At 40.3% G+C, this 72,089-nt stretch overlaps 1 protein-coding gene and 1 pseudogene across 3 annotated transcripts; one reads left to right on the forward strand and one right to left on the reverse strand.

Annotated features, from left to right (window-relative positions):
- Positions 1 to 3,482: 3,482 nt before the first annotated feature.
- On the reverse strand, positions 3,483 to 28,693 carry TM4SF18 (transmembrane 4 L six family member 18). 2 transcript variants are annotated; one of them, XM_082729397.1, is made up of 6 exons: positions 28,456 to 28,693; positions 28,169 to 28,362; positions 25,264 to 25,353; positions 16,025 to 16,167; positions 6,586 to 6,766; positions 3,483 to 5,811 (listed from the first exon to the last, which is right to left on the reverse strand). In XM_082729397.1, the coding sequence occupies exons 2-6, from the start codon at positions 28,343 to 28,345 to the stop codon at positions 5,797 to 5,799; spliced, it is 606 nt and encodes a 201-aa protein (XP_082585523.1). In that variant the 5' UTR covers positions 28,346 to 28,362; positions 28,456 to 28,693; the 3' UTR covers positions 3,483 to 5,796. The 2 variants fall into 2 exon arrangements, with proteins under 2 accessions (XP_082585523.1, XP_082585524.1); XM_082729398.1 differs by lacking the exon at positions 25,264 to 25,353 and having other exon boundaries at positions 28,456 to 28,677.
- Positions 28,694 to 39,323: 10,630 nt separating this feature from the next.
- On the forward strand, positions 39,324 to 40,775 carry LOC309840100 (histone-binding protein RBBP4 pseudogene; annotated as a pseudogene). The gene has a single exon. The product of its transcript is annotated as a histone-binding protein RBBP4 pseudogene (transcript).
- The last annotated feature ends 31,314 nt before the right edge of the window (positions 40,776 to 72,089 follow it).

Here is a 72,089-nt window from a genome sequence, read left to right on the forward strand (position 1 = left end):
CCCCTGGACCTAACACCCCCTGCTCCGGATCTTCCCTGGGCTTCAGGTAAACATTCGAAATGGAGTGGGCCCAGGTGGAACATAAATCAGTATTTGAACTAAGTTAAGTTTGTTGGGTTAATTAGGATAAACATGTCTTTTGAGTTAACAGTAGAAATGTGAAACTTCAGAGTTTTTTCTTAAAGTCAAATAAGCTCGTGTTATTTGTTAAAATCTTTGTTAAAATCTGTTGGGTTAAAATCTGTTAGCAAAGAGATGACTAAACTGATGGTTAATTGTCTGTCTCAAAGTTTTAATGGGTAATTGTTAAAGTAGCTTTCAAAGTCTTTTCTAACCTGAAACTTTAAACCAAATGGGATAAAATGCTAGAGCATTGGTCGGTTGCTGGAACTAGGTTTGTGCTTTTGAAATCTGTTGGTAAACATCTTTTGTGCTTAACTGAATTCTGTTTAACAGCCCCAGGGCCACTGTCTGAGCTAGACCCATTCGTAAAGAATGGAAGGGGAGACTGACCACCTCCCATTAGCCAGGGATACCCAAAGGGGAGGGTGTCCAAACCATTTGAATCTGAAGAGTGCCTGACTGTGTGAATGTGTCTGTATGGCTCCACCACTTTGGCTACGGAGTCTGAGTGGGTTGCACCCTGAGTCTCGTGGGGCATCACTAGATCCAATAGCAGCTGGGTTTCCCCCTTGCCTCCACATAATTGCTGCCATAGCCCTCTTGGTCAAGGATGCAAGTAAATTGACTCTGGGTAAAATCTCATCTTGACCACCACCCATACTCTCGAGCGCCTTCTCTGGGCTCCACCAGACCGGTGGATAACAAATGCCTGAGTGACAGGATATCAGGCCCTCCTCCTCAGTGAACCAAAAGTGACATTCCAGCCTCAGGTGGTGCTAAATCCAGCCACATTGCTGCCAGAGGAACTGGCCAAGCACCCACGCAACTGCAGGAAGGTCCTAACCCAGTCACAGGAATAAGGCCGGATCTCAGAGACACTCCCCTCCAAGGTGCAGAGATGACTCTGTTCACAGATGGGAGTAGCTACATGGTCAATGGAAAGAGGTATGTGGGGGCTGCAGTGGTTTCTCCTGAGCAGGGACTCTGGACAACAGCCCCGCCACATGGAACTTCGGGGCAAAAAGTGGAGCTGATTGCACTCACCAAGGAATTACAGATGGCCAAGGGTAAGACCGCCAACATCTATATGGACGGTAGGCTGGGTAAAGGCTTTTTCTGCCAAACATGAGATGGCAGGAGTGGTAGCTAAAAAGCTACTAGACGTTTGGGTTACCTCTCATGACTGGGTCAGACAATGGCCCTGCATTTGTGAGTTCAGTCTCACAGGCATTGGCCAAGGCCATGGGCACTAATTGGAAACTGCATTGTGTCTACAGGCCCCAGAGTTCTGGGCAAGGAGAGAGAATGAACTGGACTCTCAAAGAGACCTTGGCAGAGCTAATTCTGGAGGCTGGTGGTAGATGGGTGGATCTCCTTCCTTTCGCCCTCCTCAGGGCACGATGTACACCCTGCTTAAACAAGGTGACCCCATTTGAAATAGTGTTCGGGAGACACCCCCTGCTCTGCTCTCGGCTATAAGAGGTTGCCCTAGCAGAAATGACTGATCAGTCTGTACTCCAGTCACTGCAGGCATTACATCCTTGTCAACCCAGGGACTTGGGTTGGATGCACCGCTGCCAAGTGGGAGGCTTGGAGCCTCGCTGGAAGGGACCCTTTGTTGTCATCCTGACCACCCCCATGGGGGTGAAAGTAGAAGGCATTGGGACCTGGATTCATGCGGGTCATATCAAACGAGCCAAGGATGAGGACACCCCCAGAGGTGGATGCCGCTGCCGATGGACCCTGCTGATCATGGACTAAAGCTAAGACTTGGAAACAATGAATTCATTGAGTTCATTGTTGCTTCTATTGTTGAAATATAGGTGGGAAATATAGACAATAAGGACTTGATATATTATTTCTAGAAAAGAGGGGGCTCTGCGTAGCCCTAGGAGAGAAATGCTGTTTCTGGGTAAATCACTCTGGAATCATTAAAACAGTCTGGCAGCTGTTAAAAAAGGGACATAGAACTGGCTGAAAAGTCAAAGATTTGACTAATCTCCAAAGAAAAGGGGGGAATGTAAGGGCTTATTCAGCCAGAGGGGCCCCACCGCTGTTGAACTGCCATTTTGTTGTAAATCTTAAATTGACTTTGCCCACCTCCTAGGGGAACTTACTTAAAAACAAGTCTCGGAAACCAGTCCCAGGTAACAAAGTCCAAGTACCAGGGTGGGTCAGACGGTGGAGGTATTCAATCAGTGGGGGCTCATACTGTCCCCTAGCTACCAAGGAGTATGGGCTCCTGCCCTTTGGGAGCCTTTTGGCATCAATCCTAACCAAGGTGTGATAGGCTGGTTCAAATGTCTACTAGGGTAAATTGTAATTCAGTTGGTCGCCTAGCATCACTGTGGAGTTTCCTGTGTGTGTTACAATCTCATTGGCTACCTGTGTGTGGTCAGGCCCAACCAAATGGCCTTTGCTCTATAAAAGTTAATCTGGAAAGCAGGGAGGGGTCGTCCTCTCTATAAAGGGCAGCCCTGAGAGGTCTGTTTGATGGTTGGTCTGATTCCTGATGCTTGGCGTGAAATAAAGCTTGGCTTGACCTTTGCTTTGCATCAGTCTCTCTCCTTTAATCACGGACCCATTATTGGGGTACCCTGTTTTTGGGGGGGACCCAACAAGTATAGACCCATTTAATTCTCATGGATACTATAGATCAAGGAAACAACCAAAAGGGAAGATAGTGAAGGTCTGAATGACAAGATTAACAACTTTACCTAATGGACACTGAAGAATCTTGCACCCAATATTTGGAAAAATATATACTTTTAAAGAACATAAAATATTTACAAATAGTAACCATAAAACATGATTAAAAAATGTTAAAAGTATCAGAATCATATAGACCACATTGTATAATCACAATACAATTAAGTTGGAAATCAATTAAAAAAAAAACCCAAACTCACATATTTGGGAATTTTAAAGCACATTTAAAAACACATAGATGGAAAAATAAAGAAAATTTTTAACTAAATAATAAAAAAAATGCATATCAACACTAGGGAGATGCAACAAAGGTGGCACTTAAAGAAAAGGTGTATAGTCTTAAATGGTTATATTAAGGAGAAAAAAAGAAAGTTTGAAAATTAATAAGCCAGGCATTCAATTTAAGAAGTTAGGAAAATTACAATGAGATAAAAGGAAGGGAAATAAGAAAGAAATAACAAATATAAAAACATAAATGCATAAAATAGAATTCATTCTCAATTAGAATTAGCTAATTCTAATGTTCAACCTCTCTTAGAATGAGAAAACGAAAAGAACAAGAAAAAGGACTATCACACACTTTCCCTCATGTTTAGTGTTTTTCTATATTAAGATCCTTAAGCAGATTTTAAGAAAGGATGAGAGACTACTTCCTTTTTAAATGGTATTTATTTTTTCTCACTATTCAAGTAACACATTTTCAAATGAAAATTTGAATATATAGAACAATGTAGAGAAAAGAAACACAAGTCACAATCCCACTATTAGGGGATAATTATTAAGTACTAACATTTAGATATTGTTCCAGTCTTTTTTGGTCTGTATCTGAAGATTTACTCGTGTCTACATGTAATCGTATTATTAAAAAATTGATCTCACAGTGCACACATAGATTTGTATACAGCCCTTTCCCCTTAAAACTGCATTAGTGGCTGCTCTTTAAATAAAAAATGTGGGGTGATTCTGTTAATATTAAATATACTGATACAAATACTCTACTGTATTTGGCTGCAACCTGTTCTTAGACAATGTTTCCAGTTCTGGGGTGGAGTTGTTCAGCTGACATCTACTCATGGTCCACTCAGGGTATGGTGCTATATCGAATCTAAACAAGACTGAGATAGTCTGAATGTGTCAGACAAACTGGTGGGGCTGACTTGTCAGAATTCTGTTTACCAGACGATTAGGGAGTCATTGGGAGAACTAAGAAAAGAGAGTGATGAATATGACAAGTTTATGCACTTGGTGGAGTAATCAGATACTCTCTGTATGTTAGCATCCTTTCTCAGCCTTTACTTTCCTGACAGCAATGATTGGGTTGATTCATTCCTGGCTACCTCGAGATCAGATTCTCAAGCAAGAAGGACCACCAATATCATTTGGAAGGTGTTTCACTCTTGGCTAAATCAGAGCTAGTTGGGTGATGATAGGTTGCCCATGGCTTGGGTGCCCATCCCAGTTCTAGCTGGGTCCAGGCATTGAGGTCATCTGATATATAACATGACTTGCTTTCAAGACACTTATGTCAGCAAAGGCTGCAGTCAGGGCAGCTTCCTTTAAAGGAGGATGTGGGCAGAGCAGGCACCAAGGATAGAAGCATGTTTCCTTCTTCCCCCAGGCCGCTGCCCAGCTTTGGCACAGAGCAGGTATTGACAAAGCATTGTTGACAGTGTTCATGGAGGAGAGCAATAGGGAAGTGGCAGAAGTGTTATGGTCCAGTGGGCCTATGGTGGAGACAGGTGTTCAGCATAGTAACCGTGAAGGGCAGACAGGCCTGGCATGAGTAGCTAATGTTGAGTGTCTACCATACCCACTTTGTGCTACGTCCTAAGGAGGATGGGAAAATATATAACATTGCTGTTGTTCTCAAGGATGTCATGGTAACTATAGGGTACAGACAGAAAGTTTCTAAATGTTTCACTAAAAATTTTTTTTCTATTAGTGTAGGTATTGGTAACTCCCTATGACATAGGTATTGACGGGTCAATGTTCACTTTCTTTAGCCCATTGAGCATGCCCTTGACTGCTTATTTATTTCAAGGTTACCTCTTGTAGCCCACCACACTCATCATCAGGAGTGAGAAAATAAGGCTAAAGGCTCAGTTAGATAATATAATTTATACAATTTATTTTGTCTTTCTATCTCAGTACTTTCATTATTGAACACTGAAGCGTTATTTTATGATGTTTATAGATACTCAAGGTGGGAAAATGTGGAAAAGCATATATTTAAAGATTGGATGAAAGCAAGCATTTTTAATAGTAAAAATGATGAGTTTTAAAATATGTTTTAATTATAAAAATGATAATGAAAACTTGGGAAATAGAGAAAAGTAAGAAGGGTCGCCTATCATCCAGACAAATGACACTTGACATTTTTCTGTAAATCCTTCTAGATTGAGTGTTCTTCCTATATTTTGATTATTTGGTGTTTGTCTTAGATGGTTTGTTTATAATGTGAACATAAGTTTGTAATCTGCTTTTTTAATTAACAATATTTATAATCTTTAAAATATAATTTGTAATGACTGTGTAACATAATTTGTAGTGACTATATAATATTACAACTAATGTATTACTCTTGACTTAATCTTTCCCTAAAAATTAGACTTTCAAGTATTTCTAATTTTCTAGAATATTAAATAATATTGTATTATTTGTATTTGCATGAAGTTTTATCTTTTATTCTTACTTATTTCCATAATATAGATTATTGGGAATGGATTTGTTTGATCAAAGAATATGGATATTTCTGACGATTCTAACACATATTGCTTAGAAAAAATTCCAGATAGAAGGGTGACATAGCTGGCACTTCCAGTGAGGACTATAAATTTTATAAGAGGCTCAAAAAACAACAAACAGAGAAATCACCATCATTTGAATATTGCCTTAAGGTCTATATAGTAGATATGAGACAGATAGATGGCATATCTTGATAATGGAAAATATTCTTGTTGACATTCAAATGATTCCAGGCTATAAAAAAAGAAAAAAAAAGGGAATGAAGTAGTAAATTTGGCTTGATTAATGATCCACGACCCAAGTATCAACTTAAATTTATAGTGCATACTCAAAATATGATGAATTAGGAACATATCTACTTGAAATTTCTAGGAAGGGTATACATTATTTGTTGTTAAATAAAATACAAGCTAACTCGTTTGTGATTTCTCTTCACTCTGGACTTGCTGGGTGGTTTTAGCAATTCCAGTCATAACTAAATTAACATCAGTATTTTAGCAGATGAAACAGAAGTAGTTTTCAAGGGATTACAAACATATTTCTCCACTTTAAAACAAACTACTAATGATTCGATATAAAGCACGATTATTAGGTTAATGGAAACAGCATTCAGAAGAGAAATTATTTCAATGGGATAACTATGTGAGCCTTCGATTATCTTATGAACAGTGAAATTCTCAATAAATAGTAAGGCTTCTTTGTGCTTTGGGTTATTTCCACACAGAACACTGCACTGTGGCTCATTCAAAACACTTGTGCTGTTTTCACCATTCAGGACTAAGTACAGATTTTATAATTACTCCATTGATTCAATCTACATAGGCAAACCAACAGACACATTGGATATAAAAAATATATATATTGAACTATTAGAGCTTGAGTAAAGATGAGGGCAGTAGGGATGGAATGAAAAAGACGGGAAGCTCAAACCCTTTCAACCGGAGTCATTGGATCTTGGGTAGTGGGGGTAAAATGGAGGAGGTCCAGGTGCCACTGGGGGTCTGTTACCTGGATGATGACTGAATAGGTTCCACACAGTATCCTGGATAACTGAGTGACTACTCTGATGAGGCAAACAAGCACCTGAAGTCCACTGAGAGCTATGAGAATGGAAAATAAAATGATATTCCACTCCACTACATGTGCGGGTTCCAGGCACTCAGTCCATATGCTGGAATCTGTAAGGAAACTGAAAGAGAGAAGGGATATAGTCAACAAGACACATGGCCAAGCCTAAATACTTGGTCCAAGTAAGAGGGTTATTAATATATATGATTGAAATTAATTGAAATTATAATTGAAATTATAATTGAAATTAATATATATGATTGAAATAGATAATATTCAATGTAAATTAAAACATTTTAAAAAATATTCAGATACATATATGGAGTATATAGCATGCACAAAGCACTGGGCTATGCTTATTTTATTTTATTTACTTATTTGACAGACAGAGGTCACAAGTAGGCAGAGAGGCAGGCAGAGAGAGAGGAGGAAGCAGGCTCCCTGCTGAGTAGAGAGCCCAATTCGGGGCTCCATCCCAGGACCCTGGGAGCATGACCTGAGCCAAAGGCAGAGACTTTAACCCACTGAGCCACCCAGGTGCCCCTATGCTTATTTTATTTTATTTATTTTATTTTTTGAAGATTTTATTTATTTATTTAGAGGTTAATATGAATATTCAGTGAAAGGTGTGTGAGAATGCTTTGGAACCTGTAAAGCCTGATACAGATATAATTCCTGTTACCATTTCCCTAGACCCACTCCATACATCCTCGTACTCTGAACTCCATTTAAGCTACCAAGGAAGCAATCCCTTCAAGATCCTTACTCTAGATTTCCCAGTACAGGCTCTACACAGATCAGCCAACACTTGGAAGTGAGATGCCCTCATGGTGTTGATTTTTCTCCTGGGCTGGGGCACTTACTTATTTTTCATGTAAACCACAGAGTAGTAAATGTACTAGCAGGGTCTGGAAGGAATGGAGATGCTATTTCTGATACTCCCTCCCTCCACAACCATTTTATAGCGCTCTATCACATCATTTACTTCCTTATATCGTAAGGCCATCTTACTGGTATCTGTATATATTTGCTCACTAAGTTGTGTACAAGAGAGCCCTACTGTGATTTATACAGCCCAGAATAGCTAGGTCTGACACCTAAGGCTGTGCTTGGCACATTGCAAAAACCAACAAATGCTTGTTGAATGGACCAGATTCAGGACCCCCAGCAGTGGCCATCCCTGTGACGGAGCCTATGGACTGCCCAGCAGATGGAGACATAAGAGATAATGCCTGGTAACAATGTTAATCATAAAATCCAGCTTATTTTAAGAATTTATTAAATCTAATCTCTGCTTTGCTTCCAGTTAATTGTCAATTCTGTGAGATAGAAATGATTTACAGAGGCTCAGGGATATATGTTTCAGGTCATACAGTTTGGAAGTAGCAGATGGATGACGTGAACCCAGATGTGTATAAGCATCAAAGGCCTGTGCTCTAAGGGCAGTGTTCAATCTAAAGCAGCCATCTTAGCAGAACATTTGGTCAGGTCCGTGTGAGCTCCTGGAGGGAAAAAAAACTGAGTAATTGAGGGAGGAGTCAAGATGGTGGAGAAGTAGCAGGCTGAGACTACTTCAGCTAGCAGGAGATCAGCTAGGTAGCTTATCTAAAGATTGCAAACACCTACAAATCCATCGGCAGATTGAAGAGAAGAAGAACAGTAATTCTGGAAACAGAAAAACAACCATTTTCTGAAAGTTTATCTAATATATATATTTTTTTCTTTTTTATATTTTTCTTTATTCGTTTTCTTTTATTTTAATTCTTTTCTTTTTTTTTCTTTCTTCCTTTTTGAACCTCTCTTTATCCCCTTTCTCCCCTCTCACGATTTGGGATCTCTTCTGATTTGGTTAAAGCATATTTTCCTGGAGTTGTTGCCACCCTTTTAGTATTTTACTTGCTCCTTCATATACTCTTATCTGGACAAAATGGCAAGATGGAAAAATTCACCACAAAAAAAAATAACAAGAGGCAGTACCGAAGGCTAAAGACCTAATCAATACAGACATTGGTAATATGTCAGATCTAGAGTTCAGAATGACAATTCTCAAGGTTCTAGCCGGGCTTGAAAAAGGCATGGAAGATATTAGAGAAACCCTCTCGGGAGATATAAAAGCCCTTTCTAGAGAAATAAAAGAACTAAAATCTAACCAAATTGAAATAAAAAAAAGCTATTAATGAGGTGCAGTCAAAAATGGAGGCTCTCACTGCTAGGATAAATGAGGCAGAAGAAAGAATTAGTGATATAGAAGACCAAATGACAGAAAATAAAGAAGCTGAGCAAAAGAGAGACAAACAGCTACTGAACCACGAGGGGAGAATTAGAGAGATAAGTGACACCATAAGACGAAACAACATTAGAATAATTGGGATTCCAGAAGAAGAAGAAAGAGAGAGGGGAGCAGAAGGTATACTGGAGAGAATTATTGGGGAGAATTTCCCCAATATGGCAAAGGGAACGAGCATCAAAATTCAGGGGGTTCAGAGAACGCCCCTCAAAATCAATAAGAATAGGCCCAAACCCCGTCACCTAATAGTAAAATTTACAAGTCTCAGTGACAAAGAGAAAATCCTGAAAGCAGCCCGGGAAAAGAAGTCTGTAACATACAATGGTAAAAATATTAGATTGGCAGCTGACTTATCCACAGAGACCTGGCAGGCCAGAAAGAGCTGGCATGATATTTTCAGAGCACTAAGCAAGAAAAACATGCATCCAAGAATACTATATCCAGCTAGGCTATCACTAAAAATAGAAAGAGATTAAAAGCTTCCAGGACAAACAAAAACTGAAAGAATTTGCAAACACCAAACCAACTCTACAGGAAATATTGAAAGGGGTCCTCTAAGCAAAGAGAGATCCTAAAAGTGGTAGATCAGAAAGGAACAGAGACCATATACAGTAACAGTCACCTTACAGGCAATACAATGGCACTAAATTCATATCTCTCAATAGTTACCCTGAATGTTAATGGGCTAAATGCCCCTGTCAAAAGACACAGGGTATCAGAATGGATAAAAAAAAAACAAAACCCATCCATATGTTGCCTCCAAGAAACTCATTTTAAGCCTGAAGACACCTCCAGATTTAAAGTGAGGGGGTGGAAAAGAATTTACCATGCTAATGGACATCAGAAGAAAGCAGGAGTGGCAATCCTTATATCAGATCAATTAGATTTTAAGCCAAAGACTATAATAAGAGATGAGGAAGGACACTATATCATACTCAAAGGGTCTGTCCAACAAGAAGATCTAACAATTTTAAATATCTATGCCCCCAACGTGGGAGCAGCCAACTATATAAACCAATTAATAACAAAATCAAAGAAACACATCAACAATAATACAATAATAGTAGGGGACTTTAACACTCCCCTCACTGAAATGGACAGATCATCCAAGCAAAAGATCAGCAAGGAAATAAAGGCCTTAAACAACACACTGGACCAGATGGACATCACAGATATATTCAGAACATTTCATCCCAAAGCAACAGAATGCACATTCTTCTCTAGTGCACATGGAACATTCTCCAGAATAGATCACATCCTCAGTCCTAAATCAGGACTCAATTGGTATCAAAAGATTGGGATCATTCCCTGCATATTTTCAGACCACAATGCTCTAAAGCTAGAACTCAAACACAAAAGGAAGTTTGGAAAGAACCCAAATACATGGAGACTAAATAGCATCCTTCTAAAGAATGAATGGGTCAACTGGGAAATTAAAGAAGAATTGAAAAAAATCATGGAAACAAATGATAATGAAAATACAACGGTTCAAAATCTGTGGGACACAACAAAGGCAGTCCTGAGAGGAAAATATATAGCGGTACAAGCCTTTCTCAAGAAACAAGAAAGGTCTCAGGTACACAACCTAACCCTACACCTAAAGGAGCTGGAGAAAGAACAAGAAAGAAACCCTAAGCCCAGCAGGAGAAGAGAAATCATAAAGATCAGAGCAGAAATCAATGAAATAGAAACCAACAAAACAATAGAACAAATCAACAAAACTAGGAGCTGGTTCTTTGAAAGAATTAATAAAATTGATAAACCCCTGGCCCAACTTATCAAAAAAAAAAAAAAAGAGAAAGGACCCAAATAAATAAAATCATGAATGAAAGAGGAGAGATCACAACTAACACCAAAGAAATAAAAACTATTATAAGAACATACTATGAGCAACTCTACGCCAACAAATTTGACAATCGGGAAGAAATGGATGCATTCCTAGAAACATATAAACTACTACAACTGAACCAGGAAGAAATAGAAAGCCTGAACAGACCCATAACCAGTAAAGAGATTGAAACAGTCATTAAAAATCTCCAAACAAACAAAAGCCCAGGGCCAGACGACTTCCCAGGGGAATTCTACCAAACATTTAAAGAAGAACTAATTCCTATTCTCCTGAAAATGTTCCAAAAAATAGAAATGGAAGGAAAACTTCCAAACTCATTTTATGAGGCCAGCATCACCTTGATCCCAAAACCAGACAAGGATCCCATCAAAAAAGAGAGCTATAGACCAATATCCTTGATGAACACAGATGCGAAAATACTCAACAAAATACTAGCCAATAAGATTCAACAATACATTAAAAGGATTATTCACCATGATGAAGTGGGATTTATTCCAGGGCTGCAAGGTTGGTTCAACATCTGCAAATCAGTCAATGTGATACAACACATCAATAAAAGAAAGAACAAGAACCATATGATACTCTCAATAGATGCTAAAAAAGCATTTGACAAAGTACAGCATCCCTTCCTGATCAGAACTCTTCAAAGTGTAGGGATAGAGGGCACATACCTCAATATCATCAAAGCCATCTATGAAAAACCCACCTCAAATATCATTCTCAATGGAGAAAAACTGAAAGCTTTTCTGCTAAGGTCAGGAACACGGGAGGGATGTCCATTATCACCATAGTACTAGAGGTCCTAGCCTCAGCAATCAGACAACAAAAGGAAATTAAACATAGTGCTAGAGGTCCTAGCCTCAGCAATCAGACAACAAAAGGAAATTAAAGGCATCCAAATCGGCAAAGAAGAAGTCAAATTATCACTCTTTGCAGATGATATGATACTATATGTGGAAAACCCAAAAGACTCCATTCCAAAACTGCTAGAACTTGTACAGGAATTCAGTAAAGTGTCAGCATATAAAATCAATGCACAGAAATCAGTTTTATTTCTCTACACCAACAACAAGACAGAAGAAAGAGAAATTAAGGAGTCAATCCCATTTACAATTGCACCCCAAACCTTAAGATACTTAGAAATAAACCTAACCAAAGAGGCACAGAATCTATACTCAGAAAACTATAAAGTACTCATGAAAGAAATTGAGGAAGACACAAAGAAATGGAAAAATGTTCCATGCTCATGGGTTGGAAGAACAAATATTGTGATAATGTCTATGCTACCTAAAGCAATCTACACATTTAATACAATTCCTATCAAAGTACCATCCATCTTTTTCAAAGAAATGGAACAAATAATTCTAATATTTATATGGAACCAGAAAAGACCTCGAATAGCCAAAGGGATATTGAAAAAGAAAGCCAAATTTGGTGGCATCAAAATTCCGGACTTCAAGCTCTATTACAAAGCTGTCATCATCAAGACAGCATGGTACTGGCACAAAAACAGACACATAGATCAATGGAACAGAATAGAGAGCCCAGAAATAGACCCTCAACTCTATGATCAACTAATCTTCAACAAAGCAGGAAAGAATGTCCAATGGAAAAAAGACAGCCTCTTCAATAAATGGTGCTGGGAAAATTGGATAGTCACATGCAGAAAAATGAAACTGGACCATTTCCTTACACCACAAAGGAAAATAGACTCAAAATGGATGAAGGACCTCAATGTGAGAAAGGAATCCATCAAAATCCTCGAGGAGAACACAGGCAGCAACCTCTTCGACCTCAGCCGCAGCAACATCTTCCTAGGAACAACGCCAAAGGCAAGGGAAGCAAGGGCAAAAATGAACTATTGGGATTTCATCAAGATCAAAATCTTTTGCACAGCAAAGGAAACAGTTAACAAAACCAAAAGACAACTGACAGAATGGGAGAAGATATTTGCAAACAACATATCAGATAAAGGACTAGTGTCCAAAATCTATAAAGAACTTAGCAAACTCAACACCCAAAGAACAAATAATCCAATCAAGAAATGGGCAGAGGGGGACGCCTGGGTGGCTCAGTTGGTTAAGCAGCTGCCTTCGGCTCAGGTCATGGTCCCAGCGTCCTGGGATCGAGTCCCACATCGGGCTCCTTGCTCGGCGGGGAGCCTGCTTCTCCCTCTGCCTCTGCCTGCCATTCTGTCTGCCTGTGCTCGCTCTCTCCCCCTCTCTCTCTGATAAATAGGTGGAATCTTTAAAAAAAAATAAAAAAAAAAATAAATGGGCAGAGGACATGAACAGACATTTCTACAAAGAAGACATCCAGATGGCCAACAGACACATGAAAAAGTGCTCCATATCACTCGGCATCAGGGAAATACAAATCAAAACTACAATGAGATATCACCTCATACCAGTCAGAATGTCTAAAATCAACAAGTCAGGAAATGACAGATGCTGGTGAGGATGTGGAGAAAGGGGAACCCTCCTACACTGTCGGTGGGAATGTAAACTGGTGTAGCCACTCTGGAAAACAGCATGGAGGTTCCTCAAAATGTTGAAAATAGAACTGCCCTATGACCCAGCAATTGCACTACTGGGTATTTACCCAAAAGATACAAACGTAGTGATCCAAAGGGGCATGTGCACCCGAATGTTTATAGCAGCAATGTCCACAATAGCCAAACTATGGAAAGAACCTAGATATCCATCAACAGATGAATGGATTAAGAAGATGTGGTATATATATACAATGGAATACTATGCAGCCATCAAAAGAAATGAAATCTTTCCATTAGCGACAACTTGGATGGAACTATAGCGTATCATGCTTAGCAAAATAAGTCAAGCAGAGAAAGACAACTATCATATGGTCTCCCTGATATGAGGAAGTGGTGATGCAACATGGGGGCTTAAGTGGGTGTAAGAAGAATCAATGAAACAAGATGGAATTGGGAGGGAGACAAACCATAAGTGGCTCTTAATCTCACAAAACAAACTGAGGGTTGCTGGGGGGAGGGGGATTGGGAGAAGGGGGTGTGATTATGGACATTGGGGAGGGTATGTGCTTTGGTGAGTGCTGTGAAGTGTGTAAACCTGGTGATTCACAGACCTGTACCCCTGGGGATAAAAATATATGTTTATAAAAAATAAAAAATTTCAAAAAAAACTGAGTAATTTATCTTTGGTTCTCTAACACCTAATTCAAGGCCTGGACAGAGTTGATGTTCAAGAAATATTTGTTGAATAAATGTACAAACGAAGACCTGATTTGTGGGACTTTAACATTAACACTTTTTCCCTTTTTTTTTTTTTTTAAGATTTTATTTATTTATTTGACAGAGAGAAAGAGAAGGAGATCACAAGTAGGCAGAGAGGCAGGCAGAGAGAGAGAGAGGAGGAAGCAGGCTCCCTGCAGAGCAGAGAGCCCGATGTGGGGCTCGATCCCAGAACCCTGGGATCATGACCTGAGCTGAAGGCAGAGGCTTTAACCCACTGAGCCACCCAGGCGCCCCATTAACACTTGTTCTACCCAGAATTGGCCAAGGCTTGGAAATTTCTCTAGGAGATCAGAGACTTCACTTCCCTTTATGGCTTCCAATGTTTTATCTCCATTTGTCTGTAGCTGGAGTCAGGTGAATACAGATATTAAGAGAGACTTTCAAGAGTAGCGAAGAGTAATGGAGGGGCATGTGGGAAGTCTGAGATCTTGCTCTGAAAGGGAAATCTTCTTTGATTTGGGGGTCAGGGATGTTCAGGGGATGACGGCACAAAAAATGATTTTTTGCACCCAGTGCAAAAATGCCTACGGTTGTTTTCTAGGTTCTCCTGACCTAAGAGAGACCTCTGCTCACAGAATGTGGTACCTGGTGGAACTTTCAGGACAAGGCAGCTATGGGCACAGAAGCATATTTGCAACCCAGGCTTAGCTGAGCATGTAAGACTTCAAGTTGATGTGGGCATTGGGGCGCCTGGGTGGCTCAGTGGGTTAGGCCTCTGCCTTCAGCTCAGGTCATGATCTCAGGGTTCTGGGATTGAGTCCCGCATCGGGCTTTCTGCTCAGCAGGGAGCCTGCTTCCTCCTCTCTCTCTCTCTGCCTGCCTCTCTGTCTACTTGTGATCTCTCTCTGTCAAATAAATAAAATCTTTAAAGAACAACAACAACAAAAAGTTGATGTGGGCCTTGAACAACAGAGCCGGTCACAGGTTGCTGAGAAGAGACTGCAACTTCCCTAGGGAGTGGTCCAGACACTCCCTCCATTTATACCATTAGAATTCTGGGCATAGGACAGGACTGGGAAGGATCCGATGGACCTCTCCTGCATCTCTTTCTGGGCCCTGCTGCTTCTAGAGCTGTCTCTACAGGTGCTGGCCGATACAATGCCAGTGTGAGGTGTTCTGCGATCTGGGACTGGGTTCATCAACAGCTAACTGCATCACCAGCCCTCTAAGTTAAGGCTGCCTTCCTAGACTCTTCAGTGCACACTAGATCTTCTCCTGGCTCCCCCACAAATGCCTATGCCTGGTCATGCCCCCAGATCTCACCCTCTACTTGGCTGCTCATGCTGTCTGGTTCTATCTGTGTTGTCCCTGATGGTATAGCATGGGTAACACCATCCAAGGTCACTGAAATTCTCTTCCAGCCAAGCCCCTTCCCATCTGTAACAGACCACACTTCCAAACTGGCCACACAGCAAGACTAAGGTATTAGAACCATTCAATTCCCAGGCTCCAGTAGCTGCCAGACCACAATAACTACAAAGCTTCGCTCTAAAATTCAGGAGAAACACACCTTTCATTTGGATATCTCCACATCAGCCTCAAAATAGTGAATGCATATGACATTAGAAGACTGGCAGCGGTGCCTAGGTGGCTCAGCCAGTTGAGTGTCTGCCTTCTGGCCAGGTCATGTTCTCAGAGTCCTGGGATCCAGCCCGGTGTTAGGCTCTCTGTTCAGTGGAGAGCCCGTCTCTCCCTCTGCCTGCTGTTCCCCCTGCTTGTCCTCTCCCTCTCTCACTCTATCTAAAATACATAAATAAAATCTTGGAAAAAAGAAAAAAAAGACTGCCTCCCCACCCCCCCAAAAAAAGAAAGAGAGAAGAAAAAGCATCTAAACATAGATCTATGTAGGCAGAAGTTGTTCTGAGTATTCCCACATAGAACCCCAAAGTTATCATGGAAAATGATCATGAGCATGAAGCCAGGTGTTTCTGGCTTTCTGAGCCCTTTGATTTGGAGAATTATTTCTTACCGTCCTGCAGTGCCTTCGAAGACGTATTCCCAGCCATCAAGAGTGCGGCAGTATGGACCCTGAACTAGGCCTAGAGCAGATATGACCAGGCAGTATCCAGAGAAAGCAATTCCAAGGGCAGAAAAGATCATCGACAGCAGTGTCTAAATTAAACATAGAAGAAGGAGGTCAGAAAAAAAAAGGAGGAGGAGGAGGTAGAGGTCAGTGCCGCAAAATGAGACAAGGGGATATTGTGGACAAATGATCAGATAGGTACCTTTCCCTACTCGTCCAAACCTACTGCATGCAGTCTGTGTGAAAGCCCACAGGAAAGCAAACATTTAATCCAAACCCATCTGACCTTTAAAATAAGTTTTAAAATGCCTTTTTGTGTGGAATTCCACAGAGGATACTAGTTAATTGACCACCTTTCTTCCTTTCTTCTGGAATTTCGGTATCAAAATAATGATCAAACATTAATGCAGAGAAGGGGTTTGATTGATCTATCTGTATTTACCAAAGACGTTATTTTCTAGGTCAGGTGGGTTCTCTAAGAATCAGAAGCTAGGACCTTGACTTTTCTCATGTGAAGATGATATGTGGATACCTTCATCTACAGGAATATGAGGGGAAGCAGGCTAACAGGTGTTAGCCTATATGGCCATATTTATGTTCAAGTGAGGAAGGGATTGATGGGGAGGAGGGTGTTTGCCTTGGAGGAGAGAGAACAAGCAGTGTTCCCAGGCAGATGGGTACAAGCAGAATTATAAGGTAAGTAGATTAGTGTGACCTAAGAGAGGGTTCCCATGGAGCATCAGAGAGAAGTTTATGAAAACCAGATAGACATGTTTGCTAATGCTGGGGAAATGGAGTTGTTGGACATCAACCAGCCCTCCAGTTGCTTACGAAGTTAGTGCAACTTGTACCTGCAGGCAGAAGGTGGCTTTGAATGCTGGCTCAAGGGAGGGCTGACTTCATCCTTCAGGACAAGTAGCTCCCCCCACCACCGCCCCCAATAACCTTTTATCTACATTCTTTTTCAAATCTACTGAAAAGTTGAACATATGGTGTAGTATACTATAGTCAATGTATCTGTGTATACTTTTTATCTAGACTCACCTGTGAGTATTTTATAATTTTTCCTTGTTCTCTCTCTGTGTATGTATATATCCATGCACATGTATTTATTTATTAACACATTTTTGTTGCCAAACCACTTGAAAGTAAGGTGTAGACACTGTGATATCTCACTCCTAAACACATCAGCACATATCTCCCCAAAATAAAGATATTCTATTATTCTGCAACCATGTTTTACTTTTTTGTACAGGATCCTATGAGAGTTTATGCACAGGATTACATCTCTTCAATTTCCTTTGATCTACATTAGTCTTACTGCCTCTTTGTTTTTTAGAATATTAAATTGTTTTTGAACAATATAATCCCAGCCAGTGGTCTTACAGAATGTCCCCCACAATCTGGGATTTTCTGATTGTTTCCTCACAACTGGACTTGGGTTAAACATTTTGGCAAAAACACCCGATAGGCATGAGAACATTAGGGGCCTCCCACTATCATTGGTGATGCTTTTGACCTCTTGGTTAATAAGGTGGTATTCTTCAGGTCTATAAACATACATTTTTCACTTTGCAATTAGTAAATAATTTGTGAGGTAATACTTTGAGACTGTGTGATATCCTATCCCCCAAAGACATTTCAGCCGGTGAGTTTACCATCCACTGATGATCCTCATATCCATTGATCACGAATTATCACAATGACTGGTTGCAGGGTGCTGCTTATCTCATTCTATCATTTCTTCTGCGTTTATAACTTATTAATTTTCTGCACAGCATAACTTCCATTTCGTTTCTCTCTTTCTCTCTTATTGTGTACTCATGGATTTTCTAATTCAATGCATTATAATTCATAACTGTTATTATTCTCTTAGATGCTCATTTGGTCCAAATATGGCCAGTGAGACCATCCTGCCAAGTCAATTCCTGTGGCCTTCCAGATACCCCTATCATTCCTTGAATACTTCCTTGCTTCCCGGCACAAAATGTACCGAGCCCATTTTGAATTTATAAAGAACCAGAATAGCTCTTTTTCCAACAAGCCATGTACTTGGTTTTTGAACAAGGAACTGACATGAACCAATATATAATTTGGAAAGATGGTTCTGGCAGTGATGGCATGCCCGCTAGAAGTGAGAGAGCCCAAAATAAGGGTTCCATGTGGAGACTTCAATTTGCGGTAACAACAACAGGTCCAGGAGGAAAAGACATTGGGGAGGAAATAAGTACCTGGAGATAGACTGAAAAAGAAAATTCCAGAGTTTGGGACTGGAACACGAAGGACAGAAATAGGGATGCCAAGAAGGGTAATTTGCTTTGGGAGACAATTTAATTTAGTTTTAGAAATGTTGCTTTCAAGTGAGAGTAGAACAGCCAAGTTAGTTGACAATAAATTCAAAACTTGACACCAGAAAAACTGAGAACAACAGACCTGTGATTTGGGGGACAAATAGTGATCTTACATTATATATATCTCAAATAATTTAACATTATTTTACTGATTATAACATTAATACATGCTCATTATGGAAAATCAGGAAAAAAATATTTTAAAAACCTGGGGGCGCCTGGGTGGCTCAGTGGGTTAAAGCCTCTGCCTTCAGCTCAGGTCATGATCCCAGGGTCCTAGGATTGAGCCCTGCATCAAACTCTCTGCTCAGAAGGGGGCCTGCTTCCTCCTCTCTCTGCCTGCCTTTCTGCCTACTTGTGATCTCTCTCTGTCAAATAAATAAATAAAATCATAAAAAAAGAAAAAACTGATGAAGAAAAGAACAGGTCTGCTTTTTTTCCTATTGGATATTAATTCATTGGCATCTTCACATATGATTAAAAGATCTTTCAAATTATATCTTTCATATTGATTTTAATAGCATGTTGCCCCATCATAGGATGAGACAAGCTAATTTTAAACAGATTACTGTTCGTTACACTTCACAAAGAAAATTTACCTATCCACCAATGCCATCTTCCAAAAAGGAAGAAGGATGTTTCAAAAAGATTGAGCTCCTTGTTTACCAAATATGCTCTTAAGCAGTTCACTGGAAAGATCAATGAAGAATTTTTTGATTTGGTGAAACTGGCAACCATAGCATAACAAATATATATTTGTATACATATACAAATTACAGTGTAATGAGTGAATACAGTTGCACAATTGAACCTTGAAATAAATCAGGAATAAGAATCTCTCTGAGTTACAGTTCCATGTTCTATTAAATGTAAAAGAGCTAGATGATTATACTACCTCCATAATAGGGATATTTCAAAGATTAAAGGACACAATGGATATAAAAATTATTTCAAATTATAAATATAATCACAATATCATTCCTTATTCCAAGCACCTCTATTTGGCTGGTAGCTGTTTTCCAGAGATAACAACCCACAGGATTTTGGCAGAAAATGAGACAACACAGAAGAATGAATAGCAAACAAGGAGTTAGTGAGGTTCAGGTCACCCCCAAAACATGGCACGTTAGCATACTGCATATCTTAAACTGAAGGAGCTTGAGAACATGGCAGAAGCAGGATGGTCACTCTGACCCCTCCCAGCCCCTTCACCCTTTTTCTCTGAAAGAGCTCATAAAACTCTGGTGGGCAAGTTACCCTCTCTGTACAAGGAGAAAAAGGAAGAGACGGGGGCCAAGAAACCGGTGAAAACAAACCTCGTTAAACTAAACCTGATCTTCCTTGCTACTTCTCCAACATTCTCTACCCCTAGCCCAAACACCTCACTCTTGCCAATTCTTTACAAATTTGTTGTTGTTTCTTGCTACTCTGCTCACTTCTTCAGCTCTTCATTCTCTCATTAAGGCCCCCGTGTATGCATAAAATTCAATAAAATGTATATCCCTTTCTCTTGCTCACCTGTCTTTGTCAGTTTAATTTTCAGACTGAGCCAGGGACCCTAAGAGGGTTGAGTAAAAGTTTTTTCTGTTACAATATCTGGCACCCAACACGGGGCACCATTGGCTTGGGACACCTTCCTTGGTGCAGGAGCTACGATTAGAGATCCTGAATCTGTCGAAAAAAGCCACAGAAGAATTCTTGCCATGTCAGTTTCTTGGGTCTCTGCCTGTGGGGGACCAGTCTAGGGTAGGTGGTAAGAGTCTTTTCCTTTTCAGATTCAGATTGGCAGGGAAAAAACATTTGTAAAGATGAGTTCTTTGGATTGTGACTCTGGTTAAAATTTGGTTTTGAGCTATCCCTTGGTTCTGCCAGGGATAGCTGTCAGTTTCCTGTTTGTCTTTTATTTGTGTTCTGAGAATTTGACTTTCTGCCTGTCAGGCATGCAAATGCCAGTTCTTGAAAGCAGCCAACTGTCAGGTTGTGGTCCCCCCCAAATCTGCCATACAGAAATTTGGGCTGCACCCCACTGCAGCTAGGATCCCACCAACTGTCACTAGCTTTCAGGAGGAGTTGTCTAAATTTCTTTTGCTACCTTGGGGAGTGATTCTGGATCTTGGGAGGGCTGCATCTTTTGCACTCCCTTTGGGGACATCTCTTGCATCCCTGATTAAGTTTTGGTTTTGGTTTTGAGTCATCTGGTTTAAATATTTGAAATAATTTTTTAGGGGGCCATATGGTCTGAAGTTGGCCAAATTAAAGGTTGATATTTACATCCTGATAGAAACTTTTAAAATTAAGTTCTTCTCTCTGGAGTAAAATGGAGCTCTGTACTTAGAGGGAAAGAAAACATGTGGAAGGTTTTGTGAAATAATTATGAGAACATTACAAAGACACACCACTGTTAATCTAGACCTGAGAAATATTCGGACTTCCATCTTAGTTGGAAATCTTCTCCCTAATATAAAGAAGCAAATTGAAAATAGTGTAGTTGGATGGGTAGGTCAGGATCCCCCTCTTTATCCCCCTCTTTGAGGAATTAAAAAACAATTGCCTTTGTCTTACAAATCTAGTCTTTATTGAACTAGAAATGTGTCTCTTAAAGCAATTCGAAGTTCACCTACCTATTCTTACCGCTCCCCAAGCCTCCCCTATTCATCTCAAAATATCTGTAGTTGTTATAAAAAATCAGGACATTGGGAAGCGAACTACCCTGTGCTTCAGAAAAAGAAGGAAAACATTAAATAGTAATTATTCTATGCCTCTTGATAATAGATAAATATGCTACCAAATTCCTTCTAAAAGGAAACCTACATTCTCTACCCCTTCTGAGATGCAACTCTTATGGGGCTCCCACTCTTTGGAATATAAACGTTCCAGGAGATAATTAAAACACAACACACAACTGCTTGAAACTGAAGGGCAAAAAAAGGCAGGGCTGGGGGAGTTGGAGGGGTGGGGAGAGGGAGATGGGGGGAGGGGTGAGGAGGTGGGGGGGAGAAGGGAGGTGGGGGGGAGAAGGGAGGTGGGGGAGTAGGGGGGTGTTTAAAAAAAAAAAACAACTGCTATAAAAATTTCCTCGCCAAAATCTAGTCCACAGCCTTCATAAGATTACTTGTTAAGGGCAGATACAAATCTTAAAAGCCTTCTCCACAACTCAGTAAAAAGCTTTAGCCATCCAAGTGGGTAACCATAACTTGCTCCATAGGCCAGAAACACAATTTGGACTCTTCTATAAACTGGTAAGTTTCTTATCAATGTACCAAATACATGGCTAAAATTTAAAAACAAAGGCCATAACATCTCTATGTCTGTCTGTATGTTTATTTATACCTACGTGTGTGTTACAGATGTGTGATATTTTTCTACCTCCAGATGGTATTATCAAAATAATTTATAAAATCTGTCAAAAGAGTTCTATTCTAATTGCCATAGAGGTAAATGAGTGCTCATATAAATTAAGTATTCTTAAAAACAGAGACTAATCCAAAACAAAATTTTTAAGTTCACACAATCTGGGATAATCTTTGGTTAAATAAAGCTATTTTTAAAATTGTTGGGGAAAATAAAAAACAAGCATATCTTCAGAGTTCTCAGCATTAAATGTATCATAGTCATACAATTTTATTTCTACCTAGAATTACAAGTCAAACAAACGTAGTATCTCTACTAGATCTTTAACAATATAAAACTATCAATTCAACCTAGAAACGAAGCATACACTAAAAAATAAATTGCTGAATGTATGTCAAGCACGGCAACTGAGAGAAAGAGAGAAAAAGTATGTATGTTTAACTTTTTGGGTGCTTTCTTTCTACATTTGATACTTGCCTAAAATATATGTCACAAAAATTGTCAACAAGAAAAATAACTTAAAATAATGGCTAACTTTGTCTATTGTGTCATGAAATTTGCATGAGTAATCTACACATAGTTGTTAAGAGCAAGTGCATTAACAACATGGTGATAAAAGTTTTTAAGTGAATTTTTCAACAATGATTAGGTTTTACAAAATCCATTTATTTTAAAATACCTTCCAAAATCTTTTTGTTAACTTGAAACCTTAAAGTAATACAAGTTGTACTAAGTGAAGTTAAATAATGGTAATTCATTGAATATGTAAGTCATTTCCAAATAAAATAAATTACTGAAACATTGATTAGTGAACATAACTCTATATTTATCTCCCTTTTAAAGAAGAAGTAAAGATATTAGGGTCTATTAGTAGATATGTTTTGTGCTACATTGAAAAATTGTACAATGAAGAAATTTTATGCTTTAGAAATTATGAAATAGCATACTCAAGAATTTGCCAATGAGAGGTTGATATCTATAACATTCCAAAACTGCTTACTTCCTGGTTTTCACCAGAAATTAAAGTTTCTTTTTTTTTTTTTTAAGATTTTATTTATTTATTTGACTCAGAGGGAGAGAGAGAATGAGATAAGGAACACAAGCAGGGGGAGTGGGAGAGGGAGAAGCAGGATCCCCACTGAGCAGGGAGCCTGATGTGGGGCTCGATCTCAGAACCCTGGGACCATGACCTGAGTCCAAGACAGATGCTTTAATGACTGAGCCACCCAGGCACCCCTAGAAATTAAAGTTTCTAAGAGTTAAGAATTCCAATTAATATATGTAATTAAAACTACTAAAAAGGGGGGGGGGTGCCTGGGTGGCTCAGTGGGTTAAACCTCTGCCTTTGGCTCAGGTCATGATCTCAGGGTCCTGGGATGGAACCCCACATCCGGCTCTCTACTCAGCAGGGATCCTGCTCCCCCCAACCCCGTCTGCCTCTGTGCCAACTTGTGATCTCTCTGTCTGCCAAATAAATAAATAAAATCTTAAAAAAAAAAAAAACTACTAAAAAAGTTAAACTAGTAGAAATAAAAAGGGAACAACTCTCCATACAAGAAAAAAGAAAAAGGAGGCATTTTGGTTAAAAAAGAGTATGAATTACAGAGATGTGTTTTTGTTGAGGGAAAAAAAAACTTTCAGGGGAACTTTCCTCTGTCAAGTGAGTCTTGGGTGACCTCAATTTCCAATACAGAGCTTCTGCCGTTCAAAACCTGGGCAGACTCATATTTAGCCTTCAAGATGCGCTTTATTTAATTTTAATGAGAATTAATTGCCCACATGTTGTAAAATGCTCCATATTTCTACTTTCTGCTGAAAACGGACTGCCCGTTTTTGTCATGATAACAAATGGCTGGACTTGAGCAGATCCCGCTCTTCCTTAAACAGAAATTGAAATCTAATGCTTACCAGGCTCAGATCTTTCATTTCCATCAGGTGGTTGGCTCCTGGGGCATATAAACTGGGACCCCTCTTCTAAAGCCCTACCTTGAAAGAACCAACCAGGGAATCCGGAGAATCCCCTCTCCCGTCCTCCTGCTTTTCCCATTGAGATGCCAGCCATCTCCTCTGATTTGATTATAAGACGCCATCCAGACTCCACTCGTCTGCAGCGTCCGTTTATGCTGGAGATGCTAATAGTGATTCAAGGCAAATTAAACACATTTATTTTTATTATGAACCTAGTGGCACATACGGTTCTTTTCTAGAGATTCCCTGAGTATCAGAAGCTAATGTTTACCTGAATCTATTGTTTCACCTAGGCAGTTTTGAAAGCTTTCCATAATTACAATACCAGCAGTTACTGGAGGAAAATACATACACCCACAATGCACATGCGCATGCAGGTGCACAGAGCGTCTTTTCATTCTTCAAATCTTCTCCACCAAGAGCATAGTACTACATTTAGCAGCTAATTAAGTCTTCCAACGCCATCTGTCATAAAGCTGGACATGTCATCTCAGCTGCCCATTAAAATCTGGTTGCCCCTTGGACCAACTAGCTCAGGGTGTCTGAGGGGTGGAATTCCAGCTCCAAACTCTCAGATGATTCCAATGTGCAGCCATGGCCGGCCGCCACGGCCGCAGCCACGGCCGGCCGCCACCGCGGGCAGCCACGGCCGGCAGCCACCGCGGGCAGCCACAGCTGCAAGATATGCCTACCAGGCCTCTGGAAAATTCCTTTTAGTTAATACATCACACAATCTCTCTGAGCCACGGGTAATTCACAGAAGTATGAGTAACAATGATCAAATTCCCTGGGTAAGTGTGAAAAAAATGTGGTATGCAAATATGATTAAAAGATGATAACCCTGAGGAGGAGAAGGATAGTGATGAAAAGGTAGGAGCCCAGCACCTGCCTGCTGAGCACAGGCTTAAAAAATTGGTTGCTTATTCTCTCTTGATTCTATTTAAATTATTTTTGAAACCCCATTTAGAAAAATATCTACATTGTGTATATCCAACACATGGATAAATCTAATCATGATGCTGACAGAAGCCAGATACAAAAGACAAATTTTGCATAATTCTATTTACATAGAATACACGCTAATCTATAATGACATAAAGCAGATCAAAGATCAGTGTTTTGGGGGTGATAGGAATGTTCTGTGTCTTGAGCGTGATGGTGGTTGCCTGGGTGTATTTGGCTGTCAAAAGTCATGAAACTGTACAGTTTTAATGGATGCCACCTATTGAATGTAAATCAGACCTCAATAAAGTTGAAAAGGGAAAAAAGTAAACTCATATTATTTTCTAACTCTATGTATCTTTAAATCCTGAACTTCTGGAAGAACATCAACAATAAACAAAGACAGTAAACTAAATGGAAGTTGGTTTGTTTTGTTTTGTTTTAGTAAATTCTTGGGCTCTGAGTTGAAAGGGTCATGGAGAGGGGACAACAGTGTGAATATTTTCTTGTTTCTGAGTGAGAGGAAAGAAAGCAGAGCCCACTCAGCCATCCTCAAGGTACTATTGCTCTTACCATGTATTTTTTGCTGCAGTTTTCACTCTGGCAACATTTATAGTTGTTATCATTCTCCAATGCAAGAAGAACTGTTGCTACTATAAGCATCTGTAGTAGGGAAGAGAGGAAATATCAGAAACGGAATACTAGTCATAATCAGAGCACAGTGATTCTGAGCAGGAACTGTGGGGGCAAGTGGACCTGGGTTCAAAACCCAAAGTTGCTATTTTCTAGCGGTGTCAGCTTGAGAGTCTTTCCCTATAAAGTGGTGTTGGGAACTCACCTCATTGGGTGTTTAGGAGGTCATGTATGTAGAATTTTGAACATAGTGCTTGATTTAGAGTAAGTGATTGATAAATGTTAGCTATTATTGGCATGGTTATCAGTCATCAAAAACTAATGATTAAGCAGTAAATGGTATAGACATGGGAATACCACCCCGCAGCAAACCTGCATTTCTCACTGACTCAGTTGCAGAGGTCAAAGGAAAATCATTCACCACACTTTGATGTTTGCCAGCCTTTCTCCATTTACTGCTCTCTGGGAATGCAAGTGAGAGGTACAGTTAATCGGAATTACATGTCTTCATTCAAAGTAAAATCAGTTTGTTTTGCCCAAGCATTCAAATCATCTCAGGTTCAAATTTTCAAGTGTGTTTTGTCTCTATCCAGCCAACAGACTGGGAGAATTCAATGTATTCTACTTCCTTTTCTTGGTATCCTAAGCAAAGGGCTCAAGTTCTGGAAAAAACATGTTTCTTTTCTGTTATAGTTCCTTGTTGGGGCAGGTATGGACCATGAGTTGCTTCTGACAAATTCTCCACCTATCCTTTACTCCTGGTGTTCTGGACTGGATCCTGAAGCAGATTTCGTCATTATTTTACTATGCATAGTCAGCATTTCCAGTTTCCAAATTCATCAGCTTTCGCTTGTCTGCTTATTTATTTATCTACATCCCTCTTCTTTCTCTTAAAAATATTTGATGTAGTACCAATCATGTTTTGTAGGGATTCCCTGACAATGGAAAATAGAGAACTGATTCTTTTCTAAGTTTTATATTTTACACAAAATATAAACCAGAGTCTTACATTCTCCTCCTTTCAACACCACTAATTATCATAGATTTTAGCAGATTCTAATTTAATCTTATTAATGCCTTGCAACCCTTCTATTGATTCCAGTGACATATTGAGGGAAACAATGACGAGAGAAGGCATAGTACATCAGGTACAGTAACTAGTTTCATTACAGTACTAGTGGGAAATAATTAGATCTAGACCCTGGAGTCCTGTGTCAAAAGAGAAATACAGGCCTCACTCGTGTTGAAAAAGAAACTGCTTTCTTTTTTCATTGTGAAATTATAACTGGAATACAGGGCTCAAGCATGATGGAGGAACATTACCCCAAATCCCACCACCTTCACATGTTTTTATGTATATACTCCCAGGGTATTACCACATGTGTATATTTTGCATAATTGCAATTGTAACTTATTCACAATTTTTTGAATCATTTCTTCTTTGTTTAACACAAAATAATATGCATTTTCCATGTTACTGCATCTTCATAATTATCATTTTCAATGCCATAAGAAGTGAATGTTCCACAATTTATTTGACCAATTCTGTGCTAGGGAGCTCCTACAAATTACTTACTATTATAAATACTGCTGCCATAAATATCTGTGTATGTGTATCTTTCCTTATTATGGATTATTTCCTCAGAATGAATTCTCAGGTTTAGGATTACTGAGTCGAAAGATAAAAGCATTTTCATGGATATTAATACAGCATATCAAAATTTTCTCCAAAAGGTTTGCATTCACTTATAGTACAATCACCAAACATTCATTCCGTACCTATCTATCACACAGCAATTTCAGTAGTGTTGATTATCAGTACTTTAAAGTTAACTAACTTCATGTGCAAAATAGTAACCAAATGAAAACTGCTTTTCATCATAGTTATTCAAATATTATATAATTAAGCACCCATGAAGATGTAAAGATAAATTGTAATCCATTGTCTTTTATGTCTTTGGTGATACGGTAAGCTTATAGCGCACAATGTGCTGTTTTTAGAAATGATATGATCAGGAAAAGTGTTTTTTCCTCTGACTTGCCAACATGATTTACTATCAGCTTGTTTTTAAAGAGCACAAATTCATCAGGAAAAACATTCTTGGATTCTTACTGTAAGAAATTAGATCTCGTTTCAAAAACACCCCCATTATGAGGGGTATAATATCAGACTATTTAATTATGATCTGGCCCATTCTTCAACAAGTATTTATAATCACAATATTTGTTGGCTATTTAATACATATCAGCCTCTATCCTGGGCACTTCTTTCATGAGATTTTGTTGAATCCCCACAATTACCCTAAAAAGTAAATGCCATCCCTCCCATTTTTCAGATGAGAACCCTGAGGCTCAAAGACATTGAGTCATCTGATCAAGGTCTCATGGTACAAATGGCAGAGCTCGTATTTGAACACAAATTTGTCTGAATCTCCCAATCTCTGCTTTTCCCATGTGGTCTTGATATCTCTCCAGTCTAGAGAAATCACGAGGGCAGATAGAAACTATTCTGGAAAATAGCTCTGCTACTGGACATCAAACAGCAAAAACCAATATACAGGGTTCGTGAGGACATAATATTTCAACCGGCTGGCATCCCACAGACTTTCATTAGGTCTAATTTCCTGCACTGCTGAAGTCACATAAATCAACAGCTTATCGAAGACAAAGCTACCCTCCCAAGCCCTCATGGACTACCTGCCCCTCTACCCCCACCCATCTTCCAAATCCCAACCCCAGGATTAGTCCAGTGATTTTTCCATCATTCATTATTTCTGCTAGGAACAAGACAAAGCTTAGTAAAAACACTCCCTTCTGCAACCCAAGTCTCCGAAGTCACACTTACCATGATACCTGAGAAACAGATTCCTTCAAAATACCACACGTAGTTGGTGAGTTTATTGCTGGATGCATAGGAAGTTTGCCCATTTGGGAAATACAATAATATGTTCACAATTATGCTCCAAAGTGCAAGCGGAATCAGCAGACCACTTAGGCAGCCTCCACATTTCCGAGACCCCATTTCACCCTGCTCAGAACCTGCAGGAGATTTCAAGAGTGTAGAATTACATAAAACCTAATTTGTTTCCTACCTGTCCTTTTTTTTTTTTTTTTTTTTTTGAGATTACCTACCACGTTCTGGGTCAGAGCCCTTCACTTCATATTCATGAGAAGCCCAGGGCTCGGACAGAACTGCAGCCCACAATCTCTGGTGAGAAATAGTGGTTTACTGTTTGGAGAACAATAGACAATGATCTAGGGCTGAAGAGCTGAGCTGGTCTTCATCCTGTGCCAAAGGAATGCGGTGTTTTTACTGCATTTTAAAATAAGTCATTTTCCTCTGGATTACAGCACGAAAGCCTTAACCCTGAGCATATTTTAAAGAAGGAAGTTGGGGCGGGGGTGGGGTTGGAATAGAATCTGACAAATTTTATCCAACGGCAAACAGGGGGGTTAAAGAGGAAACTACCAAGGGAATTTACGCTAGACAGACTGTGTGGTGTGTTGACTTTATGCTTCTGCCCTTCCTTCAGGGTTCTTTATTTTGTGCTCACTATTCACCAAGCTTTGTTCCAACTTCCGGGGTGGGGCACAAAAGGACAAAGAGAGGGACAGGCTGGTGGGGGAGAAAAACAAGACTTCCCTGTGGGTGAGTTTACTGTCTAGGGACAACTTTCCTTCCAAGAGTTCATCTCTGTGATTTCCACCTCTCTGAAAAATAGTAACAGGAAGAAATTTGCACTCTTGCTGCTTAGGAAAATGGGGAAAAGAATTTGGGAAATTTGGTTAAGACTTTATGAGTAAGAAGTTTGAAACAAGGATTTAAGAATTATTGCTTCCAAATGATTGCCCCGAATCAAAAGAGCCACAGAGCCTCTCCAATTAGGATGATATGAGGAAAGGATTAAGGCAAGGCATCCTTACCCTGCCTGGTTTTTTTTAAAGCTTTAATTAATTTATTTATTTGAGAGAGAGTGTGCATAGGCAGAGTGGGGGTGGAGGGCAGAAGGAGAGGGAAAAGCAGACTCCTTGCTGAACCCAGGGCTTGATCCCAGGACACAGCGATCATGACCTGAGCTGAAGGCAGCCACTTAACTGAACCACCCAGGCGCTGCCCCCCTTCTTTAAAGATTTTATTTATTTATTTGAGAGAGATTGAGAGAAAGAGAGAGTAAGATGACACTATTATGTTAAAGATGATGTGGACAACAGTGATAAGGAATGCAAGGGTTGCCTGATTTCGTTGCCATCCCTTTCTGTTGGGAAGATCAGAACCCAACTCAATTTAACTTTCTTAAGTCTCAACTTTCTCATCTTTGAAATGGAAATTTTTTAAAAAACTGATACTTTTCCTAGAAGAATAAAGTGAGGGTTAACCAAGATTATGTGTGCAAACCACAATGTTAGGTGATATAGAAGGAGTAGGCAATAAGTGGGAACCATTGTTAACAATACAAAGAGCAGTTATAGGGACGTAATTGTCAAAAATAGTACAGAGAGCAGAAGTAATGTCTGTTTATTTACTTCTCTTGATACCCAAAGAGTTCTGTGGCTTGAGCTCTTAAAATCTTGATCCCAGAAGTATTTACATTAATTTGTTAGTGTCCTCCAGAAAGTATTAATATTCTATAATATATATATACTTTTTATTCAAGTGAATAAAAACTTATTTTATGTGAATAATGTTAAATTATATTATATTCATATTTTTTTCTAAAAAATTGAGGTCCTTGGATCTGCTTTTGGATTCAAACAATCAAATCTAAAACTAACCATCTTATTCTATGATGGGTTCCAAAGAGATTTCTTGGCACCCCTGGTGACTGTGATTTTTTCCCCCCCTTTTTTTCCCCCTAATGTTTTTAAGCAAAGAGCATCACAAAGTTTGGTCATTAGATTTTTTTTCTCGAGGGACATAGACGCAAACTAAAATCATATTTACCAGAACCCTTAGGATGATAGGGAGAGCAACAGTTTTTTTTTTAATCTTAATAAACATATAATGTATTTTTATCCCCAGGGGTACAGGTCTGTGAATCGTCAGGTTTACACACTTCACAGCACTCACCATAGCACATACCCTCCCCAATGTCCATAACCCCACCCCCCTCTTCCAACCTCCCTCCCCCCAGCAACCCTCAGTTTGTTTTGTAAGATTAAGAGTCACTTATGGTTTGGGGAGAGCAACAGTTTTGACTGAATATTTATTAAGCACCTCCTATGTGCCAGGCACTTTATTCTAAGTGCTGGGGAGAGACAGATCCATGAAGGAGACAAAATTCTTGTCCTTATAAAGCTTATATTCTATTGTGGGGAGACTAATAATTAAAAAAAAAAAGAAAAAATATATATAGCTTGTCAGGTAGTGATAAGTATGGCTAAAATAAATCAGGAAAAGGGCAACTAGAAGTGTTTAGAGAATGGTAATGGAGACATCATTTCAAAGAGGGTGGTCAGGAAAGACCTTAAAGAGAAGATGACATCTGAGTAAAGATCTGAAGAAAGTGGAGAGTGCAAGCCATTTAGGGAACTCGGGGGAGAAACGTTCAGGCAGAGAGAATGGCAAGTGTACAAAAGCCCTATGTCGAAGTGAATCCTGGCGAGGACCGCTGTGGCTGGAGCCAAGCAAAGGAGGGGAAAAGTAATAACACCTGAGATTAGTTTTGAGTAGGAAAGTGACTTCTTGTCGCGAATTGGTTGTAAAAGATCTGGTTGAAAGAAAGGAGATGATTTATAAAGTCATTTCAACAATCCATGGCTCAGACCATGACAGTAGTAGCTGAGATGGTAAGAAAAGGCTGGCTTCTATGTGTGTGTGTGTGTGTTTAAGATTTTATTTTATTTTACATAGTCTCTACACCCAGTGTGGGGCTTGAACTCACAGTCTGGAGATCAAGGGTCACATGCTCTACTGACTGAGTTGGCCAGGCTCTTTAAGACAGAATCAAGAATATTTGGTGACAGATTGGATTGAATATAAGAGAAAGAGAGGCAAAGATGACTACATGGTTCAGAGCCCAAGCAACAGGAAGAAAGAAGTTGTCATTAACTAAAATGAGCAAAACAGCAGGTTGAACAGGTTTGGGAAGGGGAAGATGAAGTGGTAAGTTTCAGACATTCTAACTTTTGAGACACCTATTAAAATCCAAGTGATGTCAATTAGGTAGTTGGATATACAAATGTGAAGTTCAGGGGAGAAGTCTTGGGTAGAGTATATAAGAGTTGTCAGCATTTGGATAGTATTTAAAGCCATGAAACACTATGAGAATAAGAGTGTAGACAGAAAAGAGGCCAAGTACTAAATCCTGGGAAGTCCAATGAATTGCGTTTGCAAACTTGATGGGAAGCCAGGAAAGGAGCCTGAGAAGTGGCCAGTGAGTTAGAAGAAAAACCAGAAGCTTATCCTAGAAGTTGAATTTCTAGCTGAGGAGGAAGTAACCAACTGAGTCAAATGCTGCCTAGAGAGCAAGTAATATGGGAGGACTGAGAGTTGGCTATTGGGTTTAGCAACATAGAAGTCACCAAGGACCTTGATAGAGAAACTGGTTGGAGGGCTAGACATGGAAGGCTCACTTTAGTGGGTTCATGGCAGAATTGAAAGAGAGGAGAGGAGCTCTTTTGGAGAGTTTTACTGTAAAAAAGAGCAGAAAAATGAAGCTGTAGCAAAGTGGAAGTCAAGGGAAAAAAATTTGTTTAAAGATTTTATTTATTTATTTGACAGACAGAGATCACAAGTAGGCAGAGAAGCAGGCAGAGAGAGAGAGAGAGAGAGAGAGAGAGAGGAGGAAGCAGGCTCCCACTGAGCACAGAGCCCGATGCGGGGCTCGATCCGAGGACCCTGAGATCATGACCTGAGCTGAGGTAGAGGCTTTAACCCACTGAGCCAACCAGGCACCCCAAGGGAAAAAATTTAATGGGGAAAATTGTAGCATATCTGTACAATGATGGGACTGTTCTTGTTGAGAGTAGGGGAGGGGAGGTGGGGATTGATAATGCAAGACAGAGAGAGGGGAGAATTACCGGAACCTGTCGTCATTTACATGAGAAGGGATGGGAGTATGTGCACAGAAGGAGGAGCTTGTCTTAGGTCCAGCATGGGCCCCTCAGTCCTTGGCACAGAAAGAAGGCAGAACAGACAATATTGGATTTGTTTTCTTGGTGAAATAGAGAGAAGGTTGATCAGCCAAGAATGAGAATGGGGGCGGGGAGACTGTTAAAGGTTTGGAGAGAGAGGGAAAGGTATGAAACAGTTGCCTGGGATGGTGAATGGTTGGGATCAAGGTGGCAGGACTGTTAGCAGACACTGAGGGCCCATTGAGGTCATGAACAAATAGTGAACTTAGGCAGGGTGACTGAGTGTTCTTCCCAGTGAAGTGCTGGTGCAGAGGTGTGGGCGAAATCGTAAGAAAGCTGCAATAACCAGGGCTGGGACTTTGCCAGGCAAATACCATGAAGGGAGAGTGCAAGTGTATCAAGAATATATGTAAGAGGGGGCACATGGGTGGCTCAGTGGGTTAAGCCTCTGCCTTCGGCTCAGGTCATGATCTTAGGGTCCTGGGATCGAGCTCCGTATAGGACTCTCTGTCAGCAGGGAGCTTGCTTCACCCCCAACCCCCACCTGCCACTCTGCCTGCTTGTGATCTCTGTTAAAAATAAATAAATAAATAAATAAATAAATAAATAAGAATATATGTAAGAGAGTGATTATAATAATAGACCATGGAATGCAGTGTGAGAAAGGCAAGTAAGGACATGAGAGAATGTGAGGAGAATGAAAAAGAGGTTGCATTTAGAGACTGTGTGTCCCAGTGTGGTCGAAGAGTTACTGGTTTGGGGTAGCAGAAGGACAAAGAGCTGGAAAGATAGACTTTAGTTATTTAGAAGTGGGATGCTGGAATTTAAGATTAAAATGTTTCAGAAATTGGGCACCTGCCTGGGTGGTTCAGGTCATGATCCCAGGGTCCTGGGATCGAGCCCCACATCAGGCTCCCTGCTCAAAAGAGAGCCTGCTTCTCCCTCTCCCTCTGCCTGCTGCTCTGCCTACTTGTACTCTCTGTCTCTGTGTCAAATAAATAAAACCTTAAAAAAAAAGTTTCAGATGGGATGCCTGGGTGGCTCAGTTGGTTAAGCGGCTGCCTTCGGCTCAGGCCATGATCCCAGTGTCCTGGGATCGAGTCCCACATCGGGCTCCTTGCTTGGCAGGAGCCTGCTTCTGCCTCTGCCTCTGCCTGCCACTCTGTCTGCCTGTGCTCACTTGCTCTCTCTCTGACAAATAAATAAATAAAATCTCTAAAAAAAAAAAAAAGTTTCAGAAATTGATGAAGACAAAGTTTAAAGGTGTATAATGGGCTGAATTGTATCCCCTCAAAATTCATTATGTTAAAGCACTAATCCTTATAACCTCAGAATGTGACATATTTAAAGTGGTAATTAAGTTAAAATGGGGCTGGTAGGGTGGGCCCAAATCCAATGTGACTGGTGTCCTTATATGAAGAAAAATTTGAACACACAAAGAGATACCAAGTGCACCTGGAGCACAGAGAAAAGGCTGAGTGGGGACACAAGAAAGTAGCTGTCTGTCAGCCAAGGAGAGAGGTCTCAAGAGAAACCAAACCTGCCGACATCTTGATCTTGGACCTCAAGCTTCTATTATTACCTTGAGAAAATAAATTTCTGTTGTTTAAGCACCCTAGTCTGTAGTATTTTGTCATAGTGGCCCCCACAGACTAACAAGGTATGACCATGAAAGTGAGAGGCGAGGTAGGATGTGAGGCCAGAGGATGGAAAAAGGAATTGAGAGGGTTTAGCTGAGATTTTACAAAATTTTTTATTGCTGATTACTTTGTACTTTGAAGAAGAGTGACTAAATACTTTTTGTTAAAGTTTACAGAGAGTGGAATCGTTGAGGATTTTCCATCTTCTATCAACACTATGGCTTCTAGTAAATTTCAATACCACTGAGATGAGAAGTCACTCCCAACCAGGGTGTCCCTCAAAGTAATCATGACGAACTGACATCTAATACTCATTAGATGTCTTTTTCATGCTAGAAACTTCTAGAAGCTTTTACATATATTAAAACAAAAAATGAGTTCAATGACATTAAGGTGAAAGCATTGTTAATTTCATTTTGCATTTGGAAAAAATAATGAACATAAGAAAAAAAACTTTCAACTTGCCCAAGAACTTGGAGATAAATCCAAGACTTATATATTCTTTGGACTCTTCAACTGCCCTTGCCTGATACACTTCTATGTGTTAATCCCTTCCTCTTCATTGCAAATAGGTTTTGGATGTGGATATTCTGATTCCTGGGTAGTGGCTGCCTACAATGTTATTTTGAAGACACACTGGTAACAGATAGGTTAACGAGATAGATGAGTGCTGTCTGCTGTGGACATAGGGTCAGGGAAAGGCAGCATGCATTGCTAATACTCCACAGTCTTAGTTGACCCCAGAAAGATGCCTCTAGTGATGATTTTATGTCACAGGTGGTTATGAAGACTTGAGGTACAGGACAAATTGCCATTTGGAAAACCATTCAGTAAAGGTGATGGTGACAAAAGTAATGAAGAGGATATGACAGGCTGGAAAACCTGATAAAACTGTGGTAAGGGGAGTTGAGTAATGACCTTATTTTGGTGATCCCATTAATGGAAACATCTAATGAAGTCTCTCCAGACAAGGAAAAAAAATTACTTGATTTCATTTCTAAGAAAACTCTTTTTTAACCTGCCTCCTGAAAAAAATATGTATGCTCATAAAGTAGATTCCTGAAGCCATTTGTCTCCAGTAAATTCCCAATTTTCTTGCCAATGAATTCTTACTAAATCCGGATTTTCTTGCTGGTCCTCCAGGAACCAGGGAGAGTCACTGGGGCTGCTGTGCTTACTGGCCATTTCTGGCCTTGGCTTCCTGTTCTCAACAGCAGAGCTGAGGAAATCCGCAGGATGCTTGCTACCAGGGGACAAGATGACTCAGGAGGAAACACTCCACCTAAAATAGTCTTGCTGTGCAGCCCCTGAGTCACTTTGGAAGCAAAGTAAATGTGTGATCCTGGAATTAATCCCACAGGTGATGGGAAGTGGAGAAGAAGGAAGTATCTGGAAGAAGTTTATTCAAAAGAAAAGTCTGCCACAGAGATGAAAATTTAACTGCAGAAAAGGTTACTATTCAGGAAGAAATTTCATCCTAGAAGTTCAAAGTAGATGAATTGCGATTTTCTCCCATGACCATGGGTATAAAGTTGTTGTCAAGGCCCAATCTAGCGACCCACTGGAAGTGGATATTTCCTTAAAAACATGCTAGGAAAGTAGCACTAGAACAGCTGTGTAAACAGCAATGGGCCATTGGGCTACAATAGCCTTGATTTTTGTCTTTATAATTCTTTCTCAAGAATTAATCTGGCCAAAACATGTATGATGCTGCTAGATGCTACATTTATCTTGAATTCATGGTAAACATCTAGTGTTTCACCTACTGAAAGAGGGGAAGGAGTATACAACTCAGATTCAAAGCTCTCCAGGCAATATTCCGTATTTGGAATGGCCCTTCCAAACCTTTGTCTTACCTCTCCTTTTCCCTCTTCATCCTGGTTCTGGTCTTCACAATCTACTTACTTATTGCAACTCTCCCCAATGAGGGCCCAAAGAACTGAACCGCAGTCTATCACTTATTCTTTAAGTGTGTATTGAGAAATTACCATCTAGCAGGAAGACAAAGAACACCCCACCCATTTTTTTTCCCCTCCAGATGCTTGGAATCTAATTGTGGAACAGAAAAGTTCAACAACAGGTTTGTCATACAAAGTTGTCAAATCTCCCAATAGATTTAAACATAGGTGTCTTGAAATTACAGCAAGGCAGGGAACTTGAGTGGAGCTAGGGGTTCACGGGAGATTTCTTGGAAGGGCAGGGACACGACTGAGTCATCAAGGTGAAGAAGCTGGTAGCTGGACAAATGCAGACTCGATCAAAGTTAAACATTCACATGGTAGAGAGATGCCATGTGTGAAGCTTGATGGGATCCTGGCTTGGGAAACAACGAGGTGAAATATATTTTGAGGACAATAGAAAAACTGTTACTACAAAGAGTATTAGACAATATAAGAAGGTGTTTTAAATTTACTTAAGGTAAAGTAATGATGTAATTATGAAGGAGGTTCTAATTTTTAGGAGATACATACACTTAAAGTGTATTTAGCAAATGATTTAGTAAACATCTGAAATATGAAATGGTTTAGCAAAAGGAGGAGGAGGAGGGGGAGGAGGAAGGGAGGAGGAGGGGGAGGAGAAGGAGGAGGAGGAAGACAGGGAGGGAAAGAAGGAAAGGAAGGAAGAGAAGGAAGAGAAGGGGACGGAGAAAAATGTAAGTATGGTAGATGGCTAAAGGAATTAAACCTATCAAAACATTAACATTTGTTGAGTTGAATCAATGTTCATTCCACTAGTTTTTCAACTTTGTTGAGTTTTTGAAAATTTTCATAAAAAATAGTTGGAGAAGAAGTACACTGGTAGATATTCAGTTGCATAAATGCCAACACTACCCAAAATTCAGAGAGTGTATCCATGCTGGGTATTCAATGTAGAAAATAAATGCTCTGCCCAAACAACCACATTAGGCCACACAGAAGTTCCGAGTTAGGAAAGAGGGGCCCAGTCTGCAACTTAGAGACAGTGTCCTGCTACCTGAATAGGAATGAACGTGGTTGGAAGTGTGGGTGAAGAAGGAGCTCAGAGCTTGAAGAGTCTTGTACATGTCAGGCTGAAGAGTTTGGAATTTATCCTGAGGAAATCAGAGCCACTTAAGAGAGGAGGGCATTTTAGAGGCTCATTTGAGGGATGGATCAGACAGAGTCTGGAGGGGATCATCGCAGAGAAAAGTGCAGTCATTCCATCAGAAATAAAGAAGGCCAGGGTACCTGGGTCATGCAGTGGGTTAAGTGACCGACTCTTGGTTTCAGCTCAGGTCCCCTTCTCAGAGTCATGAGATGGAGGCCCATGATGGGCTCTGGGCTTGAGATTCTTTCTCCCTCTCCCTCTGCCCCTCCCATTCGTGCTCTCTCTGTCAAATAAAGAAATCAAGTTTTAAAAAATAAAAAGAAACAAAGAAAGAAGGCCAAATTTGGGGGAGGATGCAAAGCAAGCCACTTTGAAAAAGAGTTTGGCAGTCTCTTATAAAAGTAAATATATATGTACCACACAATGCAGAAATTTCACTACTAGGTATTTACTCAAGAAAACAAAAAACTTAAGTCACACAAAGACTGACAGGAACGTTTAGAGCAGCATTATTCGTAATCACCAAAGTTAGAAGTATTGATTCGCAAACGGATAAAATGTACGTTCATAAGCAGAACAGTGTGCAATAAAAAGGAATGACCTACTGAGACGGCAACATGGATGAACTTCAAAAGCCTTATGCTGCGTGAAAGAAGCCAAACTACACACCGTATGATTCTGTGGATATGACATTCTGAATAAAACAAAGCTAGTGGTACAAGGATTGGACGAGTGGTTACAGCCAGGTGCTGGAGTATGGGAAGGATTTGCCTACCAAGGGGCACATGGAACATTCCGGGGTGATGGGAAGTATTTCATATAGTATTTTTATCATGGTGGTAGCTACATAGCTGCAGACATTTATCAAAGCTATGCACCTACAAAGGGTGAATTTCACTGTATAGAAATTGGATATCTCCGTATACCTCACTTCAAACAAAAGAAAAGAAAAAAGGATAACAGGACATGAGGACTGAATAGATAGAGAATAAGAGAAGAGTGAAAGATGTTTTGGTAATCAAGAAAACAGATATGCTAATACAGAAGTGGAAATGTCAGAGGATAGTACCAGGATACAGGCAGTTAACTGCTGCAAGAATAAAATGAGCAATCAAGTTGTAACCAGGAGTAATTCAAAATCTATTAAACTATTTTCATCTAGTTTTATGTTACTACTTTAGCAGACAACTTGGTACAAGTATGAGGAAAATGTAATCAACTTTAAAAAGTGTATAATGGATCCCCAAGGAGAAATTTCTATTCTAAGGACATAAAAAGTGTGTGTGTGTGTGTGTGTGTGTGTGTCTGCATGGGTATTCCTATCTCAAAATATTTGATGATAGGGACACCTGGGTGGGTCAGTGGATTAAGTGTCTGCCTTTGGCTCAGGTCATGATCCTAGGGTCGTGGAATCAAGACCCGCATTGGGCTCCCTGCTCAGCAGGAAGCCTGCTTCTCCCTCTCCCACTCCCTCCGCTTGTATTCTCTCTCTCACTGTCTCTCTCTCTCTCTCTCTGTCAAATAAATAAATAAAATCTTTTTTTAAAAAATCTGATGATAATCTTCTTTGGGTTATGTTTTTCACTGATTTTACATGGTTTTTAAAAGTTTATTTAGGTGCGCCTAGGTGGCTCAGGGGGTTAAGCCTCTGCCTTCGCTTAGTGGGGAGCCTGCTTCCCCCTCTCTCTCTGCCTGCTGCTCTGCCTACTTGATCTCTCTCTCCACGTCAAAAAAATAAATAAAATCTTTTAAAAAATTAAAAATGAATGTTTATTTATTTGAGTGGGAGAGAGAGAGAGAGAGAGAGCTAGTGGTGGGGAGGAGCAGAGGGAGAGGGACAAGCGGACTCTGCTGATCACAGAGCCAGATATGGGGTTCAATCCCATGACCCTGAGACCATGACCTGAGTCAAAATCAACAATCCGAGGCTTAACCAACAGAGCCAACCAGGCACCCCTAATTTTACATGTTTTTTTAAATGATTAAAATGTATGCAAAATGCTTTCTTAATTTTAATTAATAAAAAACACTAATTTTTTTTAATGAAGCATGCATATAATATGGTGGAAGCAGTAAGCCTGGAGATAGCTTGGAGAGAATTTAAGAAGGTAGAATCTTTTCCAGGAAGTGATTTTTCAGATAAGATAGGCTTATACATGGGCATATGGACCTCTCAAATAAGAATACTATTATAGGCCCATAGCCTCCCTGCCCCTCCCGCAACGCTCGACCCTGGGATCCCCCCCGGCTTGCCTGCCCGCCATGGCCGACAAGGAAGCAGCCTTTGATGACGCAGTAGAAGAACGTGTGATCAACGAAGAGTACAAAATATGGAAAAAGAACACCGCTTTTCTTTACGATTTGGTGATGACCCATGCCCTGGAGTGGCCTAGCCTAACTGCGCAGTGGCTTCCAGATGTAACCAGACCAGAAGGGAAAGACTTCAACTTGTCCTGGGAACACACACGTCCGATGAACAAAACCATCTTGTGATAGCCAGTGTGCAGCTCCCTAACGATGATGCTCAGTTTGATGCTTCACCTATGACAGTGAGAAAGGAGAATTTGGAGGTTTTGGCTCAGTTAGTGGAAAAATTGAAATAGAAATCAAGATCAACCATGAAGGAGAAGTAAACCGGGCACGTTATATGCCCCAGAACCCTTGCATCATTGCGACAAAGACATCATCCCGTGATGTTCTTGTTTTTGACTATACAAAACATCCTTCCAAACCAGACCCTTCTGGAGAGTGCAACCCAGACTTGCGTCTCCGTGGACATCAGAAGGAGGGCTATGGACTTTCTTGGAACCCAAATCTCAGTGAGCACTTGCTTAGTGCTTCAGACGACCACACCATCTGCCTCTGGGACATCAGTGTTGTTCCAAAGGAAGGAAAAGTTGTGGATGCGAAGACCATCTTTACAGGGCATACAGCGGTAGTAGAAGACGTTTCCTGGCATCATGAGTCTCTGTTTGGGTCAGTTGCTGATGATCAGAAACTTATGATCTGGGATACTTGTTCAAACAATACTTCCAAACCAAGCCACTCAGTTGATTCTCACACTGCTGAAGTGAACTGCCTTTCTTTCAATCCTTACAGTGAGTTCATTCTGGCCACAGGATCAGCCGACAAGACTGTTGCCTTGTGGGATCTGAGAAATCTGAAACTTAAGTTGCATTCCTTTGAATCACATAAGGATGAAATATTCCAGGTTCAGTGGTCGCCTCACAATGAGACCATTTTGGCTTCCAGTGGTACTAATCGCAGACTGAATGTTTGGGTTTTAAGTAAAATTGGAGAGGAATAATCCCTGGAAGATGCAGAAGATGGACCACCAGAATTGTTGTTTATTCATGGTGGTCACACTGCCAAGATATCTGATTTCTCCTGGAATCCCAGTGAACCTTGGGTGATTTGTTCTGTATCAGAAGACAATATCATGCAAGTGTGGCAAATGGCAGAGAACATTTACAATGATGAAGATCCTGAAGGAAGCGTAGATCCAGGACAAGGGTCCTAGATATGTCTGCACTTCTTGTGATTTTAGACTCCCCTTTTTACCCCCTCTCAACCCTGAGATTGATTTAACACTGGTTTTGAGACACAGACTTTGTTTGGCTATCCCTCTATGATAAGTACCATCAACGATGTTACTAGCCCAAACAGAGGGTGTTTTCTTTTTTTTATTTTATTTTATTTTATTTTATTTTATTTTATTTTATTTTATTTTATTTTATTTATTTATTTGACAGACAGAGATCACAGATAGGCAGAGAGGCAGGCAGAGAGAGAGGAGGAAGCAGGCTCCCTGTGGAGCAGAGAGCCCGATGTGGGGCTCGATCCCAGGACCCTGGGATCACGACCTGAGCCGAAGGCAGAGGCTTTAACCCACTGAGCCACCCAGGCGCCCTCAGAGGGTATTTTCTAAATATTAACTGAGGGACTTGATTCAGTAAAGCCACAGACTTATATTTAAATTTTCTTCAGTAATTTTCTAGTAACAAAAGGTCTAAAGTAGCCACAGAAAGGGGAATATTGGGTGTGGTTATTTTTCTTCTTAGGCTATATCCCCAAGTTTTACAGACTCCTTTTAAGTAAAGGCTAAAGTGAGAAAGGATAGAGCCAAGTGAGGTAGATGTCTGAGCCATGAAGTATAAATACCACAAGATGTTGTTTTTATTCAGGAAATGGGGGAGATTCAAGTCATATAAATTCCTATTCTCAAGTTTTCACACCTGACTTTCCAGGATGCACATTTCCCTATGTAGACCAGTCTCCTCTCAGTTTCTTCAGTTAAGTCAAAACTAAGTGTTCCTCTTTCCCCATATATTTTTTTGCTTGTTAGTGTATATCTTGAGCTGTTTTCATATTTCTTTCCTTTCTGTGAAATGTTTTTTTAAAAAAACTTGGGACCACCAAGTTGTAAAGATGTATGTTTTTACCTGACAGTCATACCACAGGTAGACTGTCCAGTTGAGTTGAGAAGAGTGAATTGATAGCTTGTATTTGTTTTTAAAATTAAATTAATCCTGGATAAGAGTTGCCTTTTTTTTTTTTTTTTTTTTAGAGTTAGTCCTTGACCACTAGTTTGGTACCATCTCTATTTTGGGTGACCTGTTTCATCAGCAGGCCTGTTACTCTCCATGATTAACTGTGTAAGTGCTTATAATGGAATAACTTGCTTTTCTACGTAAAAAAAATACTATTATAGTATTTGTGGGAAGAAAAGAGTGGAAATAATCTAATTTTCCATTAATAAGTAACTGCTTAAATAAGGGACGGTATATCTACACAATGGAATACTATGCAACTGTTAAAAATGAGAAAAATCTATGTGTGCTAGTATGCAAAAATGGTTGAATTATTTTAAAAAAACATTGTACAGAGATCTCTTTCTCTCTCTCTCTCACACACACACACACTGAACAGCCAAAGAATATCTCTGGAAGACTATGACCAGAAGCTGTTTCATCTGTCAAGATGAAATTACACAATAATTTGAACAGTGAAGAGTAGTTGGTGGCTGCTGGCCACTGGCTGGACTGCCACCCACTTCAACGGCTGGGGTTGCTGGCCAAGTAGGGTCCATGCCCCCTGGGCCCAGGCCTGCCGAGCTCCATAGCCTGGCCACCATGCCCCACATTTGCGCCTGGCACCCTGAACCTAGCCGTCGGGGCATGGCACCGTTTCCTCCCCAGGAAGAGCTGGCTGTTTGCCCTGGTCTTCTGGCTCTTGCTGGTCTACTTCCTTCTTAGCATCTTCAAGCAGGGGGAGGGGGCAGTGAGAGATCCAGACCAGGTTCAAGACCATGAGCAGCCCATCCCAGTGGAAAGTGCAATTTCAGCTGGGCAGTAGCAGGCCAGCCTGGCCCCCAGTGCTGGAACTCCATTCAAGGGAAGCCCTGTCAGATATATTTGTGAAAGAGAGGATTTGCCAGTGAATGGTCGCTGGAATGTCAATGTCCCTGGCACAAAGCAGTACCACTGTGAAGGCTGCTTGCCCCACAGCTGCTGCAGCACTTCCAAGTACTGCATGCCCTGCTGCCTGCAGCCCAGAAAGCAACTTCTCCTGGCACGCTTCCTCACCTGGGCAGCTGTGCTTTTCCAGAACATTTTCATGGCCGTTGAAGGTCACTTTGAATTGTATTTGGCCAGATGCAGGACCTCATCCCAGTTTCCCAGGGAGTTGATACTGGCTGCTGACTTGATCTGTTCATCATGACCAGGGTAAAAGAAAAAGTTAAATTACAGGAGTATCCAGCCTTATCCCCACCCACCTTCCACACGAAGGACTCAGCATCATTATGTAATGAGTTGAATGGTGGCTGCACAAAAAGGACACATTCATGTCCCGACCCCTAGGAACCTATAAATATGAGGCTACTTAGACAAAGTGTCTTTGCAGATGGAATTAAGTTCAGGATCTTGAAATGAGGTCACCTTGGATTATCTGGGCCGATCCTAAATCCAATGACAAAAGTTCCCCTGAAACACACAGAAGAGGTACGCACAGAGGAAGGCCTTGGGAGACAAGCAGCCACAAACCCAAGGATGCTGACAGCCACCAGAAGCCTGAAGAGGCAAAGAACAAAGACTCCCCCAGAGCTCTGGAAGGAGTACAACCCTACCAACACCTTGATTTTGGACTTCTGGTCTCCAGAGATGTGAGAGAATAAATTCCTGCTGTGTTAAGCCACGATGTTTGTGGCAATTTGTTTTGGTAAGCCTGGAAAACTAATAGACTTTTTTTTTTTTTTTTTTTTTTTTTGCATTAATGGAAAAGGGGCCAAGTTAAAAAAAAAAAAAAAAGGATACTGGAGAAGTCAGTAGGATTTATTTATTTATTTAAAGATTCTATTTATCTGTCAGAGAGAATGAGCACAAGCAGGGGGAGTGGCAGGCAGAGCAGGCAGAGGGAAAAGCAGGCTCCTCTCCGACCAAGGAGCCCAAAATGGGACTCGACTATGACCAGAGCCAAAGGCAGATGCCCAACCAACTGAGCCACACAGGCATCCCAAAGTCAGTAGGATTTAAATATCAAGTTGGTTAAGGGGATAAACTGATCCTTGTGAGCCTACTGAGGATTGAAGGGCTGACTCATTCAGGTAGCTCAATCAGATTAAAAATTTTTCTCTAAGACTTTTCGTTTTTATGGGGAGTAGGTGTGTGTGTGTGAAGGGAATGGAAAATGGGGTGTAGCATGGTTGATCGACTTTCCTTTAATCTTATCTCCTTGATGGCCCCTACTGAACCCAGATGTAGGGTTAATCCTGGCTTTCAGAAAATATGTGCCTTGACAATATGGACAAAACCAGATTCTAGTCAGCTTTGAGACTCCAGAAAAGTCTTATCTCATGTGGTAGGGTAACTCTATAGTTACAGGAACTCAATAGAGGAACACACATTCCTATGGTCAAAAGTGACCCATGAAAACCCTGGGAGAGACATCAAATTGGAGACTGTTGTATTTTCTCTGTTAGTCCAGTGCAGCCAGGTAGCCGACAATGTTGGGGAAGATTGTTGATTGTTCGGTTGAGCACCAGATGAAGAAGTTAGCCAGCTTTTAGAGGCCATATTAAACACTAGATATTTAAGCACTGGACTCATGCTTGGGGCAGAGAGGCACTTAGGACCAGAGGAGACTGAATGGACTCTAGTTCCATGCTGGGAGAAGAATGGCAGGTGAAAGCTTGTTTTGCACTTAATGTTGGTTTGTCCTGTTTTTTCTCTCATTAGTATACTATTATTGTTATTTTTACAATTCTGCTGAATGCCTATAGTTGAATTTGTGTAACACAATCGCATACATTATAAGACTACCATATAATGGAAGTTTTTCTTGAAACTACTTGCTTTTCAGTATGAGAGTTACACCTTCCTCGCTGCTAAAACAAGACTTCAAGGAAATCAGACAGTTTTTATCTCTGATCCTCTCTGAGAATAAAATTTAGCCAGCTGAGCTGTCCGTGTGGCTCTGCCAAGGGATTGCCTCTTCTAGCCAAGTTGGGTCTTGCCCACAGTGATCTGGAAGCCAAGTTTCTGAAAAAAAAAAAAAAATCACAAAATCATTTCTGAAAAAAAGTGGCTATTTATAAGAAACTTACTGAGTGAGAATAGGGAACTCTGAAGAAATACCTTAGGGCTGAGAAAGAGTATCCAAGAAAGAAATGAACTTGAAAGGTGGAAGCTCAAGGCTAGACCCAGATCTTCTTAGAGAGGGAGAAGACACCTCCCCACCATGATGTAATATTTTGCTGGGTTGCCTCAAGTCGGAGCTGGTTCACAGTTGACAGGCAAGGAATGATAAGCTGGAAATACCTCCAGTGAAGAACCAGTAGTCTAAGACTGGTGAGAAAGAAATCACTCGCTGGGGGTGCTAATGGAATTCTCTGGGGGAACTGCCATGGAGAGTGTCATTGAACTTGATGGGAAGCTGGCTGGGCCACAGTGATCACAGTAGAAACCTGCCAGGAATTGCTTACAGGAGTGTTGCAGAGCTGGCCCAGGAGAAGCCAGCTGGGCCCCCACCATCAGTGGGTTTCCCACATACCTGCCTAGCACCACAGGCACAAGAACAGAAAGCCCACCAGAACTGGGAAGAGAAGCCCATCTTTCCTCCAAAGTCCCACCAGTGTCCTCTCCTGGGAAAGCTGAACACCGTGGCTGGGGGGCAAGGAAAGATGCTCTATTTTTCAGAAACAGAGAAATGAAGAGGAGATGGGGGGCTGGAAGGCAATAAATCCCTAAATGCCACAGCTGGTAACTGTGGTATCTGGGGAGAAAAACTGGTGGTGAGGCTGTGATGTGTGAGAGAAACTCACTTTTCACTGTAAATCTTTGTATTGCTTGATTTGGGGGAGGGACATGAGAAATTTCTTTAATGTATTATCCTGAGTTTCATACTATAAAATACTAGTGCTATTGATGATAGTGCTATGCCAGCCATTGTTGTAAATGCTTTAACTATGTTAACTCACATAATCTTTCTAGCTAATTATTATTAGACCCAATTTTTATACCTGAAGAAAGCGAGGCACAAAGAGATTAAGTAAATTGCCCAAGATTAGCTGCCAAGTGATTGAGCTAGTAACTGGTAATCTGGTTGCAGAATCTGTGTTCTTAACCACTACATTATATTAACTTCTAATATTTATCAGTGTTTACTGTGACATAAAACATAATGAACAAGTGAGATGGTAATTAATACTGCCCATCAAGTAATTCCCAATTTCTTATTCCCTTTAGGGGTGAGTTGGGTCATATGATTAAAGAGTTACACATGTCATTTCTAATCAGGCATTTCATTATTTGGAAGAGAACTTCCACAGCTCTCTTTTTCCTCTTGCACCAGACTGTGTTGACTGTGATAGGTAGAAAGCCTGAGCAAGAAATAAAACTTTGATAGAATTTCTAAGACCTTGATACTTTTGCTGATGATTCTTACTGAAGCAAAAATCTAGATTATTTTTATTAAAATAAAGGATGTGTTTCTAATTATTAAACATGTGTTTTATAAAATGCCAAATAAGATATATCACTTATTCTAATTTTTTAATTTTTAGTTAATATTTTAAAAGACTTTTTATTTATTTATTTGAAAGAAGGAGACAAAAGTGAAGAGCATTGGGGTGGTAGGGAGGGCAGAGGGAGAGGGAGAAGCAGGGAGCCCAGTGCAGGGCTTGATACCAGGACCCTGGGAACATGACCTGAGCCAAAAGTAGACAATTGATCCACCCAGGCGCCCCAATTTTAAAAATTATTATTGGAATTTTGAACTTAAGAAAAATTGAAAAAATGAGAATTATACAAAGATCACTATTCTTCAGTTAGACTCATCAATTGCTCATATTTTACTCCCTTTGATTTATGTTTCTCACATGCCTTTTTTTTTTTTCTGAATCATTTAAAAGAAAGTTGCAGACATCATGAAATTTCATTGGAAAAACTTCAGTGGGCATCTTTTTTTTTTTTTAAGAATTTTATTTATTTATTTTAGAGAGAGAGAGCACAAGCTGGGCAGGGGGCAGAGGGAGAGGGAGGGAATCCCAAGCACTAAGTACAGACCCTGACTCTCTGCTTGATCTCATGATCCTGAGATCATGACCTGAGCCGAAATCAAGAGTGAACTGACTGAGCCACCCAGGCACCCCTCAATAAGCATCTTCTAAGATCAAGAACATTCTACATGACCACTGTGAAAATCCTGGTTCCTAATAGCATTCACATATTTACATTCTACAAAATTGTATACATAAAATAGCTTTAGAACCACAATTTTAATATTAATACCAATCATAAATCTATGAAGTGGACTTTAAGCATTTGTAGTCTCCCCTTTTCCTTTAGAATTAAGCACATCAAAGATGTGAAATCATTGTGCAATGTATAGTACAGAACAGAGTAATTCAAATAACTTTGAACATAGTCCTCTGTACGTACTTAGTGAGATATATTCCGAGGACATAAAGGGACTGCCAAGAAATCTTGATAATAACTTGATAGAGATTCATTTGCTTCTTTTTATATTTGATTTTAGTTTTGAATTTTAAAAATCTTTTTATTTATTACATTTTATTAAATTGCGTTATGCATGAATTTTACTTGGTTCAAAAGCAGAACAATATAAAAAAGCATATTCAAAGAAGTGCCACTCATTTCCCTTTCCTTCATTCTCTTCCCACCAACTCCAGAAGCATTAGTCTTTGTTTTATCCTTCCTTTGTTCCCTTTTCTCCCCTCAAAACACACACATATACTATATATAATATATAATACATATTCTTATGTTCTCTTATTTTTTACACTTCATTTTTCTCCACTTAATAATATCCTGGAAATCACTCCATATCAGTCTATAGAAATATTTCATATGTTTTGTTATGACTCTATAGTACTCCATCATATAGCTGTACTGCAGTTTAATTTATTAGTGGCTGTTTGGGTTGTCTCCACTCTCTTACAATTAGAAGTAATATCATAATGAAGAATATTGTACATGCATTCTTTCATATTTGTGGATGTTTACTTTCAAGGTAGTTTCCTAGAAGTGGTTTCCCTGGATAAATACATAATTATTATTGTTACATATTGTCCAATTTCCTTCATCAGGGATTGCATCATTTTGTATTCCTACTGGCATTGTATGACTGCTTATTTCCCCAACAGCCTCACCAACAAAGTATATTGCCAAGCTTTTGAATTATTGTCAGTCTGACTGGTAAGAAATGATATTCCTGTGTGGTTTTAATTTGCATAGTGTTTATTTTATTATAAATATATTTCAACATATTTTTGCATATATTTTTTAAAGATTTTATTTATTTATTTATTTATTTGACAGAGATCACAAGTAGGTGGGGTGGGGGGGAAGCAGGCTCCCTGCTGAGCAGAGAGCCCGATGGGGGCCTTGATCGCAGGACTCTGAGATCATGACCTGAGCCGAAGGCAGAGGCTTTAACCTACTGAGCCACCCAGGCGCCCCTCTTTTCACATATTTAAGAGTCAACTCTAAGGGCGCCTGGGTGGCGCAGTCAGTTAGGCATCTGACTTTTGGTTTTGGCTCAGGTCCTAATCTTAGGGTTGTGGAATAGATCTCCCCATTGGGCTCTGTGCCCAGCATGGAGTCTGCTTTAATTTCCCCTTATTTTCCCTCTGTGCCTTCCTACAAGGCTGGAACACTCTCCCTCTCTCTCTCTCTCTCAAATAAATAACTAAATCTTTAAAAAAAAAAAAAGATGATGTTAAGATGGCAGAGTAGGGGGACCCTAATTTTGTCTCATTCCTAGAATACAAGTAGGTATCAAATCATTCTGAACACCTGAGAAATCAATCAGAGATCTGAGAAAAGAAATGCTGCAAATCTACAAGTAGAAAAGTGATCACAATTTGGAAGGTAGGAGGTACAGACATAAGATGTCTGAACTAGAATTTAAAACAATTATAAAGAAACTAGCTGGGCTTGGAAAAAGCATAGAAAACTCTAAAGAACCCCTTACTGTAGAGATAAAAGAACTAAAATCTAGTCAGGCTGAAATTTAAAATGCTATTTCTGAGGTGCAGTCCTAAGCGGAGGCCAGATAGATGAGGATGAAAAAAGCAGAGGAGTGAATCAATGATATAGAAGATAAAATGATGGAAAATAAGTAAGCTAAAAAGAAGATAGAAAGAAAACTATTAGATCATGAAAGGAGACTTAGAGAACTCAGCAATTCCTTAAAGGGAAATAATATCCATATTATAGGGGGTCCCAGAAGATGAGGAGTGGGAGGAAGACACAGAAGATTTATTTGAACAAATTGTATTTGAGAACTTTCCTAATCTGGGGACGGCAATAGACATTCAAGTCCAGGAGGCACAGATATCTCCCCCCTCTGCTAAAATTAACAAAATTAGGTCAACTCCTCAACATGTTAAAGTATGCAAATTTCAAAGATAAAGAGGAAATCCTGAAAGCAGCTCAGGACAAGAGGTCCTTAACCTACAAGGATAGACACAAAAGGCTGGGGGCAGAACAGTTCATAGGGACATGGCAGACCAGAAAGGACTGGCATGATATATATAAAATATGGGAAAAATATGTGGCCAAGAATGCTTTATCCTGCAAGACTGCCACTCAGAATAGGAGGAGAGATAAAGAGTTTCCAGGACAAACAAAAACTAAAGGAATTTGTGAACACTGAACCAGCTCTGCAAAAAATATTAAAAGGGGTCCTTTGAGTGGAGAGAGAACCCAAAATTTAAAAAGACCAGAAACAAACAGAGACATTCTGTGGGAACAGCAACTTTACAGGAAATACAATGGCACTAAAGTCTATCTTTCAATAATTACTCTGAATGTAAGTGAACTAAATTCTCCAATCAAAAAACAGATGGCGGGGTGCCTGGATGGCTCAGTGGGTTAAAGCCTCTGCCTTCAGCTCAGGTCATGATCCCAGGGTCCTGGAATTAAGCCCTGCATTGGGCTATCTGCTCAGCAGGGAGCTTGCTTCTCCCTCTCTCATTGCTGCCTCTCTGCACACTTGTGATCTCTGCCTGTCAAATAAATAAAATTAAAAATCTTAAAAAAACAAAACAAAACAGAGGGCATCAGAACGGATTAAGACAACAACAATGAAACAAGACCCGTCAATATGCTGCTTGTTAGAGGCCCATTTTAAGTCCAAAGACACTTCCAGGTTGAAAGTGAGGGGTGGAGGACCATTTAACATGCCAATGGGCATTAAAAAAAACCAAACCAAACCAAACCAAAACAAAACAAAACAAGACAAAAACAACCTGGAGTGGCCATCCTTATATCAGACACACTAGAAGAAATGGATAAATTCCTAGAAACACACAAACTACAAAAACTAAGACAGGAAGAAATTTTAAAAACCTAAATAACCCTATAACCAGCAAAGATATTGAATTGGTAATCAAAAATCTCCCAATAAACCAGAGTCCAGGGCTGGATGGCTTCCCAGGAGAATTCTACCGAACACCTAAAGAAGAATTAATACCTATTCTTCTGAAATTGTTCCAAAAAATAGAAATGGAAGGAAAACTTCCAAACTCATTCTATAAGGCCAGCATTACCTTGATCCCAAAAGCAGACAAAGACTCAACCAAAAAGGAGAATTTCAGACCAATATCCCTGATGAACATGGATGCAAAAAACCTCACCAAGATAACTAATAGGATCTAACAGTACATTAAAAGGATTACTCACCATGACCAAATGGGATTTATTCTTGGGCTACAAGGGTGGTTGAACATCTGCAAATAAACCAATGTGATACATCACATTAATAAAAGAAAGGATAAGAAATATGCTCCTCTCAATAGATACTGAAATAGCATTTGACAAAATACAGTATCTTTTCTTGATTAAAACCCCCCACCGTGTACTAATAGAAGGAACATAACTCTATATCATAAAAGCCACATATAAAATATCCACAGCAAATATCATTCTCAAAGGGGAAAACTGAGAGCTTTTCCCCTAGGGTCAGGAACATGACAAGGATGTCCACTCTCACCACTGTTGTTTAACACAGTACTATAAGTCCTAGCCTCAGCCATCAGACAAAAAAAGAAATAAAAATCATCCAAATCAATAAAGAAGAAGTCAAGCTTTCACTCTTCACAGAGGACATGATACTTGAAGTAGAAAGCCCAAAAGACTACCAAAAAAATTGCTAGAACTGATACAGGAATTCAGCAGGGTTGCAGGGTATAAAATCAATGCACAGAAGTCAGTTGCATTTCTATACACTAACAATGAAGAAGAAGAAAGAGATATCAAGGAATTGATACCATTTAAAATTTCACCAAAAACCCATAAGATACCTAGGAAAAAACCTAACCAAGGAGGCAAAGGATCTGGACTCAGAAAACTATAGAACACTCATGAAGGAAATTGAGGAAGACACAAAGAAATGGAAAAATGTTCCATGCTCATGGGTTGGAAGAACAAATACTGTTTAAATATCTATGTTACCCAAAGTAATCTACACATTCAGTGGAATCGCTACCAAAATACCACACACATTTTTCACAGTGCTGGAACAAACAACCCTAAAATGTATATGCAACCAGAAAAGAACCCTACTATCCAGAGGACTGTCGAAAGAGAAAACCAAACCTGGTGACATTGTAATTCTGAACTTCAAACTCTATTACAAAGCTGTAATCATCAAGACTGTATGGTACTGGGCACCTGGGTGGCTCAGTGGGTTGGGCCGCTGCCTTCGGCTCAGGTCATGATCTTGGGGTCCTGGGATCAAGTCCTGCATCGGGCTCTCTGCTCAGCAGGGGGCCTGCTTCCCTTCCTCTCTCTCTCTGCCTGCCTCTCTGCCTACTTGTGACCTCTCTCTGTCAAATAAATAAATAAAATCTTTAAATAAAAAAAAAACTGTATGGTACTGACAGAAAAACAGCCACATTGATCAATGGAACAGAATAGAGGGCCCAGAAATGGACCCTCAACTCTATGGCCAACTAATCTTGAACAAAGCAGAAAAGAATGTCCAATGGAAAAAAGACAGTCTCTTCAACAAATAGTGTAGGAAAAATTGGACAGCCACATGCAGAAGAATGAAACTGGACCACTTTCTTATACCATACACCAAAATAAACTCAAAATTGTTGAAAGACCTAAATGTGAGACAGGAATCCATCAAATCCTAGAGGAGAACACAGGCAGCAACCTCTTTGACCTCAGCCACAGCAAATTCTTGCTAGACACATCTCCAAAGACAAAAACAAAATCGAGCTATTGGGAATTCATCAAGATAAAAAGCTTTTGCACAGCCAAGGAAATAGTCAACAAAACTAAAAGGCAACTGACAGAATGGGAGAAGATATTTGCAAATGACTTATCAGATAAAGGGCTAGTATCCAAAAATCTATAAAGAACTTATCAAATTCAACACCCAAAACACAAAAATCCACTCAAGATATGGGAAGAAGACAAAAGAGACATTTCTCCAAAGAAGACATACAAATGGCCAACAGACACATTAAAAAATGCTCAACATCACGAGGCTTCAGGCAAACACAGAGCCAAATCATAATACCTCCTACCAGTCAGAATGGCTAGTAAACAAGTCAGGAAAAAACAGATGTTGGGAAGATGTGGAGAAAGGGGAACCCTTTTACACTGTTGATGGGAATGCAAACTGGTGCAGTCACTCTGGTTATCAGTATGCAGGTTCCTCAAAAAGTTGAAAATGGAACTACCTTATGACCCAGCAATTGCACTACCATGTATTTATCCAAAGGATAGAAACAGTGATTTGAAAGAGCACATGCACCCCCAATATTTATAGCAGCAATGTCCACAATAGCCAAACTATGGAAAGAGCTGAGATGTCCATCAACAGATGAATGGATAAAAAAGATGTGGTATATACATGCAATAGAAGATTACTGAGCCATCAAAAAGAATGAAATCTTGCCATTTGCACTGACATGGATAGAACTAGAGGGTATTAGGTTAAGGGAAATAAGTCAGTCAGAGAAAGACAAATACCATATGATTTCACTCATATGTAGAATTTATGAACAAAATAGATGAAAAAGGGGAAAAGAAGGAAAAACAAAATAAGAGGGAAACAGAAGGGGAGGCAAACTATAAGAAAATTTTAACCATAAGAAACAAAGTGAGGGGAAGTGGTAACTGGGTGATGTGTGTGAAGGAGGGCACTTGATGTAATGAGCACTGGGTGTTATATACAACTGATAAATCACTGAATTCTACCCCTAAAAGTAATAATACAGGGTATGTTAACCAAATTGAATTTAAATATAAAAAAAAATTTTTTTTAAGTCAGCTGTATATCTCTTTCTTGGATTATCTGTTTATGATTTTGCCCACTTTTCTCTCAGGTCTTGAATTTTATTTTTTTTAATTTTTAGGCACTCTTGATGTATTAAAGAGATGAGCCCCAACATAAGTTGCAAACATTTTCCACCAATTTGTGATTTGGCTTTTGACTTTGCTTGTGATGTCATATACCTTGACAAAAAATTTATTTTTATGTAGTCAAATTTATCAAGACTTTCTGTTGTTGTTTTGGGATCTTATTTTACAGCTTTAAGAAGTTCTTTCCAAACTCAGTTATGTTTTCTTAGTACTTTCATGCCTTTTTAAAAAAAATTTAGATTACTGATGCATTTGAAATTTATTCTGATCTATCCTATGAGATAAAGCTTTAATTTGCCTTTTTTTGAAATGGCTATCCAGTTGTCCTTACACCATTTTTTTAGAGTTAATATTTTTCCTAGTGACCATCTTTATTATTTACTGAATTTCCATATATACTTGGGTCTATTTTGGGGGGCGCCTGGGTGGCGCCTGGGATCAAGCCCCGCGTCAGGCTCTCTGCTCAGCGGGGAGCCTGCTTCCCCCTCTCTCTCTGTCTGCCTCTCTGCCTACTTGTGATCTCTCTCTGTCTATCAAATAAATAAATAAAAATCTTTAAAAAGAGTGTAGTGTCAATGGGACTTGGTGACTAACTGAATATGGAAGTTGAAATAGAGGAAAGTGCCCTGGCTACACTCAAACTTCTTTCTTATTTGCCTTGGGTAGTGGAGTAAGGTTGTTTGCCAAAAGGTATTGGGGAGATGATGTACAAAGAGAGTATCACGAAGATGGAAGCCTTGGATCACACCAAGTGTGTACAGGAAGTGGAAACCAGGAAAAGGACTAAGAATGCATGTTTGAAGAGATGTATATTAGTTTCGTAAGCCTGCCATAATTACAACAAACTGGGTGGCTTAACCTAGAGAAATTTAATGTTTCACAATTTGGGAAACTAGAGGTCTGAATTCAAGATGCCAGCAAGTCTGGTTCATTGGACATTCTGAGGGCCACTCTGTTTCATGCCTATATCCCATCTTTGGTGGTTGTGACAATCCTTGGCATTCCTTGGTTTACACTGCATCACACCAGTCTTGGCTCTGTCATACCATGGCTTTCATCTCTCTGTGTGTCTTCACATGGGCTTCTTATAAGAACACCCATCCTTGGGTTTAGAGTCTACTCTAATCCATCTAACTATTTGGCTTATTACATCAGTGAAGACCCTATTTCCAAATAAGGTCATATTTGGAGGTTTGGAACAGATATTAATTTGCGGAACACTATTCAAATATTCACTATTTAAGATGGAAGAAAATCAAGAGGTGGAGGTAACATGGAAATCAAGGGAATACTATTTCAAGGTTCAATAGGTCCAGTGCTTTGGGAAGATCCAGTGAAACAAGCCCAGAGAGTCATTGCGCTTGCTATCCTGTTGCCCTCCACTATCCAGCCACCCAAACTGAAAGCTGCCTTTCAGTTATCCAGACTGTAGTGTGTCCTGCCTCTAAGTCCCAAACTTGCCGTTCCCACTGCCTGAACCCTTTCCCCAGCTGTTTTGGTTGATGGGGCCACCTCCTCTTTCAGGTCTCACTTTGGAGCCCCAAAGGGCAGGCTTCATCTTAGACAAATGTATATCTTGTCCCTCTCCCGGTGCTTAGCACATGGTAGATCTTTTAAAATGTATATTGAACAAATAAACATACTTTTAAGTAAATGACACTGTTCAGAGCATGTTACCAACAAATTTCTTTTTTGTTATTACCATAAAGTGCTATTTTTTCTTGTTAGCAATAAATCAAATAGCTTACCTCCTGGTACAGATTTACCTAGCAATATTCAAAGCACTTCTCTAATTGTCCTCGGAAAATGAACTCTGAAATTGGGCATTTCATTGTTAATTTCTCATCACAAAGATGTGAGTCAAAGTTAATTTATACTTCTATAGTTTGTCTATACCAATGTAACTTAGAGTAAATTACAGATGCTAAAACACTGAGTTAAAAAGCGTATTTTATTTCACACTTATATGGTGTTTACTGTGTTCCTGTTACTGTTTTAAGCATTTTACCAATATTAACTCATTTAATCCTCATAACAATGTAATGATGTAGTTATACTATCACCTCCATCTAATGGAGGAGGAAACTGGGGCACAGAAAGGTTAGATTACTTGTCTGAAGTCACACAGTTGGTAAAAATTGAAGTTGGGATTCAAACTGGACAAAGTGATTCTAGATGGACTCTGTGCTATAGGTTGCCTCTCAACATACTTTAAATCTGTCCTTACATGGGCAGATGCCTTGTTCTTAGAACCTTTTTCTACAGCATGAGATGAAGAGATAAGCCTACAGATTTCTCCAGCGGTCCTTATCTACCAATTCCATGTCTGCACCGAGCTGCCACAACACGGCTCACACGGTTCTGGAAGAACATACAAGAACGTACATATGCGAGGCAGCCTAAGTCAGATTTTGAAAGATGTTAACATAACCTGATTAAGCCCAAATTGGAGTCACTCATGCTGAGCCTCATGTCAGCAAACCAGATCTTTTAACTAAGTTTCTATGCTCAGCTCTCCCAGGAAAGGAAGGCCCATGTCAACCAATCAGTGCTTGCCTGCTCAGCACAGGCTACCTGACCCAGTTCCTGCTCACTTTGGTCTATAAACCCTCTCAAATTGTACAACTATTTGGGGCTTCTTTTTATTTGCAAGTTTGAATGCTGCCAGATTTACAAATCTCTGCATAATTAGTAAGATCATTAAAATTTATTCAGTTGAATTTTTTTAAACAAATATAAATGTTCTCTAAATTCTCTATAACCTGAAAGGAAATAATTCTGCTAAAACAAACAAACCAACCAACCAAAAACCAAAAACAAACCAAAATATGAAAACCCATCATTTGTATTTCTAATTTACATTACTAATTAGAACACTTATTTGAGTTCCAGTAACTTTTTATTCTCAGTAAAATTGCATGGATCCAGGTGCTTTATATTTGCATATATTAACTTTAAAAATGAAAATGTCAGTTATTTTACCAGCAAAAATGGGTTTATTTGGGAATAGCAGAGAATCTTGATTCAGGACATATAAGCTATGCCAAAACCCTAGGCAAGTTCAGAGAACAAAGGATAGGAATGTTCTTTTATTTTTATATATTTTTTTAAGATTTTATTTATTTGACAGAGATCACAAGTAGGCAGAGAGGCAGACAGAAAGAGAGGGGGAAGCAGGCTCCCTGCTGAGCAGAGAGCCCAATGCAGGGTTTGATCCCAGGACCCTGGGATCATGACCTGAGCAGGAGGCTGAGGCTTTAACCCACTGAGCCACCCAGGTGCCCTGAGGAATGTTCTTTAATATAGTAAAGTGGGGGGGGGGGGGCGTGGGAGAGGCTATTATAAACAAAAAGCCCATTGGAGTAAATTGAGAGTTCAAAGTATAGTTGTTTCTCATTGGCTCAGTTATGACAGTCTGTCATTGGCCTTGTTGTTGCTGGGTAGGAGAAAATCTATCGTCCTACTGGATTTGTAAAGTATAGACTTCTTCCTGTTGAGAATTCCAATGCTGCAGTCAGTGGTTTGGTGTGAGAGCTCCACCTTCTGGCCTCTGACTCCATTTTGAATTATGTTTCCTTTATTCAGTTCCACACATAACAAAAACTCATTACAGTAATTATTTTTCCACAAAAAAGGAACCCTTTCACCCTGTAGTCCCACACCCTAGATGGTGTTTTAAAAAGGTTTATTATGATAAATTATTGAATAGGACTGGAAATAGAGTTCATTGCTGTATTGCTTTTGGAATTGCTAAGAAAATGGTCTCAACCATCACAATTTGGTACAAGCTGTTTGAAAACTTAGCTCCGGACAGCAGAAATAAGTCTTTAGTTTTAAAAAATGCAATGTCTAATCTCTACCAGGTATTTTATTTTATTTGTATAGTATTTTATGGTTTACAAAGTGCTTTACTTCATACCTCATTGACCTAAGAACAGGTCTGTGGGTCATGCAGGAAGAACATTCTCATCTCCCTAAATACACACATAACAAAACCGAGATAGGGCAGACAGAATGACCTGCCAATAGTTTATTGATTGGCCTATGGTGGAGCTGTCCTTAGAATCCACTTTTCTAACTCCAGCTGTTCCAAACATCCCATGGCTGCTAGCAGAGTGAGAGGTCCTGGTACTGTAGCAACTAACAAATGCCTTGTGGGGTTAGAAGTACAGGTGCCTCCATCAAATTTTAGCACAAGGTGGTGAAGAGACTCCGTCCTCCCACTAGATGTTTCCAGGACAGCTTCTAGCTCAGAATGCAGATATATAAGGGGAAAGTCATCAGTAAGTTCCTTGGTGGCTTTACTCTCCACATTCAGCTAAATCAGTGGGTCTCAATCTTGGCTGCACATTAATTCATGATTAAAAATTCTGAAGCCCAAAGCATACTCCAGACCAAATCCATCAGACTCTGGGGTTGAAGTTTAGGTATCAGTTTTAATATTCTCCAGGTGATTCTGATATATAGCAAAGGTCAAGATCCAGAGAATTAGAGAAATATGCTAAATCTCATCTGGTCGAAACCATCAGCTCTTTATTAAATGGATCAATTCTTGATTTGAACATAACAAAAATGTACTGCTGATCTGATTAATCTACAAATTTTTGATTTATTATCATTTTTAAAATAAATCTTAACTTAGAGAGCAATCCTGCTCAGCATTGTACTTTGCTAAAATTATCTAATTTAAACATCTCCTGAGGTAGGTATTCTCTCCAATTCACCGGCAAAGAAGCTGGGGCACTTGGAGCTTAGTAACAATATGCAAGATTACACAGCTGCTAAGTGTATTGGGATTTAAACCCAAGTATTCTTGACTCCAACACTCAGCACACAACTTCTGAGAAGCCCTGCCTGCATGTAATTATTGATTTTATGGGCTGGTTCTGTGCTTGGCTGTTGGCATTCGTTTGTGTCTTATGCCCCTCAAAATCAGCGCTGGCAATGGAGACTGGCTCAGATCTTCCTTCTCTCTGCTCTTATAGCGTCTTGCAATTCTCTCTAGCCAGGAAGGCTCCTTGAGGAAGATGCCACGTTCCGTTCTATATCATTCTATCTTCCATGACTGAAAGAATGCTGACATAGTAGGGCTCACACACTACCTATTGTTTGAATGAATGACTCTCTAAGCCACAGGGACTACATCCATTTGACTAGTTTACATGGTCATATTCCCAATACACTTATAAATACATGTTTTGAGAAACCAATACTGTGGTATTCAGCCGTAAATCAAATGAAAGTTCATCAAAATCAACTAGAATTTCTTAGTAGATAGCACAAGTAAGTTTTCCAGGAGAGTCCTAAAACATAAGTTCCATATAATACTGTAGAAATTTGAGCTGAAAGGTACTTTAGAGAAAAATGAAATGGCCCCAGTGTTACCTCATTTGAAATTCAGAAATTGGATCTTTCCATTCTTCCCTCTTCCTTCTTTTCAAAAAACACGTTGGCACACCATGGAGTGAAAGAGGAAACAAAACAATGCTTGTGTTCAGTGGTCTGGAGTGCAGTGCTCAGGGGCTCCAGCAAACTTGAAAAAGACAAAAAGATGTAGTTACAGATTTTCAGAAAATCTATAAAGTCTACAACATTTATTTTTAGAATGCATTTAATCAGAATAAACTTCTCCCAAAACTCAAAGTACCAATTCCAAAATCGGTACCAAACAAAATTCCAATTCCAATTCCAAACAAAGTACCAAACAAAATCGCTGTCGCCCCACAGAGCCTAGTAGTAAAAAGGTCAGTCTTCCTCTTGACTTGCCCCCTCTCTCATCATTCTTTTGGGCCTACGCTGGCCCTGCCTGGATCCTTCAATCCCAGTGCTATCTTTACTTCCCTTGACCACATGGTGTCACTGTTGAAGACCAGTTGGTTCATGTTCAACTGCTTCCTCTGCTGAGAGGAGCCCTAAGCATGACCAGGTCTGAAGGGGCCACAAGGGCTCTTCATGGGCAGTGCCTGCCTCCAACACGGGGCTCTGTCAAAGGCCTATGTGTGGCTTTCCTTTCAACGTAGCTTTCTTAATCTCTACACTCATAGCTGGCCCCTGAAGCTCTGAGTTGAAATGGGTTCCACTGTTTACAGAATTCTCTCCATTGTTTCTCTCCGGTGATCCTCAAGAGGTAGGGCGGCAGCATTATTTCCACCACCCATCCCCCACCCCACTCAACTCCCCAGACATAAAGGGCCTCTCTATATCATCTTTCCCTGGACAACCTAGGCTACTCACCTCTTACTTACTTGTCTTCTATGGTTTAAATTGGTATGTATCCTTTTAAGGGAAAACCCCCCAAGAAGTCCACAAAGCTATCTTCTACCCTGGCCCATAAGGAAAAGTAACTCGCACTTCTCTCACTAAAGAAGGGAAGAGAGGGTGCCTGCATGGCTCCGTGGGTTAGGCCACTGACCGTAGACTCAGGTCATGACCTTAGGGTGGTGGGATCATGCTTTGACCCCATGGGGTTCCTCACTCAGCCCGAGGTCCACTTGAGATTCTCTGCCCCTTCCCCACCCACAGATGCTCTGTCTTTATCAGTCTCAAATAATAAGATAAATAAATAAAATCTTTTAAAAAAGTGAAGAGATACAAGAGAAGATTAACTCACCGGGCTAAGATAAAATAATACCAAATATATTATCGTTCTATCATTTTTATTGTTCAGTGAAGTTACAGGTCTGTAATAGAATACCTTTGTGATTTTATATATATAAAATCTCCAACCCCCTCAGAGGTGTTTTATCCTTTCAATTCTCCTCCCCTCTTTCAGCCCTGTGCATTTTTTTACCATAATCTGCTTACATATGCTTTTGTCTAATGTCATGTCCATTGAGAAGGGAGTGAACTTAATCAAGTCAGGGACAGAGCTGGGACTCAGGGCCCCAACTCCCAACCCAGCTGTCTTTCTGCAACACTACCCTGACCCTCCATTTCTGGGAAGACTACCAGGCTGGGAAGGCTAAGGAATAACCTAGCAGCTAGATGGGAAATAGGTCTGAGTCAAAGAGGATGGTCAAGGGAGATACGTCAATAGTTGCTCCCACTGCTGAACACAGGTCTTTCTCCAAGAACTGCTGTTTTCAAACCGCAGTGGGTCTTTGGAGGCACCTCACTCTGCTCTCTACTTTCCATGTCCCTCTCTCCATGGTGGGTGCAAAGTATCCCATTGTGGGTTTCCCATCAAATCTACTTACAATGAAGCCAGTACCCATCTTATCAGGTCATATCATCCCCAGGCATGGTTGGATCAGCCAGGAAACACGTAGGTCTAGGCTCAAGAGATAGGAATCCTTGCTTATCATCCAATGGAACATATAAGAATGCAACTCCACAAGCTTACAAGTAGTTAGTCAGCACTACCCTAAAGATATAATCACTAGATGTACCTAATGAAATTTCTAATGTATAGAAGAAAGATATTTTTCAGATTCCAAGTATCTTCTCATGGAATAGACCTCCAGGGTACCAGATGTTAAGTAACACCTGCTAGCATGACCTCATAGGCCTCCAATCAACAGTGTCCATCTTCTCAGGAGATCTCTGGAACCACTTCCTCCTGAGCCTCTGGCTAACAGCACCCACTTTCTCAGGGGACCCCTCCCCCAAATTTTGCCCTTAAAACACCCACTTGCCAGTCTTCGGGGAGTTCAGGACTTTTGAGCATTAACTCCCCATTCTTCTGAATGATGCCATACCAATAAATAGCCTATCTTTCTTCATTGCAAAACTCTGTGTCAGTTGTTTATTGGTTTGTTACAGATGGCGTAGGCTACATTTCATTTGGTTTGGTTAGAATAGCAACCACGTACTATTGTTCTGACCACCTGGAATCCCTTTTTTCTTTCTTTGGGGAACTGTCTTCTGGCATTCTATGCATTCTTGGCGTGTTTGGCCCACCTCAGCCATCCCTAACTACCTACTGGTGTAAACACATGGCCTATGCCCAGACAGTCAAAATATCCCAACTTGGAGGCCACAGCACATTGGTCTTGTGACCCAAGCAAGGCAGTTGGGGCACATGCCTGGATTTTATTTATGGACATTGGGATAAACAAGCTCTCATTCCTCTTGGTTCACTAATCTAAGATGACAAATCATTTAATTAAGGAATTATTTCACTCAGTGTATTGTGCTCACACATGGCCATATGGAGGAAACTCATCTGCAATGAAAGAAATGAAGCCAACACACTAGGGGATGCAGAGGAATGGGAAAGAGAGTGAGAGTAAGAGAACAAAGTGTATAGACAACACTGTTTGAGGCCTGGAGTCCCTCGAACTCATTGACATCCGCATTGAGTTTCTGTCACATCCAACTGAGAAAGATCTTTCTGATATACTGACCGTGTTGGATCTTTTGTTTTTCTGTGTGGTATGATAAGAAGTATATTTGGTGATTGTCCCTAATTCCATGCACAGGTCTCCTAAAACCCTTGGAATTTTCCGAGGGATGGGAGTGAATTTTGTTATTTATAATGAGCCTCTTTCCACCACACCTGAGTTTATGGTAATGAGGTGACTTACGATGAGGCCTCTACATAGCATCAAGATGGGGCTGGTCACCAAAAAGACCAAGTGATTAGAGGGTGGGAACTTTTAGTCCCACTCACTGACCTTCAGGAAGTAGAAGGGGAGCTGGAGATTAAACTTCATAGAAACTCTTGAACAACAGACTTGGTGAGCCTCCAGGTTGGTGAACATCAAGATGCTATGAGGCTGGCGTGCCCAGAGAGCACCTGGAAGTTTTGTGTATACTCCCTACACCTTTCCCTATGTATCTACCCTAGCTACCTCTCCTGAATTATATCTTAATAACAAACTGACAAATATAAGTGTTTTCCTGAGTCCTATGAGCCTTTCTAGCAAGTTAGCCTATGAGGGAGGGGAGGTTATGAGAATGCCTGAAGTCGGAGAGCCCAGGAGTTGAGACTTGTGTCTGAAGTGGGGGAAGTCTTATGGGACTGAACTCTTAAATCTATGGAATTTGACACTAACACCAGGTAATTAGTATCAAAATTAAATTTAATTGTTGGACACCTATTGCGTGTGCAGAGTATTGGAAAATTGGTTGCTGGTGTCGGAAAACACCCTATACTTGGTCACAATATACGAATGCTGGGTTGCATTTGTTTGAGACTCTACTTTTATAAAAAGAATAGCACCACCACTGTGTGCTGGGGGCAGGGGTGTGAATGTGTCAAATCCCCAGCCATCATATTTGCATTGTCTGCCTTCCTAAAACACATGCTGGGCACATACTGAATATTCTCACACTCCTTTAAATGGGTAGCAATCCTATCCCCGAAGCCCTCCACATGCCCCTTCCTACAGAACCCACAACTCTCTCCCTTTTCTCCAAAAGTAACCACTATCCTGACTTTACAGTGGTCATTTCCTTACTTTTTCTTCATAGTTTTATCATCCAAGGGCATCCCTAAACTCTATAATCTAGTTTTGCTTTGTATGTGAAGGGGGGGTGGGAGACTAAGCATGTTGGAATATGTTGTACATCAAAGGAAAGGATTTTACTAGGAGCAGTGGTCCTCAAACTTCTCAGGGCAGTGGTCCTCAAACTTGAGTAAGCACCAGAATCACCTGGAGGCTTATCAAAACACAGATGGCTCACTGGGCTCCACTCCCATGTCGGCTGATTCTGTGGACCTGAAGTGAGGACTGAGAATTTATATTTCAAACCATATCCTAAGTGATGATGCTGGACCAGGACCACACTTTCAGAATGAGACTTAGGGTATATGAGGATATATCCAGGGCTGCTCTCAATTCATCTTGAATAGCTAAGCTTCTTACTTCCCAAAACACTTTGGAAATCAGGATTTAATGGCTCCAGAATTTTACAATCATCTCTTTATTTTTTTCACTATGCTGGCAGTTGACAATTTGCTTAGCCAGTTTCCTTGTACCCAAACTAAAGAGCCTAGGTCTAAGATCCTATGAGCCCTTGTATTTAGACCATCATCTGGTGCCAAAACACTGCTCTATAAAGGTCAGAAGCCCTAAAAGTGGCTGAGTTCTTCTGGGTAACTAACTGGCCTCTAGAGTTTGGATACATTTCTTTCAAAAGAGAGATTGGTATCATCCTAAGATTCTCCATCTTGCACAGAACCCAGATGGAAATCTCTCCATCCCCAACCATACAGAATCTTGTCTTCAACATCCTTTCACTCTCATTGCATTTGCCACTCCAGCTAGACTGCTGTATGAATTGCCAGGATGAGTTTTGGAGGTAGTATAAACTCAAAGGAAGACTCAATCTCTTCCAACAGAATTTGTATCCCATAAAAAGAAGAGTGCTACACAAGAAAGAAAACTACTGTTTATTTCTGACTTTCTTTTCATCGCTCAATGTGTTGAGTGCTGTTTGAGGCAGTCTCCAGGATGGTGCACGGTAATCCTTACCCTCCTATCCTGTCCCAGTGCTGGTCTGTGTGACCAATAGAATATGGCAGAAGAGACAGTAGGTAACTTTCAGGATTAGGCATAAAATAAAAGCCTACAGCTTCCATCTTTCCATCTTGGGCCTTCTCTCTCTCTCTCTCTCTCTCTCTGTCTCTCTCTCAGTCTCTCTCTCTCTGTCTCTCTCACACACACACACACAAACACACACACACATCACCAACTCTAGGAACAGCTGGATGCCTGTCCTAAGCAGCTCAACAGGGAGGGCTACATTGCATAGACAAGAGCCTCCAGCCGGCAGACCCTTGAGTGATCGTAAAAGTGGATCCTCTATTTCTAGTCATGCCTCAGACAACAGTGGACTCAGTTCACTTTGCAGCCTCATGAGCAACGCCGACCTAGAACCGGAGTTAAACTGCTCCTGAATTCCTGGCTGCAGAAACTGTGAGATGGGGGTGGGGGGGAGGTTTATTGCTTTAAACTGCTAAGTTTTGGGGTAATCTATTATGCAGTGTTAAGTAATAAACACAGCTGCCTTTCCCTAATTGACCCCTATTAACCCTTAAACAGCCCCAAGAAACAGTTATTGCTATATTTCACTGAATCTAAGATATCATCCCTTGCAAGGTGTTCTGTGAACCATTTAGAAATGAAATAAATACTACTTAATGTTGCATTTATGAAATAAATGTTACTTAAACTGTGACATGTCTTCAGTTGTAAGATGCACTCCAATTTCCGTATGTTACAATGTGACAAAACTGGGCACATCAGAACTGACGGAATGTGTTACCTGCATTTTGCAGCCAGGATTTCTGCTCACACGCAGCAGAAATGAAAGCTTGCTTTTTCATCCCCATTCTTCAGCTCCCCGTGCAGTAACCACTTAATATGTTTTGAATAGAGAGGTCAATGGTCTGAATGGACATAATCTGACCTCTTGGGCCACGCTGGACTCAGCATGGATCTTGTTTTTCAATGTAGATCAATAAGCGAATATTTTAAAAGATGTAAATTCTCCTAATTCTCCTTTCAGCCAAAGGAAGGCTTCCCTCTCAGTGCTGGCCGCTACATTGCCTCTTTAACTAAAGTGCAGATATACTTGTTTGTGGCTCTTTAAAATCAGCCCCGGCTGGCCCCAGGTCCAGAACAGCTGACATCAAGTGTCTGTTCTCACATGCATTATCTGAGCCAGACAGGATCATTCCCACTGGACATGGGAGGAGAGAGAAGCTGAAAGACATTAAGAAACTTGCTTACAATCATAAAACAAGAAAGTGACAAATGCTGGATGGAGTTCTACCAAGCTGTTCTCACCACCACTCCTCCCACACCAGCAAGCCTTCTCTGAAGCACGGAGTCGTGGCCTTGTCTACTGGTCTTAAACGGTATTCACAGCAAAGTGGAAAAGGCAGCCAATGCCTGTGAGAGTTTTCAGTGGCCTCTAAAATGCCTTTTTGATGAATAGCCTACTGTCTTTTCATCTTGGGAACACCGAGTGTTTCATCAACATTATCTCATTAGTCCTCATAGCAGCAGACTTTTCAAATAAATGAGTTAATGTTTGCAGAAAGTCCTTGAGATCTAAAGACTAGAAGTGCTGTATGAAGGTGCGGTGTTGTCCTAAAGCCTGAACAGCTGCCAGAGTCTGTGGAGAGTCTGTTGGAGAGCTAGCCTGTGAAAATGGCGGACTTTTCAAGTCATGGAGATGGAAGCAGGAATGGGGAGGCAGATCCAGCATAGCCGATCCTGGTTTGGACATGGAGTAAATCTACAAAGCAGAGATACCTGAGGGGATGTCATTGGCAATCTGGTCAATTACTGATGCCCTCTTGATGGGCTGAGAAGGATCTTGGGCCATGTCTGGGCTCCTTGGGAAAGAGTTTGGGAATGGTGAGTAATGTCTGCTATGGATACAGGACTAGTGAATTTGGAGCATGTGTTCCAGAAATTTGCCTGTCTTCCTACAGATCAGTGAGCAACTTTACTATAATCATTTATTAGTTCTAGGGGGTCCTTTGTTGTTGTTGATTCTTTTGGATTTCCTGCAGAGACATTCATGTCATTTGTGAACAAAAATGGCTTATTTCTTCTTTCCCAGTCTGTATATCTTTTATATCATTTTCTGGTTTTACCACATTAGCTAAGACTTCTAGCCTGACGTTGAAAAGAAGTGGTTGCAAGGGATATCCTTGCTTTGTTCTTGATTTTAGCAGGAAAGACTAATTATTCACTTAAGTAAGATGTTAGCTAGAGATTTTTGTAGATGTTGGAAATTCCCTCTATTCCTAGTTTGATAAGAGTTTTTTTTTTCTTTTAATCATGAATGGGTATTGGATTTTGTCCATCTATTGATATAAGTATGTGATTTTTTTTTCTTTTTTAGACTGTTTATGTGGTAGATTACATTAATTGATTTTTAAATGAGGAGCCAGCCTTGCATTCATGAGATGAATCCCACTTAGCTGTGACATATAATTCTTTTTTATACATTGTTGGATTTGATTTGCTAATATATTATTGAGAAAGCTTACATCTATGTTCATGACAGATATTGGGGTATAGTTACCAAGTGATTTTAACAGGCAGCCAGAGTTGAGCTCCTGTTCTAAGGGTTGAAAGAAGAAATAATATGCAAAATTCCTCACATGTTGGGTGGCTACTGAATCCCAGAGCTCTGGATTTGGGTGAGGAAGAGAATGGTGAAGCAAGAATTAATGAGACTGATAATAGAATGGAACTACTATTCTAATCTCTTTATTCATAGACAAAATAACAGTCATCTGAGACAAAACTTTATAGCTTATCATGATTTTATATAGGCTCTAATTTGACCATCCAAATCCTAATAGGCAGTTAGACATGACATCAGCATCTCCATTTTATAAATTAGAAAATTGAGGCTCGGAGAGAAAAAGTGATTTGCCTAAGTTTAATAGCCATAACCCAAACTCAGCCTGAGCAAAACCCAGACCCCTTTTTTGTTTAAAGATTTTATTTATTTATTTGACAGACAGAGATCACAAGTAGGCAGAGAGGCAGGCAGAGAGAGGAGGAAACAGGTTCCCTGCTGAGCAGAGAGCCCGTTGACGGCTCAATCCCAGGACCCTGGGATCATGACCTGAGCTGAAGGCAGAGGCTTTAACCCACTGAGCCACCCAGGTGCCCCAACCCAGCGCCCTTTTGGTAGGGTTCTTCAACTATTCAGATTTCTGTGGATCTTCCGTCACTCAAATATGCTTTTTATTTGATAAAAGTTCAGATAAGGATCCAGTTGTTATTTAATTCCTTGTGGCATTAAAGGGGGAGTGACTTCCAAAGCAAAAAAGAAAGAATCCTCAAAAAGGCACATAGAACCCCTCACTTCTGGTCTGTGGAAACCATTTAGTTTAGTTTGCTTTACCCTCAGAAGCAGAGGTGATGGGAGAGTAAGAGGTGTGGAGCCAAGAAAAGTGTGGTGCTCAGGGAAGATCAAAGGAGCCTCTCCATCCCTACTCATCCTTTCTCTCCACACTTGGGTGCTGTCCTTGCACTTGGCACACCTACAAACTATCAAACCCTGATGTTACCATCTACATATGGAAGCCCTGAAGATATAAACGAATACTTCTCTCATTATACAAGATGAGACTCACCATTGCCTCTAGTGTGACGCCTCCCTGGGCTAAAGAAACACCTAATTGCTCACAGGTTACCTGACTCACAGGGCACCCTGACCCTCTAGCAGGGGATGCTAGAGCCTGAATCGTCCAACTTGTCTTTGCAGAAACTTGTTGCTAACATGTCATTTTGTTTCTGTCTCTTTCCAACCTCAAGCTTTGCCTGCCTCACATCAATGGTATGTCTTTGCTCCCTATACCTCTGTACCCATGCCCAAGAGGGCTCATGCGCAAAGGCAGAGGGAAGTTGCTTCTCAATCTTTCTACACACACCAGGGTCCACACTCACATACAAATGCACCCCATGATAAACACACTGGGACTCAGAAATGGAGTTGATGGGAGAGCTGGCTTGATGCTGAACTATGGAGGGATGAAATGCCTTATAATTAAGGGATGAAATGCATTATAATGAAATTCTACTGTCTTTCCCACTCAGAGAGGTCTCCCACTTGGAGACCAAGACAGCTACAGTAGACTCCAAGATTGTAACATTGGCAATCAGGACTCCCCACAAAACTTAGGGAACTGGGGCCCTTGAAGGGCATATAATATTTTCTTAGAGAATCATAGCAAGATCCAGAAGGGTGGTAACCCTGCATGCTTTTTCAAGAACAGCAAACATACATAAAGTATATCAGTTTCTGTCCATTGAACAGACAGCAGATAATTATACTGAGAAATGCTTTCTTTCAGCCTAAGTTCCTGGTCATCAGTGAAAATATCTAGCGACACCTGGGTGGCTCAGTTAGTTAAGCGTCTGCCTTTGGCTTAGATCATGATTCCAGGGTCCTGGAATTGAGCCCCAGGTAGGGCTCCCGGCTCAGTGGACAGCCTGCCTCTCCCTCTGCCTGCTGCTCCCCCTGCTCATGCCCTCTCTCTTTCTCTCTCTCTGACAGATAAGTAAATAAATAAATAAAATCTTTAAAAAATATTTTATTTTAAATCTTTAAAAAAGGAAGGAAGAAAGAAAATCTCCTCTAACCTCTATCCTCCATTGTCACTTCACAAGTATGTCATTTTCCCACGTCTGTGCTTTTCTTCTTATCTGCTATTTACTTTTCTCCAAAGCTGTAGCCCTAGGCTCTGAGAGTTAAACAATTTGGGAAGTTTTGAGTTAAACAGGTTTTACAACAAGAATTCTCAGAGCTTATGCAATGTTAATGGGTGTGGTGACTCTTCAGGAAGATTTGTGTGCACTATTTCCCAGACATGTTCAAAGAGGTCTCATAGGGCACCTATTTAGTTCAGAAGATGCTGATCAAGTCCCAGACAGACACTGCTCTCTCTTCCTCTGTTATGGGTTGACTTGTATCCCCTTGAAAAAGATATATTGAAGTCCCAATACTTAATACCTCACAATGTGACCTTATGGAGGTAATCAAGTTAAAATGAGGTTCTTAGGGTGAGCCCTGATACAATTCAACTAGTGTCCTTCTAAAAATGGGAAATTTGGACACAGAGATGGATATGCACAGAGAGAAGCTTATGTGAAGAGATAAAGGGAGAGGTTGTCCTTTTATAAGCTGAGGAGCCCCTGAGACTTCCAGAAGCTAGGTGAGGAAAGGCCTAAAACAGATCCTTCCCTAGTACCTTCTGTGGGGGCGTGGCCCTGCTTGACACCTCCATGTTGAACCTCTGGTCTTTAGAACTAGGAAATAAATGTCTCTGGCTCTGAGCTACCCAGTGTGGGGCACTTTGTTACAGCAGCCCTAGGAAATTAATATATCTCCTAACACCCATTCTTCTAGCTGGGCGATAGGTAAACCAGGTTCATTTTTTTTCTCTCTCTATTCATTAAAATTTTTTTTCTAAGTTCTATGATCAGCTTAAAAACAACAAAAATGCCCATTCTTCTCCTCTTTGATTGTAATGGAAGTATGCATTTTTAGCTAGGCAAATGGCCAGCTACACTAGAGCTCACAAACTCTTTCAGTAAAGGTTGAGGTAGTAAATATTTTAGTTCTTGTGGAACAGATGTTTACTTTCACAACAGCCCATTCTGCCATTGTAGCAGGAAGGAAACCATAGAGAATATGTCAACAAATGAGCATGGCTGTGTTTTCATAAAAATTTATTTACAAAAACGGGCAACAGACCCGATTCGCTAACCCCCGATCATTGAGCACCTGATGTCTACTGGTCATTATTTTAGATGCTGGGAATACCGTGGTGAGCAACATATTCAAGGCTTCTGCCTGTGGAGCTTGTGAAATCTTGTTTACAGTTGTGTCCTCAGCACCTTGTGCAGGGCAGGGCGAGTAGTGATCAGTCCAGAAATACTGAACCCATGAATGACTGACAGGCCCTTGGGTGAAAAGAGATGAGTCAAGCCTTGGGGTGGTAGGCCAGGGGGGATCTCTGGGTTCCTTGCATGGTTAACTAAAGCCCAATAAAAGAATCTCCACTGGCAGTTTGATTGCTTAACAAGGTAAAAGCAAACCAACACCAGAGGGTGCCCCCCCCTTTTTTTAAAGTAGGCTCCAGGACCAGTGTAGGTCTTGAACTCATGACCCCAAGATCAAGATCGCATGCTCTGCCTACTGAGCCAACCAGGCATCCCCAGTGTGTCCTTATATCCTGGCACCAGAATGATCATAGCCTCATATTTCCAAAGATACAGAAACTGGAAACAACCCAGATATCCACTAATATAATCAATGAGTAAATCAACTATATTATTTTCAAATAATGGGACACTATACAGCAAAGGACGAGAACAAGCTACTGCTACAGAAGACAACAGAAGAATATCAAAACCACTGCAAACAGAAACAATCTACCCTCCAACCCCCAACTTGGACACTGAGGACTAAAACTCTACACTGCTCTAGCTTACTGTCTACAGCTTATAGCTTACTGTTTACATTTACTATGATTTTATTATTCCCTAGTCTCCATTAGCACAGTTTACTTACTATTCCAGGATACTCTTGCCCAGGTGAATCACTTTATTGTTTATTATAGAACTTCGTTAAAGACCCATCATCTCTTCAATAGAAAACATCAAGAGTTGACACCTCAAGAGCCTTTGAAACGTTCACCTCAAAATCCTTGCCTTGCTTCTCCCACAGTCCTAAATGATATATTCTTACCAGTCCTATTCAAATCTTCACGTTGAAAGACTCACCTAAACCAGAACCAAAATCTCAAATTTAACTCTGTCCTTCCCTCTCCCATGAAAGCTCATTCTAGGTGGTATTCTCCCTGATGGCAGGAAACAACACGTTCAGCTTTGTCCTCTGAACAGATTGTTCTGGTGATCTTTCAGGAGCCAGCATTCAACAACATAATGTTTAGTGAGAAAAACCAGACACAAAGAGAGCATGCCTTATTAATCAATTTATGTAAAGTTCAAGAACAGACAAAACTAATCTATGATGACAGAAATCAGAACTGTAGTTACTCTGAGCGTGTGTGGCTGTGGTAGGGTATGTACTGCCTGGGAGAGGTTATGAGGGAGTTGTCTGAGCACTGGAAGTTCTATATCTTGATCTGAATGGTGATTAGTATGAATAGATGTATGTAAAAATTCACTGAGCTATACATTTTTGTGTGCATTTTACTACATGTAAAAAAGTAATTTTTTTCAAGATTTTACTTCTTTGAGAGAGAGAGAGAGAAAAAAAGAGAGCATAGGTACAAGTATGGGGAAAGAGGCAGAGGCAGAAGGAGAGGGAGACACAGACTCCCCACTGAGCAGGGAGCCTCACTCGGGGCTCAATCCAAGAATTCTGGGATCATGACCTGAGCCAAAGGCAGACACTTAACAAATTGAGTCTCCCAAGTGCCCCGTAAAAAAGTAATTAGAAAAAAAAGGCTTAAAAAGGTTAAAAATTTAACCTAGGCGTCAAAGGTTACCAGGAGAGCTGTGTAGTTCTAGAATTTCCTTTACCAAAGGGTTGCCTTAAACAATATGGAGTTAGGTATCCTATGAGATCCTAAGGGATCTTAAGGGAGGTGGCTCCCTTGGTTTTGTTTTCAAACCTATAGGTACAGTCTACATCTGAGATGCCAGCGGCCATTTCAATTGGCCTTGAGTCCTGTGTATAAGTTAATAATATTTATACACGTGGAACGAAGATGGGCATAGTGAGAATTAGCAAATGAAACATTTGACACAGAGTCTTGCACTCACAGGATGCAACTTGTAGATATAGACATCTTGAAACAGTCCCTCAGTGGGAATGATAGTATTGCTCCTATAAAAACTAGCGTGTGAAATGTTGCATAAGGGAACTCACTAGCCCTCTGTATTTAAGGACCAAACTCCATGAGAGTACATACAGAACTATGTCATCAAAATTGGGAGAGGGAACAGTGTTGATGGCTTTCATTCCCCTTATTTGTAAGATTCACCCATGTTTTCTCAGGTATCCATAGTTTGTTCTTTTTAACTGCTGTAGGGTAGGAAAATGTGATTATATGTGGTGTATGGGGGGGGGGATGCGTGCATGCATGAAAGGAAGAGAATTGATTTTTTAATCGGTTCCAGGAATTAACAAACAAAAAAAAAAATCCAGCTTCAGAAAGGTCAAACAGGTTTCTTGAGCTGCAATAGTTTTAAAAAGTGTCTACATTGACAAAGATGAACAGACACACAAAATATTTTGTGTTGAGAGAAAGAACCATTTGTACTAGCCTGGGGTGGGTAACAATTTCTCTATGTAGGATGTGTTCAATCATTTCCACAAACCATGCCAGACCATATCTTATAAACCTGTTGTTAACCCTCCCTCTCATCTCAGAAAAGTAAAATCAGGAAAATTCGAGGTGTGCCTACAAAAACCCTGATAAAAGACCGATGCTCAAAATAAACGCATTTTATCACTTTCGTTTTTGAAAAACAGATATATAGTTGGTATATATATATATATATATATGGTTGGTATTTATAAAAATCTTATTTGGTAGCTACACCAAGTAGACACCATGACTTGGATTTCCCAAGCACAGACGGGAAATTATGGACACCCTACCACATTTGTAGCCTGTGGTTACTGCCTG

Source organism: Mustela nivalis (genome assembly GCF_964662115.1).
Source record: "Mustela nivalis genome assembly, chromosome: 1".
NCBI lineage: Eukaryota > Metazoa > Chordata > Mammalia > Carnivora > Mustelidae > Mustela > Mustela nivalis.

Coding starts and splice junctions, on each gene's coding strand:
- TM4SF18 (XM_082729397.1), bottom strand. CDS start 28,345: ATGGGGTCTCGGAAATGTGGAGGCTGCCTAAGTGGTCTGCTGATTCCG. Junction 16,168..25,263: donor ACTGCAGCAAAAAATACATG/GTAAGAGCAATA, acceptor TGTTTAATTTAG/ACACTGCTGTCGATGATCTT. Junction 6,767..16,024: donor TTCGAAGGCACTGCAGGACG/GTAAGAAATAAT, acceptor TCTCTCTTTCAG/TTTCCTTACAGATTCCAGCA.